The sequence below is a fragment of the Myotis nattereri genome (genome assembly GCF_964212035.1).
Source record: "Myotis nattereri genome assembly, chromosome: 5".
In the NCBI taxonomy this organism is placed as follows: domain Eukaryota; kingdom Metazoa; phylum Chordata; class Mammalia; order Chiroptera; family Vespertilionidae; genus Myotis; species Myotis nattereri.
Window position 1 is genome coordinate 74,499,685 of NC_138080.1, and position 60,948 is coordinate 74,560,632.

At 40.6% G+C, this 60,948-nt stretch overlaps 2 protein-coding genes and 1 pseudogene across 8 annotated transcripts; 1 reads left to right on the forward strand and 2 right to left on the reverse strand.

The window, feature by feature from the left end:
- Positions 1-18,183: 18,183 nt before the first annotated feature.
- On the reverse strand, positions 18,184-18,960 carry LOC308520454 (very long chain fatty acid elongase 6-like; annotated as a pseudogene). Its single transcript has one exon. The product of its transcript is annotated as a very long chain fatty acid elongase 6-like (transcript).
- Positions 18,961-24,335: 5,375 nt separating this feature from the next.
- Positions 24,336-30,204, reverse strand: HINT1 (histidine triad nucleotide binding protein 1). Its single transcript, XM_081092595.1, has 3 exons — positions 29,977-30,204; positions 27,664-27,768; positions 24,336-25,986 (listed from the first exon to the last, which is right to left on the reverse strand). The coding sequence occupies exons 1-3, from the start codon at positions 30,085-30,087 to the stop codon at positions 25,822-25,824; spliced, it is 381 nt and encodes a 126-aa protein (XP_080948721.1). The 5' UTR covers positions 30,088-30,204; the 3' UTR covers positions 24,336-25,821.
- Positions 30,205-30,243: 39 nt separating this feature from the next.
- LYRM7 (LYR motif containing 7) lies at positions 30,244-59,483 on the forward strand. 6 transcript variants are annotated; one of them, XM_081092598.1, is made up of 7 exons: positions 30,244-30,707; positions 30,805-30,920; positions 33,887-33,968; positions 42,531-42,603; positions 45,003-45,073; positions 48,689-48,770; positions 56,162-57,982. In XM_081092598.1, the coding sequence occupies exons 3-7, from the start codon at positions 33,957-33,959 to the stop codon at positions 56,230-56,232; spliced, it is 309 nt and encodes a 102-aa protein (XP_080948724.1). In that variant the 5' UTR covers positions 30,244-30,707; positions 30,805-30,920; positions 33,887-33,956; the 3' UTR covers positions 56,233-57,982. The 6 variants fall into 6 exon arrangements, 5 of the variants coding, with proteins under 5 accessions (XP_080948724.1, XP_080948725.1, XP_080948722.1 ...); XR_013996078.1 differs by lacking the exons at positions 30,244-30,707; positions 30,805-30,920 and having other exon boundaries at positions 33,887-34,821; positions 56,162-56,816; positions 57,658-58,207; XM_081092597.1 differs by lacking the exons at positions 30,244-30,707; positions 30,805-30,920; positions 33,887-33,968 and adding exons at positions 34,748-34,821; positions 36,019-36,107.
- The last annotated feature ends 1,465 nt before the right edge of the window (positions 59,484-60,948 follow it).

Here is a 60,948-nt window from a genome sequence, read left to right on the forward strand (position 1 = left end):
TTATAAAAACAATAAAACGTAATTATGTATTGTATTATATATTAACTAGTGGCCTGGTGCACGAAATTCGTGCACGGGAGGAGGTGTCCCTCAGCCCAACCTGCACCCTCTCCAATCTCGAACCCTTTGGGGGATGTCGACTGTTGGTTTAGGCCTGATCCCAGTATGTCCGACTGCCAGGATCGGGCCTAAACCGGCAGTTGGACATCCCTTTCACAATCCTGGACCGCTGTCTCCTAACCACTCACCTGCGTGCCTGCCTGATTGCCCCTAAGTGCGTCAGCCTGCCAGCCTGATCGCCCCCTAACAGCTCCCCTGCCAGCCTGATTGACGCCTAACTACTCCCCTGCTGGCCTGATCATCCCCAACTGCCCTCTCCTGCTGGCCAGATCACCCCCAAGGCTTTTATTAGTATAGATATGACCCGTCATAGAAAATTTCACTAACCCTGCTTTACAATAAGGGATTGACGATTGAATCATTGGGGCCAGGCACCAAGATTTCCTTTCTTTGAATAGTGGAGGGAATAATTATTTTGTCTTTAAATTGCCCTGAACATCAAATGAGATAATGACTTAGAAAAGCATAAAAGCACCATATAAAGACAACTGTCTTTTTCATATACTGAAAAGACAATAAAGTGGTAAAATGAAAAACACTATTTTTATTCTCCCCTTCCTTCCTTTACAGCCTTTATTTAAACTTTGAAATTTAGAAAATTTTCACTTCTATTTTCATTTCTTTACATTCAATATTATTTTGTATTAGTTCCAGGTTTATTAGTTACAGAATATGGTTAGGCAACCATATACTTTACAAAGTGTTCCCCGATATTTCCAGTACCCACCTGGCTTCATACCGTCATTACAACACTGTTGATGCTATTCCCTATTTAAGTGACAATAGGTTTACAGGTTCCTTTCAATCTTTCTTTTGTGTTGCTTGCCCTTCCTTTTCTTTCTCACTTCTTCCCTCATTTTCTTTATATAGTATCTCAATTGGCCCGCAAAGCTCAGTGAAGGCACTGGGACACGCTTAACACATTTTACAGAGCAGGAGACTGAGGCCAATTCCAGTTGGCTGTGGAACTGGACTCCTGGCGCAGGAGCCCTCACAGCCGGCTCTCCGCCTTTCCTAAGGGACAGCCGCGGGGCAAGCAGAACAAACCTCCCCGCGAGGCTTCCAAGCCTCATTCTCAGGCACCTCTTCATCATGGATGCTCCACTTTCTTTCCTCTCCCCCGCCCCGCCCCATTCTTTACTGCCCCTCTTCTGGGGAGCAGGTGGTAGGCTTGCACTCACTGTGCAGGTGTGTACCCAGCCGGTTGGGGTCTTGGCCAGTGGGGGACAGCTGCGGTCACACCCCGCCAGCCCTGGGTTGGGTCACGCGCCATCCAGGTCACAGATAGCAGGCCTGGATGGTGGAGGGACAGGCAGGATGGCGCTGTCCCATCCTGCCTGCAGTATGCAAATTAGCCGCCATCTTTGTTGGCGGTTAATTTGCGTATCGCCCTGATTAGCCAATGGGAAGGGTAGCAGTCATACGCCAATTACCATGTTCTCTTTTATTAGATAGGACTAGAGGCCCAGTGCACGAATTCGTGCACAGGTAGGGTCCCTCAGCCTGGCTGGTGATAGGGGCCTGTGGGGGCCTTCTTGCACAGGCCCGATCAGGCTGGCTGGCTGGGGGGAGGGACCACGAGAGGTTGGCCAGCTGTGGGAGGTTGGCTGTGGGAGCGCACTGACCACCAGGGGGCAGTTCCTGAAATGAGCGTCTATCCCAGGGGTGGGCAAACTTTTTGACTCGAGGGCCACAGTGGGTTCTTAAATTGGACTGGAGGGCCGGAACAAAAGCATGGATGGAGTGTTTGTGTGAACTAATATAAATTCAAAGTAAACATCATTACATAAAAGGGTACGGTCTTTTTTTTTTTTTAGTTTTATTCATTTCAAACGGGACGGATCCGGCCCGCGGGCTGTAGTTTGCCCACGGCTGGTCTAGGATATAGGGTGGAAATGATTGTAAAATACCCCACGGTGAGTGAGTAGGAAGGCCGCCAGTGCTGTTCTGTGCCAAGATTGACTGTCCCACAGCAGCTTCTCTCCATCACCTGCTCCTTCTGTCCACTCTTCTAAGATGATGCCCAACAGGTATCAGGAAGATTTTATGCTCCAGAAATAGGACTCTGATAGTCCTTTACATGAAAAACCAGTCACAGTTTTGTGGTGCAGGGTCTGGCTGGGACTTCTAAAGGGAGGAGGGATGTGACACCACTTAGGGCAGAGGCAGAAGTGGGGCAGGGTTTTTTTTGTCAGAAGGGAGGTGTCTAGCTCTAGTCTTGATGGGGAAGGAGGTTCAGCATAGATTATGGGCTCTGACATTCAGGACTGATGTGTTGAAACCACTTACTCAGTGGTGTCATTGCCCTTTTAGGGTCAAACTTTCCCACTCCTGATGCAGTGATGTATTAGGAAAGACTCAGAAGTCTGCTGAATAAGGAACTTGCCCCTGGGTCAGCCAAAAATCTTAATCAGAGAACCTCTCCCAACACACACACACTCAATGTCTCCAGGCTAAATGGGCTCCTGTATTAGAGAACCTATTCTAACAACCTTGGAATCACTCTAGACTATGCATTCTTTTCATGCTGCACATCAGATTTCTTCACTCCTTGAAATGTTCCCCTCCTATGTTTCCCTTCTTCTACTTTAAGTCATGCTACCTTTATTTCTTTGTAATTGCAAAGAACTTTCACTCCAATAAATTCTTTATAGACCTGTCAGTTTAATATTATTAAAACAATTCTTTCATCACCTCATGATGAAAAGCTCAGAAAGGCTATCATTTATCTATGTAATAATACCCAAATTCCTCAGCCTGGAACTCAAGGTCATTCACAATCCACCAATTTTTCATCCTCATTTCCCAACATTTCTCAGTGAATCCTCTTTTACATAATAGGGGGATTCATTGTCCCTGTAACAAACTCCACCCTTTGTTCATCCATGGCTCATCCTCTAACACCATTCACTTTCTTTCCCGCTTCTATCAAAGCCAGTATTGCCAAAGTGTGATGTGTGTATATCTCTAGTGTTAACATAATATAATTAGGTATTAGACCAAACTTTAAATAACTTTAAGATATAAAGTTGAAATAAGTATGTATTAGGGAATAAGCAAATGATCACATCACACCCACAACTTCATGGATATTGTCCAGGATTGGCAAGAGCTGGTAATGCCACAGGTAACCCACTTCTACAAACTCTGTAATTATGGGTATTTTTGCATTATAAGGTTTTAAATGGGGTAATTCCATATCCTTGCCAAACTGATTGGTTCAGGAAGGGGCACATGGTTCAATTAAGTCCAATGAAAAGAAGTCCAACAGGGACTTTGAGAAAGAAATTTCCTCTCAAGAGCTAGCCAGCAGGCGTGACAGCTTCCCTTGCCCGCCCCCCCCTTTTTCTGGATGTAGAAGCTGTAGATATGAAGAGAGAAACTTCTGTACTTACTTTGGTACCATAAGGGAAGGCAGCCTGAGGACAAAGACAGCCCCCATGGTGAGGACAAAGTTGAGAGAACAGAGTATCAAATCTCAGGAAGGTGGGGGTGGGTAGGTGGGAAGAGATCAACCAAAGAACTTGTATGCATTTATGCATAACCCATGGACATAGACTATAGGATGGTTAAGGCCTGGAGCAGTGGGCAGGATCAGGTTAGAAGTGGGCAATGGGGGAAAAAAGGGACATATGTAATACTTTCAACAATACTTAAAAATAAATTAAAAGAAAAAGTCTGACTAGAACAGGTCATGACTCTTAAGGAAAAAAAAAAAAAAGCTGTGCTATTAATAGTGAAAATATTTATGACTGATAACTCTAAACTCCCAGTGACTTTACACAGTATAGTTTATTTCTCTCTTATGTAATGATCTGATGCAGGTGGGAGAGGGACCCAGGTACCATGCTCCTTTGCATCCTATAAGTTTTGTTCAGCCAAAACCGGTTTGGCTCAGTGGATAGAGTGTCGGCCTATGGACTGAAAGATCCCAGGTTCGATTCCGGTCAAGGGCATATACCTGGGTTGCGGGCACATCCCCAGTAGGAGATGTGCAGGAGGCGGCTGATCGATGTTTCTCTCTCATCGATGTTTCTCACTCTCTATCTCTCTCCCTTCCTCTCTGTAAAAAATCAATAAAACATATTTTAAAAAAAAAGTTTTGTTCAGCACACAAGTCCATGGAGAAGAAGAGAGAGGAACACATGTTGGAAGTAAGGGCTGGACTGAAAGTGGCTCACTTCTCTTCCACTCAGTTTCTACTGGCCAGAACTAATCATAGCACCAGATTAGTTTCATGCCAAACTTTATGCCAAGGAAGTAAGAATTTTGTTGAGGAACCAGCTTTCTCTACACAGTTATAACAAAAAGGCATCTTTATAGTTAACTAAATTGGCAAACCATTATGGACTCTAACAAGGCATTGTGCTAAAGGAGTCAGAGCCTATCATATCCGTCTACTACGAGAATGTTCTAGAGCCCAGCCAGTGTTGCTCAGTGGTTAAGAACTGACCCATGCACCAGGAGGACCCCGGTTTGATTCCTGATCAGGGCACATACCTGAGTTTCAGACTCAATCCCCAGCAGGGGGCATGCAGGAGGCAGCTAATCAATGTTGATGCATCTATGTTTTTCTCTCTCTCTCAAATAATTTTTAAAAAATCAAAAAGAGAATGCTCTAGAGCAGTAGTTCTCAACCTTCTGGTCCTTTAAGTACAGTTACTCATGTTGTGACCTAACCATAAAATTATTTTCATTGCTACTTCATAACTGTGATGTTGCTACTGTTATGAATCATAATGTAAATATTTGATATGCAGGATGGTTTTAGGCGACCCCTGTGAAAGGGTCGTTTGACCGCCAAAGGGGTCGCGACCCACAGGTTGAGAACCTCTGCTCTAGAGACTCAGCATCCTGTTTGTGGCTCCCACCAGAGAGTGACAGGATCACAAGCAACTTCCACGATTCTTCAGAGAATCGTGGCCTCAGATATGATACAGTCCTTATGTACTGGGCCTGGTTCACACCTTTCCAACAAAAAAAGTTGTTAGGTGATAGGCATAGACATGAGGAAAATGAGAACCCAATTTGTTTTCAGAGTATGAAACATTAGAAAAAGGTATAATGTCTTTGGAATTTTCCTAAGACTTCCCAAGATAATAGGCTCTGGACAGTCTGCATGTGCTCAGCTGGAAGCCTCCCTGAATAAACTGTGGTTCTTCTATTTTTCATTCAAAATATATCTTGTCTCAAAGATGTTTTCTCTTACTGGTTGAAAATAGAAGTCTAAGAAAGAAATGAAAATGGTTTTACAATGACAGGTCAAGGCAGGCAGCAATTATTGACAAGGCATGGAAGCTGTGATGGAATGAAACTGATTTTAACGTCCTCTTACTTTAAAGAGAATAATTAAGGGCCAGATACTACTCTTTGAAAATTGTTTTGGTTTTGCACTGAGGCCACGCTTCCCATGAGCAGCTCTCTGCTTCTGACAGCCACCTTTGGCTCAAGAACTCCCTGATGCATTTGCTGAACTTTCCCTTGACTTTATGAAAAAATCAGACACTTCTTCCCAACTTTCTTTTTCTCTCTCACCTGAGATATGACTTGTGTCACAGTCTGATGTTCCTCAAAGCCTATCCTGGCTTCTTCCTTATTTCTTTTTATGTGGGCATTTTGTGTCAGACCCAGACTGACACAAAAGCTCATGCTTAATATTACTTTGTTGACTATGACTTGAAAAGGAAACATATATACAGACATATGCATACCACAAATTTCCAGGAAGGTCAGTCCAAGAACCTGTGAAGAGGGATGTTGGAGAGCTTATGATCCTTGGGGGTACTGGAGAGTGGTATTTGGCTAGGGGAGCCAGGGAGTCTGAATTCCATCTCTAGAGGTCCTCAAGAAAAGAACATGTACAGGAAACAATAGCAAGTGGGTAATAATGTACCACTTTAATATTTATTATTGGCTGGCTCAAGCTCAATGAAGAACTCGCTAGTAGGCTGGGCTACTAACCTAACCTACTCTAAAGATCTAATAGACTCTTCAATCTTTACCTCAAACCTAAATTTCAGAATCCACCTACCCTACATCCAGACACATAAGATAGGAGACAGCAAGATTACCTAAGCTCAGTTCAGCCAGTGTTGCTCAGTGGTTGAACATCAACCACTGAGGGCAAGATGGAAATATGGGAACCAGGAGGTCTCAGTTCATTCTGGGTCAGGGCACATGCCGGGTTGCAGGCTCCATACCCAGTAGGGGGCGTGCAGGAGACATTTGATCAATTATTCTCTCTCATTACTGATGTTTCTATATCTCCCTCTCCTTTTCTCGCTGAAATAAATATATATATACTTATATATATATTTATATATATATTTAAAAAGAGTACCTCTCACCTGGGAGTTGATTCTGTCTTACTTTGCCACATAAGCCACAAGGCAAAAAGAAGGAATAAAGTGGGGCATCCTGGAATTTCACACTGATTCCACTCACTAGTCTTGGAAACCAGTCCAATCAGATTACTGTTTCCTCTTCTCAGAGTTGGAGAATAGGGAAGGGTGAATGATCCTCCCTCAGGGAGCATACCTAGATCCTTAATAAAATATATACCAGTAACCTAAGTGCTCCACGTGCGTGTTTTGTGTCAGGAGTCTTATCAGTTAGTTCCCTTGAATTGAAAATTCAGTTGTGAGATGAAACAGATACAAACAGAGCAATCAGATAACAATTCAGTGTTCAGCTCTATGGTTCTGACCAATAGGATAGGTGGGAACAATGTGGGCCTGGCTGTCAATCTGAGTTTGCAAAAAGCGTTAGGTCTCAGTGGGACCCCAGAAGTTATACCACAGAGATGGGAGGAAAAGCAGTTATTAAATGCTCAGATTCTGGCATGCAACAGACCTGGGTTCAAATCCTGTTTCCACATTTTGTGAGGTTTGTCAGGTTCCTGAGTCTGAGCCTTCATTTCCTTATCTATACAATAGGAATAATAATGTTATATGACAGATGATTGCATATATTGAGATACATCATGGAAAATGTCCAGCCTTTGTGGTAGATGGCCACTTACCATGATAGGTGGTGGGGAGGAACCATTCCAGCTGAGAGGATCAGGAGTAGCAGAGATGAATATGAGGACAGGAGAAGACCAGCTGGACAGAGAGAAGAATGCACTTTGCAAGGTCATGGGGAGTGAGGCTGGCTGATATAACAGCCTAGGTCAGTGATGGTGAACCTGTGACACGCATGTCAGAGATGACACGCGAACTCATTTTTTTGGTTGATTTTTCTTTGTTAAATGGCATTTAAATATACAAAATAAATATCAAAAATATGTCTTTGTTTTACTATGGTTGCAAATATCAAAAAATTTCTATATGTGACACGGCACCAGAGTTAAGTTAGGGTTTTTCAAAATGCTGACACGCCGAGCTCAAAAGGTTCACCATCACTGGCCTAGGTAAAACAGTCATGTAAGGCTGGATGAAATTCAAACTTGATGCAGAAAGACATAAGGAGACAGAGAAGTTTTTCTAGTAAAGAGTAGTGGTTGGGGATAGGTGTTTACTTAAAATTTTGGTTACAGTAGGGTATAAGAGTTCAAGGGGACTTTCTTTTTCTTTTGTCAGAAATGAGGCTGCATTCTTCTTTCTCTAAGGGTCCTACACACAGGATCCCACACACAGGATCTACAGCATGGGAGGGAAGATCGCATTTCCTCATCTCAAACAATCAAGGATGCTATTAGAGAAACTTGCAGAAGGCTAAGCAGAGTTTGTCTGTTACAATACCAATTGCTTGCAGAATTGTTTTAGCATTCTCTAGCTATAGATGCACTTGCAATGAAGGTACATAAGGAAATTAAATGTGAAGTGACAGTGTGAAGTCTTATTGAAAAAGTTATTTCCCAAATGTTTACAATTTACGTTCTTAAAATCACAACAAATCCAGATATAAGGCACTTGGCCTCTAATTTGTATTCCAACCTAATTACAAAATGATGAATCTATTTACTAGGCTCTTTAATCTTTACCCATATTTCCATCTTCCTCTATCTTTTGATTCCAATACACACCCAAGCCTGTTTGGTTCTTGGCCTAGTTACCCCTGGTTCCTATGGCCTTTTTCCTCTATTGGTTTAGTCTTGACCTCATTTCAGACTCAACATGTAGGGCTATCTGTTTTTATTAAGATATTTTGATCTTCCCTAGAAAATAAAAATTGCATGTGATGGAGCTCATTGAGCTGTGAATCACAGCAAAAATGAAAGCAGGAATAAAGACTCACAGCTTGATTTAAACAGTCTTCTGGAAACAGCCTAAGTGCCCATCAGTAGATGAATGGACTAGAAAATTGTGGTACATCTACACGATGTAATACTATGCTGCTCTAAAAAAGAAGGAACTCTTACCATTTGCAACGGCATGGATGGAACTGGAGAGCATTATGCTAAGTGAAATAAGCCAGTCAATGAAGGAAAAAAAACCACATGATCTCACTCATTCATGGATAATAAAGACCATTATAAACTTATGAGCAATAATAGATACAGAGGCAGAGCTGCCTCAAACAGATTGTCAAACTGCAGCGGGAAGGCCAGGGAGGGTTGAGGGGCAGAAGAGAGGGGGGTAAGAGATCAACCGAAGGACTTGTATGCATGCATATAAGCATAACCAATGGACCTAAGACACTGGGGGGTAGGGGAGGCCAGGGGATTGTCAAGGGCGGGGGGGGGGGGGGGAAAGGACACATATGTAATACCTTTTGTAATACTTTAAGCAATAAAATAAAAAAGATAAAATAAACAGTCTGTGAATAAACATTCTTCCACCCCTCAAATTCATTCCAGCAAAGGCATACACAGGCAGTAAGATTGGCCAGCTCCACATTGTTTCACCAAGTGCTAGGCTCCTTTTGCCCTAGTTATAGTCTAGGGCAGTGGTCGGCAAACTGTGGCTTATGAGCCACATGCGGCTCTTTGGCCCCTTGAGTGTGGCTCTTCCACAAAATACCACATGCGGGCACACATACACTGCGATTGAAACTTCGTGGCCCATGCGCAGAAGTTGGTTTTCAGCCTGGGAGAGTCTATTTTGAAGAAGTACTGTTGATATTTGGCTCTGTTGACTAATGAGTTTGCCAACCACTGGCTAAGGTAAGTTCTTAAGGTCCCATGACTCCTCTGCTTTCTAGTATATTCTGGCTCAGTCCAGTTGTGAGTCAACTTGATGGCAGTTTTTGTGGCTAAGCTAGAAGGTCAGATTTCTTTCTTGCCTATCACAAGCTAAAGTCTCAACACCAGCCTAATCTGTACTAGGAAGGGTCCTGGGCCAAAGGAATAATGGAGGCAGCCTATGGATTTGTTTTTATGAATGTTCATAGGTGGCTTAACAGAGACAACAAAACTAATGCAGAATATGATGTTGGCTGTAGGTTTGTCATATAAAGCTTTTATTATGTTGAGGTATGATCCCTCTGTTCCTATTTTGCTGAGAGTTTTTATCAAGAAACAGTGTTGGATTTTGTCAAATGCTCCTTCCCCATCAATCAGTATGCTTTTTCTGCATAGATTGATATGATTACGCGATTTTTGCCTCTCAATTTGTTTATGTGATGTATCACATTTATTGATTTGTGGATATTGTACCAGCCGTGCATCTCCAGCATAATCATGGTATATGATCTTTCTAATGTATTGCTGGATCCGAGTTGCTAGAATTTTGTTGAGGATTTTAGAATCTATGTTCATCAGGGATAGTGGCCTGTAGTTCTCTTTCTTTGTAGTGTCTTTATCTGGTTTTGGAATTAGGGTAATGCTGGCTTCATAGAAAGAGCTTGGAAATGTGCCTTCCTCTTGAATTTTTTGGAATAGCCTGAGGAAGATAGGTTTTAGTTTTTCTTTGAATGTTTGGTAAAACTCCCCTGTAAAGCCATCATGACAGGGCTTTTGTTTACTGGAAGATTTTTAATTATTACTTCAATTTCATCAGTAGTTATTGGCCTATTCACATTTTTTTATTCTTCCTGATTGGTTTTTGGAAGCTTGTATTTTTCTAAGAATATGTCCATTTCATCTAGGTTGTCCAGTTTGTTGGAATAGAGTTGTTCATAGTTTTTTTGTTTGTTTGTTTTTTACAATTCTTTGTATTTCTGTGGGGTCTGTTGTTATTTCACCTCTTTCATTTCTGATTTTGTTTATTTGGGTCTTCTCTCTTTGTTTCTTGGTAAGCCTGGCTAGAGGTTCATCAATCTTGTTTATCCTTTCAAAGAACCAGCTCTTGGTTTTATTGATCTTTTATATTGTTTTCTTGGTCTGTATGTCATTTATTTCCTCTCTGATCTTTATTATTTCCTTCCTTCTGCGTACTCTGGCCTTTTCTTGTTGCTCTCTTTCTTTCTTTCTTTTTCTTCTTCTTGTTGTTTTTTAAAAATATATTTGTACTGATTTTGGAGAGGAATGGGGAGGGAGTGAGATGGAAACATCAATGATGAGAGAGAATCATTGATCAGCTGCCTCCTGCATGCCCCCCACTGGGGATCAAGCCTGCCACCCAGGAATGGGCCCTTGACCAGAATTGAACGTGGGACCCTTCAGTCCGCAGGCTGATGCTCTATCCACAGAGCCAAACCAGCTAGGACTTGTTGCTCTCTTTCTAATTCTTTAAGTTGTAGGGTCAGATAATTTATTACCATTTTTTTCCCTTTTTTTGAGGTAGGCTTATAGAGCTGTGAACTTCCCTCTCAAGACTGCTTTCACTGTGTCCCATAGATTTTGGATTGTTGTGTTTTCATTTTCATTTGTTACCAGGATGCTTTTTCTTTCTTCTTTGATCTCTGGTAACCCAATCATTGTTTAATAGCATGCTATTTAGCCTCCAAGTGTTTGATTTTTCCCCCCATTTTTTTATTGTAGTTGATTTCTAATTTTATGTCATTTTGATCTGAGAAGATGCTTGATATTATTTCTATTTTCTTGAATTTGAAGTGACTTTGCCTGTGTCCCAATATGTTGTCTATCTTTGAAAATGTCCATGTGTACTTGAGAAAAATGTGTATTCTGTAGCTTTGGGGTGAAATGATCTGAAGATGTCAATTCCTTCTGATCTGATGAGTCATTTAGGATTGATGTTTCTTTGCTGATTTTTTGTTTAGAGGATTTATCCAGTGGTGTCAATGGGGTATTAAAGTCCCCCTACTATGACTGTGTTGCTGTCAATCTCTCCCTTGATATGTTCCAGAAGTTGTTTTATGTATTTGGGTGCTGCTGTATTGGGTGCATATAAGTTTACCAGAGTTATATCTTCTTTTGAATTGCTCCCTTTAGTGTTATGAAGTGGCCTTCCTTATCTCTTGTTCTGGCCTTCACTTTGAGGTCTAATTTGTCATATATAAGTATTGCTACCACAGCTTTTTCTTCATTTCCATTTGCCTGAAAATTTTTTTTCCATCCCTTCACTATCAGTCTGTGTGAGTCCTTTGTTCTGAAATGGGTCTCTTGTAAAGAGCAGATATATAGGTCATGTTTTCTTATCCATTCAGCTACCTTGTGTCTTTTGATGGGAGCATTTAATCCATTTACATTTAAGGTTATTATTGATAGGTACTTGTCACCATTTTTATTCTTGATGCCTGTGTTCCTTCTTCCCTTCCTATTTCTTCTTTTTACAGAAGTCCCTTTAGCATTTCTTGCATTGCTGGTTTGGTGGTAATAAACTCATTTATCCCTTTTTTTTTTTTTTTTTGTCTATGAAGCTTCTTATTTCACCTTCAATTTTTAATGATAGCCTTGCTGGGTATAGTATCCTTGAATTCAGTACCTTGCTTTGCATCAGTTTGTGTATTTCCTTCCATTCCCTTCTGGCCTGATGTGTTTCTGTTGAGAAATCAGTTAATATTCTAATGGGAGATCCCTTATAGGTAAATTTCTGTCTGTCTCTGGCACCCTTTAAGATTATTACTTTGTAGTTGGTGTTTGCCAATTTAATTATGATGTGTCTTGGTGTCAGTATTTTTGGGTTCATGTTGTTTGGGAATCTGTGTGCTTCTTGAACTTGTGTGTGTTTTTTCTTTCCAATATTAGGGAAGTTTTCTATCATTATTTCTTCAAACAGGTTTTCTATTCCTTGCTCAGTTTCCTCTCCTTCTGGCACCTCTGTTATGCAGATGTTGTCTCATTTCGTATTGTCCCAAAGCTACTTAGGCTCTCCTCCTGCTTTATAAGTTGTTTTTGCCAGTTGCAGCTCTACTTGTGTGTTTTTCCTACCTTGTCTTCTAGCTCGCTGATGCAGTCCTCTGCTTCTTCTAGTCTTCTGTTGATGCTTTCTATTGTGTTATTTAATGCAGCTATACCATTCTTTATTTTCTTGGTTTTTCTTCATTTCCTCTTGATTCTTACACATGTTGAATTTGTCTTCCATCCTTTTCAGTGTCCTTATGGTCATTGACTTTCTTTTTCTGCTTTATTGATGTGTTACTATTATTGTAGTCTCTGTTGGCTTACTCATATGTCTAATTTTCTCTCCCACGCTCCAAGTCCATACACCCTTCTCCTTACTCTTTCTTCGCTAGCCAATTTTTTATGCTTTTGTTTTTCCTCTCCTTGCTTGCTCTCCTCTCTTCTCCTAATTGCTTAATTACTTTCACTCACCAAACTCAAGCCTATTTGCTCTCTATTCTATCCTCCTTTTCAAAAAATATATGAATATACAGATAGATAGATTAAAGAATTGCTCTGAATTCTTTCTCTGACAAATTGCTTGTCTCCATTTTGTTTACCTCTTTTCTGGTGATGGCTTTTTTTTTTCTTTCTTCCTATGGGAGCTGTTTCTTTATCTCCCCATTTTTGCTCCTCTAAGGATATCTGGTTAGGGGCTCACTCTCTACCACGTTGACCGAAAGACACAAAATACAACTCAACAAGAGATGACATGGAGGGAACAAAACACGAACGTATTCATAACACTGATAACCCCAGTAAAAGTGACCTACAGAGAAAAGAGAATTAGGGGAGGGAAAAGAGTGCAAAAATAATATTGAGGAAAGGAAAAAAGGTAAGAGAGAACAGAAAAAGAAGAAAATAGAAGGGGAAAAATATACGTATATGGGGATAAAACTCCACAAAACAAGCAAATAAACTAAAAAATGCAAACAACAAATACTTGGGAAAAAGAGGGGGAACTGAATCTGAAGAGGCTGAGGTTTTTTTCAGAGGGTAAGGTAAAGGAATTGAATGAATGGGGGAATGGCCATGGTTCAGTATAGAGGAGGTAGAAAGAGAATGAGTGGATAAGAAGAAAAGTAAAAACAAAATAATCAATACATTTTTTTAAGAAAAATTTCCCTTTCTTTAATCTATCTATCTGTATATTCATCTAACTTTTCTCCATTATACTCTTCCTTAATATTTAAGTTGCTTCTAGCCCTTTTGGAGTGAAGGTCTCAGATACTCAAAACAATGAAAAAATTATAGACAAAGTAGGAAGATTAGGTTCACAGATATACACAGTGTTTTTATTTAAATACACATGAGTCACAAAGAAATATATTTATTTTTTTGAATAGCTCAACCTAAATAAAACCTGGAAAAGTCTATACCCATCATTGCTACTGAAGAATAACAGAGTGAGGAATGAAGGAAAGAAATCAGAATGACTATCTGGCTGAGACAATGGGAAGCTTCATTAAGGTCTGTTAAGCCCCAACTACTAGGTCAGTTATGGCGGGGGGCAGGGGCGGGGATTGCTTTGAGCTCTGTGAAACTGTAAGTATACATAATTGCACTGTGTAATCCAGTCAAACCTTTGTCTTGTGGTACTCTACTACCGATCCAGCTGCTGTTCCAGCTGTTTCTTTTCATCCCAAACGGCTCCTCCAGGTTCAAGCGAACCAAGGCAGCAAAGGAGATAGAAACCTTTCCTTTCCCTGGTTTTGGATACCTATGTGACTGACCCTCTGATTAGGTCATCCTCTGCTGTGGCTGTGAAAGGGGTAGCTGGGGAGATGAGGATAGAGGCATAACAGAGACCAAAACAGAAAAACTGCATCTAATCCAAGTTACCAGGTTCAAAGAGGAATGCCCCCCTTCCCAGATGCCTGGCTTCTGGGCATACAGTTGAGCTGCCATGTGAAATTGACAGAGTGATTGATGAAAGAGAGAGCTTGCCTTCACCTACCATCTTCAGCCCTCAAGGTAGGTGGGCACTTCCAGGACCCCTCAGAATTCCAAGCTGGACACAGTGAAGGCCTAAATATACTGCCCTGAGTGTGCAGGGCTTTTGATGGGGTTTTCTACCACTAGTCATTTATTCCTAAGAGCACCCAATTACTTTTTGGGGGGAATTGTTTCATTCCATAGTGTGCAATCAAGATGTGGTGGCAAATCTGGGTTGTGTGTCCTCCCATTTTGCAATGGAATATTTCAAACCAAGCCCTTGAGCCTTCCGTTTGATCCTGTAAGCAACCCCAGAGCCTTTTAGAAAATTCCCTTTCTACTGGTTTGCCAGAATAAGTTTCTATGGTTTTAATCAAAGAATGCAAACTCAGACCCCATCTGAAACAAGGATTTTGACCTTGATCTTTCTACTAACATCACTTATATTCCTTCTAGACTAGAGGTGGGCAACCCCTGGCACCTGTGCCAAACATGGCACGCCAGTAACTTTTGCTGGCACGCTAAACCCTCTCTTATAATCTTCCATTTGCAAGTTTTATGAACATTTGAATGACTTCGATGTTAAATTACAAGGAACTGGCAAGACACTTGATGTTATGTTTGGTTACATAAAGGCTTTTGAAAAGAAACTGGAAGTCTTTAAGAGGGATGTGGGAGGAGAACCAAGATGGCGGCATAGGTTAACGCCGGAGATTGCTGCCTTGAACAACCAAATCAAAACACACCTAAAAGACGGAACGGACATCATCCAGAACCACAGGAAGGCTGGCTGAGTGGAAATTCTACAACTAGGAGGAAAGAGAATATCATACCAAGACTCAGAGGAGGCGCAGTGCTGAAGTGAAATACTCAGGTGCGGAGTGCGTGCGGAGCGGGCTGGCGGCGGAGGGCGCGGTTGGTGCTTTCAATCGGGAGCGAGTCTCAGACTCTGAGCTCCAGATCTGGGCAAGTCTCTAGGGACCCAGACTCAAACGGGAGAAGTGGGACAGTCTGGCTTCAGTTGGAACTCAAAGGCAGCTTTCTCTCCAAGGTTTGCAGCGGTTGCTGGGACTCTGTGAGGCAGAGCCCCTAGGGACGGAACTGAGAGCCGCCATAACTGCTCTCTCCAGCCCACCCTGTTGATCCCGAGCCCGAGCGACCCACCCGCCCCGCCCAAGCCCTGCACAGAGCCATTTGCCAGATAGCCTCAGGCAAAGGCTAGATTAGCACCTCCCTAGAGGACAGAAGTTTTCCCACTGCAGACACAGCTGATTCTCACAGCCAGCTGGCCTGGAGGTCAAATCCCCCTAGTGTTAACTACAACAATCAAGGCTTAACTACAGGAGGACTGCACACAAAGACCAGTAGGGGGTGCACCAAGAAAGCATAAAAAATGCAGAGATAAAGAAACAGGACAAAACTGTCAATGGAGGATATTTAGTTCAGAACCACACTTTTAAGGTCTCTCAATAACTGTCTAGAAGCTGCTGATAAACTTAATGAGATCCTCAACAAATCTAATGAGACCCTCGATGTTATGATAAAGAATCACCTAGAAATTAAACATACACGGACTGAAATAACGAATATTATACAGACTCCCAACAGCAGACCAGAGGACCGCAAGAATCAAGGCAAAGATTTGAAATGTGAAAGAGCTAAAAACACCCAACCGGAAAAGCAAAATGAAAAAAGAATCCGAAAATACGAAGATAGTGTAAGGAGCCTCTGGGACAGCTTCAAGCATACCAACATCAGAATTATAGGGGTGCCAGAAGATGAGAGAGACCAAGATATTGAAAACCTATTTGAAGAAATAATGACAGAAAACTTCCCCTACCTGGTGAAAGAAATAGACTTCCAAGTCCAGGAAGCGCAGAAAACCCCAAACAAAAGGAATCCAAAGAGGACCACACCAAGACACATCATAATTAAAATGCCAAGAGCAAAAGACAAAGAGAGAATCTTAAAAGCAGCAAGAGAAAGAAACTCAGTTACCTACAAGGGAATACCCATATGACTGTCAGCTGATTTCTCAACAGAAACTTTGCAGGCCAGAAGGGAATGGCAAGAAATATTCAAAGTGATGAATACCAAGAACCTACAACCAAGATTACTTTATCCAGCAAAACTATCATTCAGAACTGAAGGTCAGATAAAGAGCTTCACAGATAAGGAAAAGCTAAAGGAGTTCATCACCACCAAACCAGTATTATATGAAATGCTGAAAGGTATCCTTTAAGAAGAAGAAGAAGAAGAAAAAGGTAAAGATACAAATTATGAACAACAAACATGCATCTATCAACAAGTGAATCTAAGAATCAAGTGAACAAATAATCTGATGAACAGAATGAACTGGTGATCATAATAGAATCAGGGACATAGAAAGGGAATGGACTGACTATTCTTGCAGGGGAAAGGGGTGTGGGAGATGCAGAAAGAGACTGGACAAAAATCGTGCACCTATGGATGAGGACAGTGGGTGGGGAGTGAGGGCGGAGGGTGGGGCGGGAACTGGGAGGAGGGGAGTTATGGGGGGAAAAAAAGAGGAACAAATGTAATAATCTGAACAATAAAGGTTTAATTAAAAAAAATAAATTATGTATATCAACTCAAAAAAAAAATTCTGAAGCTGACTTAAAGCAGGAAAAATGTCTTCTGACTTGGCCAAAAATATGACATGTATTTTGTATCATTTAAAATTTGAAGGATAAGTCTATAGGGGGCCCTTTGCTGTCAACTGTTCCAGCCAAACTTCCCAAGTGTTTGTTGAAGTATCTCCACTTGACCAGCAGAGGGCACTTTACACACCTCTACATTGCATAGGGAGCAAATGCAGATGATGCAGAAACACAGTGTCCACTCAATATCAGGAAGAGCCCTGAAGATCTTTTTGAAATTCACAAAAATATAGAAAATATGGGCTGTTCCACGAGGTTTCATGTGGGAAGTTATGAGTGTGGGTGAAGTCAGATAGGGAGAGAAATGCATTGTACAGATCATCGGCTCACTTCTCCCATTCCTTTCCCTTTCCCAGCTGAAGAACAGTTACACCTTTTTACTCGTAGTACAGAAGCCATTTTCAAATCTTTTGGTTGACTTTTTTCTATCCCATATTTACTCTTTTTTTAAAAAGCCTGGGACACCTGAACCAAGGATAATGCATCATATCTCATTTAAGAGTATAAATTATTGCTAAAACTATCAGAAATGCTCTGAGAGGGAGCTGCTCCTTTCGGCACTGAGCTGCATTGTTTCCAACCTCCCAGGAGGAACATGGGAAAAATATTGTGCCCGATTTGGTCTTGGCAAACTCACTAGCCTGAGGCTGTGCTGTTAAGGGAAACACACCAGTTGAAATATACTTGTCTACATCTGTTTTCATAAGAGGTGATTAAGACATATTTTCTCATGGGGACTACAGCTACTAACTTTTCTTGAGGCTTTAATTTTTGCAAAAGCATGAATGTTCTAATATACACCCTGTGTCTCTTCCATTTTTATTTATTCTTCTGGCTCCAGTTTAGTGTCAAAAAGATGAGAAAGGATTGTGTGTGCATGTGCTCCCACAGTTTTCTAAGTAAACTTCTTTCATCCTTAGAGAAATACAACCCTTTGTAAATACTTTCCATACAGTGTTAATAGCCTTTGTTTGCCTTCTATTTCTCTCTGCCTCTGGCACACTTTTGCTCTCCTTTGCCCTAAAGTTGACAGGTAAAGAGGGAATGGGGTCTCCTAGCAGCAGTCCCTTGAGATAGAGGTGCACTCAGTGAGTCTTCACCCAAAAAGGATCATAAACTGACTGGGGTACATCAACCTGATTATCCCTAAGCTGCCTTGGGTTCTGTGTTCGCTCATGTGTTTTGTTGTAGCTGCACCATGTGTGAGTCCTTGTGCCATTTTCTTTTGTCTGTTATTTTTCTTGATGACCCTGAGCTATGGCTTCCTCCTCAGTTCCCACACTATTCCGCCTTTGGGGTTTTTCTCATCTTGCCGATGTAGGCTGGCAGAAGAGCACAAGGTAGCTGAGGTACATGAGTGAGGACCAGAGGATGTTCTGAAAGTGAGAGTAATGCTGGTCATGCTGCATCCAGTAGCTCAGTAGTTAATGACACAGCCCATCAGCATCTGAGTGATCTGGGACAAGGTGATGAACATGGCAAACTTCCAGGAAACTCGGAAACCCGCCGCTCGCAAGGCATAGTAAGCGTACATCACGGCGTGCACGCCGTAGTTCATAGTCATGAACTAACCACCCCTGGCAACCATGTCCTTGTAGGAGTACCAGGAGTACAGGAGCGCAGTGATGTGGTGGTACCAGTGCAGGAAGATCAGCTTCTGCTTCCTCAGAATGATGACTATTGTATCTCCCAGTTCAGGTGCTTTGCTTAGCACAAATGCATAAGACCAGAACTTGCTGACAGGTCCATTGTAAAAACTCTGGTCACAAACTGCGTCAGGCCTTTGGTCATCAAAATGTACACCCTACCAGCACCCGTTCGAAGAGCACGGGATATACTGAAGACTGCGAGGGTGAGAGACCAGAGCACTCATGGCTTCCTCAGCTCAAACTTCACCCGTCTGTTCATTAGGTGCCGACCGCCAAAGATAAAGGCAGCATACAGAGCAGAGAACAGGAAAGATTTCTTCCAGTTTTCCTGCATCCATTGGGTGGCTTCATTCTCGTTGAATTGCTTTTCGAATTCATATTCTTGTAAAGTCAACACTGACACGTTCATTGGAGCTGATCTTCCGAGTCGCTATGTGTTCTTTAAACGTGGGGCTAGGCGGCCAGCAGAGCTCCTAAATCACTTGCCAGCTTGGGATGCTGAGGCCGAGTCGACATACCTCTTCACCTTCTTTTATTCAGTTCCCCCACCCCCTCAGCCAACCTCCCCTCTTAGATCTGTCGATCTGTTCCATGTGTCCATGCCTCTGTGTTTAATACTTATACATAATTGTTTTCATTTGGTTCTCTTTGCATTTGATTGTAACCTTTACTTTTTAATCTTTTAAAATTTACTTTAGCTCCTTAACTCTTGAGTGTTTCCAGCCTTTCTCTATTCTGTCAATAGTAGAAAGTGCTAGCTTTGCCTGGTAACTTATCTTTTTACGTTTCTGAGATGGTCCCAATATACTATTTGGGATCTCTTGGCATATTCTGATATGTTATTGCAAAGAAAGAAATGCAAGAGGTGCACGAAAGAGAGAGGATTGGGCATGAAAGAATTCCCTTTTCTTCTGAAAGACAGAGGCACAAAAATAACTGCAGTTTATGAGGAGTAATTGAGAAAGGATCTTCAAGCAATCAAGAATCCAAAGAGGCTGCCTCAACTGACAAGGGAGGCTCAGTAGGTTGGGAATTTGGGGTGGTCCAAGTCAGCCAAATTCCCCAATATAGCTCAATCCAGATATTCAGATACCACTCTTTCCTGATCAATAACCTAACTTCCTCATATGCGGCCAGGCAGTCCATGAATTAAAATAAAAGTTGGCAACATTGAGGACCAAATGTTGTGTTAGGCTTACAACTATTTGAATTCTTCAGCTGTAAGAGCTTATGTCTTTTTGAAAACCTCATTAATTTTTATAACACAGTCATAGAGATCCCTTAGGTTTTGATTGATAAACTAATAATTTAGAAATCTTAGCTTGCTATTCTTTCTTTAGGATGTTTGGCAATATTAGAAGCAATGACAACACCTCAGTAATCCTTGAGTTCTACCTACTCTTCATACCACCTATGGCAGTAGCACTTGGAAGCCCAAAGGGTTGACTTCAGTTGGCATATCAGTACTTGTGACCCATGGAATAATTTAATTAGCTACTTTGCTACTATTTACCCTGGGCTGTGAAAATTCAGTTCCTCAATGTTAGCTGGATTCTCTTCGCCTTTATCTCAAACCAGGTAATAACGAATCTCAGCTTTGCAGCCACCCTGCCAACCACCAGCACCTTTCCCTGAGATTCTATTGCCTACAACTAACCATTCCTGGTAAAAATTTACCCAGTAGTTAATCTCTTGGAACAATATTTAATGGTAGCTCCAGGTTAACTGAGAAAATAGGCAAGAATAAAGAGAAGCTATGCAAATAATACCCAGTCACAAATAGAACCAGAAAGCCGCCTGTTGGTACACTGCTACCGCTGCCACTGAGCACAGAGACTGCAGTTTGCTCTGTTGTCACCCCTGGTATTCAATACTAGATCCAAAGGTTGGCAACACAGACACTGTTGTGCCTGCCAACTGGCTGCCGCTGCCACTGACACCAGAAAGAAATCTCCACTGTCCTTGTTTCTTTGTGTCATTAGTTTCAAATTCAAAATCCCAGATGAGTGCATCTGATTGGCAGAGTCTAAGACAAGTGCCTACATCCCAGCTGGCAGAGGAGCTAGAATATTAGGTGTCTGTTCATTTCAACTTCTCTTGGGAGAGGCAAGGCATCCCTCAAATACCAAGTGGGTTCAAATGCTGAACATCAATAATTACAAGTGTCCATTACACATATAATGCTCTGGCAAATGCCACAGGCTGAAATAGTTGCACACAGTGCTGTTTTGGTTTTTAGCACAGTGCCTATCTCACAGCAGGCACTAAATAGCAATTGCTATGCATACTGTTATAAAGCTATCATAATTACTATCATATTCATGGTCATTGTCACTACAAAATATCAACCTAAGGGATCAATAGATAAGGAATAATCAAGATAACGAAAGTCCCAAGTAGACTGTAGAGACCAATGACAAAGAGGCCTAGATGGCCCCTTCTGATGCCATGATACTATATAAGACTTTCCAGAAATTAGGTACAACCCCAGGGATAGGGAGAAATTCTAAATTGACTAAAATTGATGGATCAGAGACTCAAAACAGAAAATAAGTTGTTATAGAAAATCCATTAGAGGTATATTTCTTGCATACTTAATTATAGGCTGATATTTATACATCCTACAACATTTTCAGGTGCACTATACCAGTCAAGCAAGGTGCCTGTATAACACTTCAGAGGACCTGCCACAGCCATTGTCCTTTATATAAGAGTCTATGGGTTCTTTACACATTGGCCACCATGCATACCAGATTGCCTCACCCCTATGCAATGTGGCTTTTCTGCTTCTCCCATAAGTTAAATCTACTCCAAATCCTTGAATCTAAACTAGCCTTTTAACTTGCTTTGTGGTGGAAGTGATGTTATTTGAGTTCTGAAGCCTAAGCCTACAGGGTCCTTGCGATATCTGCTTTACCCTCTTGAAATGTTGCCCTAAGAACATTAAATTATGAAGAAGCTTGGGGTTAAAGACAACATGGAAAGAGGCTAAGCCATTCCATTTGTCCCAGCTGAATCCATTTCATGCAACCTACATGAGTGAGTCCAGGCAAGATAAGCAGAACTGACCAACCAACACACAAAATCATCCTATCTAATAAAGAGGGAGTATGCTAATTGACCCTCACACCATCGCAAAGATGGCAGCACCCACAGCCAATAAGGAGGGATTATGCCAATTGACTGTCCCACTCTCAAAGATGGCGGCGCCCACAGCCAATAAGGATGGAATATGCTAATTGACTGCCATGCCCTTAAAGATGGTGGCACCCACAGCCACAAGATGGCAGCGCCCAGTTCCCTCAGCCCTGCCAGTGCGCCTGTCTCCGGAGTCCCCCAGTCCCCTCAGCCCCCCAGCTGCCAAGGGGTGGCCCGAGGTGCAGGCAAGCCTTGGATGGCAGCTGCCCAGCTGCCCAGGGCCGCCTGAGGCTCAGGTAACCAGGGCTGGCCAAGGCTTGCGCTGCCGGCAGTGGCAGCAGCAGAGGTGTGATGGGGCGTCACCTTCCCCTGATCGCCGGGGTGCCTCCCGCCCCTGAGAGCTCCCAGACTGTGAGAGGGGGCAGGCCAGGCTGAGGGCCCCCTCCAGTGCATGAATTTTCATGCACCAGGCCTCTAGTAAAATCATAATAACACATTGTAATTGTTTAAAACTACATTTGGGGTTGTTTATTATTGTCCAACCACCATGTAAGCTGGTCTAGCCTAAAGGTAAATAAGGGGCCATACCAGAGGAGAATCAAAGGACCCAGATGATTGCCAGTGCCAACTGTGAGACATCTGAGTGGGCTCCTTTTGAACCCTCCAACTTCCAACAGAACACAGCAACATGACTAAGGTCATGTAAAAGCAGCAGAGAAAGCCCAGTCAGTCTACAGAAACTTGAAAAGTAATAAATCCTTGACTCCTCTCTTTCTCTTACTCCCATTTACCCATTGGCAAATCCTGCCAGCTTTACCTTCAAATACATGCTGAATCTGATCACTTCTCATCAGCTCTATCAATACTGGTCCAAGTTACCATCATCTCCTGCATTGATTATAAAATGACCTCCTAACAAATCTTTTTGTAATGACTAAAATACTGCACATCTTGATTGTTGTGTTGGATCCATGACTATGTACATTTATCAAAACTTATTAAAAGGTGGATTTTACTTGAAATTATAAATCAATAATCTTGACTGTTTAGAGTAACCACCCAAGCTTTCATTTTCAAACAAAGTACAATGAATCCATGTTAAACCAACTGCCTTTTTCTAGGGCAAGTGCAAAACAATCTTCAGTATGAAACAAAGAAAAAAACCTGCTTTAGAAACATCAGCATTTACTCTAAACAAACAAATGCATGTACAAGTCACACTATTTCTGAGAAGCTTATAGAACCAGCTATAATTTTAATAAATATACTCAGGGAGAAAACTTAATGCGATATTCCAGGCAAAAATATCTTTATGAAGTGATCCTGTATATCAGAAAGCAACTCAAGAAGCAGTTACTATGATCAGCTGGTGTTTTCATACTGTTTGCTTTACCGACGAAGGGACTGATATGCAGAGGATAGATATCAACTCTTGACATACTTGCAGTATGTATTCGAGAAAGGATTAACCACTTGTTTTCTTAAACTAAAACCCATGCAGAGACTGCAACTTGTCTCTCAATATCTACCCCACCTCCATTCCCTTCTGGATGGCAAGGTACCCAGCTTCTCTTATAGCTTCAGGTGGCCAATGATATATAAATAGGGGTTGTGAGACTTTTAGAAAAGCTCCTTCAAAAGGGGACATAATTGTGGCATGTAACTTTTTGGCATTTTCCTTTCCACGCTATTCTTTGATGGGAGAAACTCTCTCTCAGTTCTGTGAGCTGCTCTAGCAAGTTTTTTTGTTTTTTTTAATTTTGAGAGTATGTTTATTGAAGTTGGGACAGTGAAACAAGGAAGAGCTTATGACAGAAGCAACAGGAGAGAGCCTAGGCAGAGCTGCTTTGGCTCTCTAGAAACATTATGGGAAAGTGAGCCAAGCCCTAACCCGTTTGGCTCAATGGTGAGAGCACCAGCCCTTGGAATGAAGGGTCATGGGTTCGATTCCAGACAAGAGCACATACCTCTGTTGCAGGCTCAGAGGCTGGATCCTGGCCTGGGTCAGGGTGTGTGTCGGAGGCAACCAAAGGATGTTTCTCTCTTTCTAACCCCCTCCCCCCTTCCACTCTAAAAAATCAATGGGAAAATATCCTTGGGTGAGGATTTGAAAGAAAAAAAGAAAGTGAGTCAAGGTAAGGCTGCTCTCAGCTCACTGGAGTCAGACAGAGAAGAGTGGACAGGTCCAGGGGTTAGCCCAGGACAAGGGGCCACTGCCCATTGCTTCCCTGGTTACAAGTGTCATGGGATCCCTTAGAATTTAGGAGATGCATGCACCGGTGGGGGAAGAGGGGGGAGAGAAAGGGAGAAGAGGAGTGTGCTCCCAGGAGGGAGAGCCCGCACCTGCTCTAGAAAATTAATGAACCCAAGGAGGGGGTCTTAGGAACCTCTGATTTATAGCCAGTTTGGTTCAAAGCACCAATAATAACCTGGACTTGTATCTGGCAAGGGGAGCAGGGATCTTGTGGGACTGAACCCTTAACCCATGGAATCTGACGCTATCTCTGAGTTTAACTGAAAGACACTCTGCTGGTGTCTAGTGAATAACTTGAAGCTGTGTGGAAACCCCAACCCCTTCACACATTGAAAATTTTGTCTCAGAACCATGTTAGGCAGAAAAGTCACAGACACAAGCAGCAAGACACATTAGCAGTTGTCTACCTGATTTATTAGCACTGGTCTGATTAAATTAGTAAAAAATATACCTAAAGAAAGCTGACTGAAGTCTCTTACACACAATACAAATGCTTCTCATTACATTATTTACAGTGGCACAAACCCTCTAAAACTCTTCCTCAGACCTTCCCCCACTTAAGAAAAGCCATAAAAGTACATAAGGCCATAAAAGTATTGGGGAGAGAAATAACAATTTTTTTAAATCCTCCTGGGATGGGAAAAAGGCTTTCTAAAATATGAAATAAAAATCAATACATTAACTGTACAAATATTTTAAACACCATAAACAAAGTAAAAAATGACAATTGGGGAAAAATTATTTTTAAGACAATAAATGATCAATTTCCCTAGTTCCTGCCCCCCAAAATGATTCTAAAATCACTAACAAAATTAAAAATTAAGAAGAAAAACAATTTTCAATTAAATGTGTCAAACCCTACTAAAGTGGCCTTCAGAAAGGCTAGGGTACATGGCAAGACTAAAAACAAAAGTTGGCCCTGGCATTTTGCTCAGTGGTTAGAGTGTTGGCCTACAGACCAAGGGATTTGCAAGTCTGATCCCTAGCCCCACTGGAAGGCAATCAGTCAATGTTTCTTTCTCTCTCTCTCTTCCCTGCTCCTTCTTCCTCCCTGCCACTCTCTCTTAATTTAAAAAAAAAAAAAAAAAAAAAAAAAAAAACAATGGAAAAATGTCTTCTGATGAGGATTAAAAAATATTTGTTTGGTTGTCAGTCTACATAAGGAGAACTCAGACTCTGAGATTCCCTCCTTTATTTCACATAGCCAGATTCATGCACATACACATTCAAAACTATAAAATTTCAATGTAAAGTCAATTCTAATAGGTTTTCAAGTCTTTATAATAAATATTCAACCAGAATTTAGATAAGGAAATACCAATGTATGGTTTCACAAAGGTCATCAAAATTCTGTGACAAAACTACTTTCATCCTTTCCAAATTATCCCAACAATCCAGGGGAAACATATGGCCTGGTCAAAAAACATTGTTTCTAAACCCAAAACTGTCACTTTCTGGGTCAATCATGTCACCTATTCCTTTATTCTTAGATTATAAGAGAACTAGATTAGTAAATTTTCTCCTGGATTAAAAGTATATTTCAAAGCTAAAGCTAAATTTATAATTTTTAAATTTGTCTTCAAAGAGCAGTCACACTACTATAACAATGTACATATGTGGATCCTCCTTGGGGAGAAAAAAAAAAACAAAACTACCAAATTATGATCCCTTCATACATCCCAGCATATATATTTTTAAAGTAATAAATCAAAAACAGAATTCAGAACATGCAACGATGTCTTTTATTATGTATGGGTTTTAGAAATTATTTCCTGGATCACTCCGTACACAGGCAAAAATAAAATGTACTGTTTAGCATATTAGAACTTGCAAAACTGATCATTGCCAACAGCAGGGAATATTATCCCTAAAACATACTTAACCAGGAGGCCATTTCATCTGCCGACCTCCAAGAACATGAAGATGAACATGATAGACAGACTGTCCCCCATCTGTGCCTTCATTCACTACCATGCGATAACCCTTCTTTAGGCCCAGATCAGCAGCACATTTCTTGCCAACAATCATTAAATGTCCAAGAAGCTGGAAAAGAAGAAAAAGTTTCTTAAGCATGGGCAGTTTACAACTTCTTGTCATTAAATAACAAACTACCAAGAAGAAATATTAAATTTAAAAATTGCTAGGTAAAAACATACTCCTTTGGACAAATATTTGAAGCTCTTTTCAGCCTAATACAACATAACTTACAATTAAAAACCCAGTCAGATTAAATATTTATTCATTTCTAATTTCAATTTAAAAATTGGAAACAAAAATCTACTGCTTAATTAAAACAATTTTTAAATCAAATTGCAAGTGGTATTTAAATGTTCTTAATAAAGTAAGACATCTACCTTTCTTGTTATGGGCAGTTTATCAGGATAGATTTGATTAAGCTGTGGTAACAAACCACCCCAAAATCTTGTGTTTACTACATGTTCATCACAACTTGATCAGGCTCTATTTCTATATCTTTTTCTCTTTGAAACCCAGGCTGATGGAGCAGGCTCTATAATGATTATAGTGGCAGAGGGAAGAGAGAAATAGGCAAACCATGTGCTAGCTCTTAAAGTTTCCACTCAAAAAACATAAATCATTTCTGCTTGCATTCATTGGCCAAACCAAGTCATAGCACCAGTCCTGACATTGAGGCAGCAAGTATAATACACCCCTAAAGAATAATGAATATTTATAAGCAATTATAAATTTACCACAAAGAACACTGGCAAAAATAAAGTTTTGAGGCCTGTACCTCCTGGCAAAACCAAAACATTATTTTTCTTTCCTCTAACAGTATTAACAGAAGAGTCCATGAACCCTCTCCTATATGATATGCTATTTCTTTGTTGAGGAAAAATGAATCTCATCAACTAATCTTTAATGGGAACCCTTTCTGCTTAATAATTTGTGATGGTGGATGTTAACTACAATTATTGTGGTGATTGTTTCATAATATCTATCTATCTATCTATCTATCTATCTATCTATCTATCTATCTATCAAATCATTGTTATATACCTAAAACTAATATATCAATTATATCTCATTCTTTAAAAAAAAAACAACTATATTATATTAAAGCCCTAATGATTTTGTTTTCCTCAGTAATGCAATTAGTAAAATGAACCTCAGTTTAAGGTCAAAATTTAGTCTCCCAATTTATAAAGCAAGAAAATAAGCCCTGGCTGGTTGGCTTCAGTAATTAGAGCATCGGTCCAAGGACTGAAGGATCTTGGGTTTGACTCCGGGTCAAGGGCACCTACCTCGGTTGTAGGTTCTATCCCTGGCCCTGGTCAGCACATGTGCAGGAGGCAACCAATTAATGTGTCTCTCTCACATCATGTTTCCCTCTCTCTCTCTCCACCCGCTCCTCTCCCTCCACTCTTAAAAAAAAAAAAAAAAGCAATGGATGCCCTGACCAATTTCGCTCAGTGGATAGAGCGTCAGTCTGTCGACTCAAGGGTCCCAGGTTCGATTCCGGTCAAGGGCATGTACTTTGGTTGTGGGCACATCCCCAGTAGGGAGTGTGCAGGAGGCAGCTGATTGATGTTTCTCTCTCATCGATGTTTCTAACTCTCTATCCCTCTTCCTACGTCTCTGTAAAAAATCAATAAAATATATTTTTTTAAAAATCAATGGAAAAAATATCTTTTGGTGAGAATTAAACATTAAATAAATAAATAGCAAGAAAATGAACAGTGTGCTAGTAAATGTACTTACATTTTCATCATCATCTTCTGCTACAGAAATCTGGGATATATGCTTCTTAGGTATCACCAGAAAATGTGTTGGTGCTTGAGGGGAAATGTCATGGAAAGCAAGACACTAAGGAGGAGGGGAGAGAAAAAAAATAAAGTTTAGTATATCCTCTTATAAGCTAAACTTGTTCTTTCACACTGACTCCTTGGGAGACACTGTAGTAAATGCTAGGAAACCAGTAGTGTATCCAATATGTGTGGTTCCCTGGTCCTTTTCATGGAACTTACAGTCTAATGGGAAGACTGACTTTAAACAAATAAAAGTATAATTAACCAAAAACCCTACATATTACAAAGTGAAAGTAAAGGGTGAAATAGATCATTATCAGAGAAAAGCCTGAATTAGATTGGGTGGTCAGGATTGACCACTGTGAAGTAGCAATATTTAAACTGAGATCCAAAGGATGGGTAGAATTTACATAGACGAATCCCTGTCTACCTTTCCAGCTGGATCCCATGCAACTCCTCCTGCTCAAGCCACCTTCCCCATCTCTCTATCCTAATGACCTTTTCAAGTGCAGTTAACTCTCTGCAAGGATCCTCTCAACCCCAACCTTTGTCTAACTTAAACTCTATTCATTCCTCAGCTCCCAGGATATGTCATTCCCAAGGGTCTTCTCGGACTCCTCTCCGCACCGTCCCTAGGTCAGGAGCCCTTGGCTGTGTGATTTAGGGGCTTTTTCCTTGACTGCAGTGATCAGTTTTGTGATTACATATTTGTAATGACATAAATACCTATTTCTTCCCACTTTACTCGGCGATTTAAGACAGATACCTATTCTCTTTTGTGGAAATGAAGAGGGTAAGCAGCATGTAGACAAGTGGCGCTACAAGAACGGTATTGTATCTCTTGTTCCCTGCTGAAGGTGGAAGCGACTTAGAACCTCTTGCTTCCCTGTTTCCGGAGTAATTCTTCTGGGTATTCCATACAAAATGCTGAATCATTTCGATGGCTTCGTGCTGTTCATACTACTGGGACCTCAGTGGCTCCAAAGTCATTATTTTAACAATCCTTTATAAAAAGCAACTGAAAATATTTCAAAAAGAAACGTGCACTCTGCCTGGCTGGCGTGGCTCGGTGGTGGAGCGCTGACCTATGGACCGGGAGGTGCAAGTTCCAATCCCGGTGGGCGGGGCTCATGCCCGGTGGTGGCCCATCCCGGTGTGGAGGTGTGGGGGTGTGGGGGTGTGGAGGTGTGGAGGTGTGGGGGGGTGGGGGTGGGGCGTGCAGGAGGCCCCCAATCGGAGGTTCTCTCTCATCGCTGACGTTTCTATCTCTCCCTCTCCCTTCCTCTGAAATCAATAAATACATAAATATATTTCTTTTAAAGAAATGTGCACTCTCCAAAACAAAAGAATTTCCCTAACTAGTGACAAATAAAGGTATTGAAATAAAGTTCACCGTGAGGAATCTAAATCTTAGCTAACATTTTGAATCTAAGAACACTCCTAAGTAGCATAAAATGGATGTTTCTCTTAGAATCCATATTTCTTAAGTTAACCAAGTTTACAGGATGTTTTCCCTGTAAATCGGCCAACCTCCTGCCAAGCTTTATCTGAGACCCAAACCCGTAAGAACGGCCCACGGACTATTTTACACAGGACGTCTGAGAGTCACGCGGAGTCGGCCTTCCTAAGCCGAATGTCACGGGCGGCGAAGGCAACAAGAAGGACATTCGTAGTCTCTCGGCATAAATTGCTTCCGGGAGGCGCCAAAGGAAAGCAAATGTCCGCAGCAGCCCCCTTGGTTGTCCCCGGGCCGCGGCAGGAGAGGGTCGGGGGGAACCGGCTCCGCGCCCCTCGCCGCCCGCCGCCCCCCGAAGCGTGTCCTCCGCCGCCGCCAGCGCCACGCGGCCCGGGGATGGCCGGCCGTGCGCGGGAGATCGCGGAGATTGGGCCGCGTCGGGGCGCGATCGGGTTTCTCCCTGCCCGGCAGAGCGCGGGCGAGATTGTGAGATTCCTGACAAGGGCGAGGTCCGAGGCGGCCCGGGAGCGGGCGGCGCCCACGCCGAAGACCCGGCGTGTCCTTCACGTGCGCCGGGACCCACCCCGCCGAGCGGGCCCCGCGGGCGCCAGGCGGCCCGGCCCGCGCCCGGGCAGATAACGCGTAACCGGAGCGCCCGCACGCGCCGGCAGGCCGCTGGCTGGGGGCCCGCGGCAGAGGCCGCGCCGAGCGGCCGGTCCGGTTCCCTCTCTTCCCCGCGGCGCCGCCGACCCTTCTCTTCCCCCCGGGGAAACCGGCGTGCCCACGAGCGAGGCGGCGCCCGGTGCCTACCTGGTCGTCCTCAAAAATGATTTTGGCGGGGATTTCCTTGCGAATGATCTTCCCGAAGATCGTGTCGCCACCAGGCCGAGCGGCCTGAGCCTTGGCGATCTCGTCTGCCATCGTGGCCTCGCTTCCGCAAGGCTACCGGGGGCGCAGCGCGGGCGGAGGGAGGAGCTGGGAGCCGGCCGACGGCGGGAGCGCGCGGCCGGGCTGCGCTGGGACCGCTGCTCGGCGGCCGGGCTGGTTCTGCGCCTGCGCACAGGCGACCTGCGCGGCGGGCGCGTGGGAGCGGGAGCGGAGCCGCCCGAGACCCAGCCTGGGGGAGGTCCTCGATCCCGGGCTTCAGGAGCCGGGGGAGACCGTTTTCTTTATTCTTTTTTTAAATTATTTATTTTTTAATGTATTTTTATTGACGTCTTACACAGAGGAAGGGAGAGGGAGAAGGATAGAAAGAAACATCGATGAGAAACATCCATCAGCTGCCTCCTGCACACCCCCTCCTGGGGATGTGCCCGCAACCAAGGTCCATGCCCTTGGCCGGAATGGAACCTGGGACCCTTGAGTCCAAGGGCCGAGGCTCTATCCATTGAGCCAAACCGGTCAGGGCTTCTTTATTCTTTTCTTGTCTCTCAGAGTGGAGTTGCTAGTGTAAGCCGGCTCTCGCTGGCTTTAAGGACCCTTGCGGGGAGCACTGGAGGCTGTGCCTGGGAAGATCCGCTAATCCAGGCATTGTTTGCGGGGTGAGGCCCCGTGGCCCTTTCATTTCTCAGCTACGGAGGTCTTGGCTCCAGGACGTAAGCCCTCCTTGCATCATTTTTATTTTTCTCTCTCTAACAGTGATTCTCAACCTGAACTGCGCGTTAAAATCACTTGGAGAGTTTTTAACAAAAACCTGGCTGCAACCCAGGTCAACTCAACCAGACTCTGGGTTAAGACCCAGGCATCGGCGGTAGGTAAGCCTCCCCACCTTAAAGTACCTAAACCTGCCCTAACCCCACATCCTCCTCCGCATTTTTGCTCCTTTTTAAGATATATATTTCTCATCTTTTTGGAGCCCATTTCCCTCTTGTTAAAATCATTGAGGACCGCTGCTTACAAAATCCTATAGGTAATTGCAGTTATCATACTGGATCTCTTGGCGTCATTGGCCACTGTTGGCCATTACCTCTCCCCACCCTCTCTGGGTGCTGTTTCTCCTTCACAGGGAGCCTCCTGTTCCAGCCTCTCGTGCACTCTGTTCTTGGCCCTCTTCTCTAGCTAGCAGTCTCCAAGTGTCCTTATTAAGAAGAATTAACCACACCTCCCGGACGACCCTAAATTATTGTATTTTACCACTCTGTCTTGGCAGAATGACTGATAGCAGCCCCCTTTCATATCAACAGTTCCCCATTTGTTATTTTTGCTGTCAAAATTAATAGGGCAATTGGTAAAATCTAAATAATGCCTGTAAATTATATAATAGTTTTGAAAATCATGCTAATTTCTTCACATATCCACAGCAAAATTATCAAAATCAGTTGATATATGCTGGGGCTCTATAACTTAAGTTTCTAAAATGTTTCCCAGTGATGTAGTTGCTGCTGGGCCTGAAACCATACTTTGAGAACCACTGATGTAAGAGAGTGGCGCTTTTTTATAGGAAACAACCCATTAAAATATTTAAGAGTATAGGGGTTTCATGTTTGCATGAAAGAGATTTTTTTTTAAACCCACATCCATATATAGATTAAAAAAATAAAGCAATTGTGGGAAAATATTAACATTTGGGGAATCTGAGTGAAAGGTATATGCAAATTCTATTATTGCAATTTTCTGTAAATCTGAAATTGTCAAAAAGTAAAAAGAAAAATATGTACTGGTTTAGATAATAAATGATATGGTCACCTTTCATTAAGTCTGAGGGCTGAGACTTAATGACTCTCCAGTATTTATCATCTAACCTATTCTTCCCTTAATTCCAGTTTGGTCTATGGTATATATTACTGCCCACTCACCACCTCCATTTGGATGTCTGTTAGGCACTTAAAATTTATTTTTGCTTTCAATTGTTTGTGTCACAATAAACAATCGAACAAAAAGCCCCTCCTGCAGAATTCCATATCTACTGTAATGCCATTCATGCAAGTGCTCAAGCCAAAAGCCTTGAGTTCACCCTTAACTCTTCTGTCTGTACTTTCAGCACATTTCATGAGTGTAATCATTTCTCACCTCTATTCCACCACCCTAACCCAAGCTACTATCATATAGATGGCCATGTCCTAATCTCAGGAGCCTATGAGTATGTTACTTTATATGGTAATGGGGTTTTGCTTGTGTAATTAAGTTAAGGATCTTGAAGCAAGGAGATTCCTGGATTTTTTTTCAGATGGAGCCAATATAATCGCAGGGGCTCTTATAAGTGAAAGAGGAACATAGGCGAGTGAGAGAGAAGGAGATATGATCATGGAAGCAGGGGTGAGGCTAAGATTGAAGGTGCTGTACTATTGGCTTTGAAGATGGAAAAGTCCACAAGCAGATGGCTTCTTGGAAGTCAGAAACCCAAATTGGGTTTCACTGAGCTAAAATTATGGTGTCAATAGGGCTGCATTCTTTCTAGAGCAGTGGTTCTCAAGCTTGGCTGCACATTAGAATCACCTGGGAATCTTTTTAAAAATCCTGATTTCTGGCCTCATCCTCCGGAAATTCTGTTTCTTTGTTACTAATGTTGTGGCCCCATCCCATAGCAAAGAAACAGAATTTCCGGAAGATGAGGCCCAGAAATCAGGATTTTAAAAAAAATTCCCAGGTGATTCTAATGTGCAGCCAAGGTTGAGAACCACTGTTCTAGAGGCTCTAGGGGAGAATAATTTCCTTACCTTGTCCAGCTTCTAGAGGCCACCTGCATTCCTTGGTTTGTGGCCCCTTCCTCTGTCTTCAAAGCCAGAAGCAGAGCATTTTCCTCTTTCAAACCTCTCCCTAACTCTGCTTCCTTCTCCCACTTATAGGGATTCTCGTGATTGATTACCTTGGGCCCACCAGACAACCCAGGATAATCATCCCATCTCAAAATCCATAATGTAATCACTCCTCCAAAGTCCCTTTTGTCATGTGAGGAATATATTCAGAAGTTCCTAGAATTATGTAAGCCATTATTCTGCCTACCACATAGCGCCATGAACTTACATGAATGATGAATATGTTGGAATTTCCTGTTCAGTTCTGGGTCCCACACCAATCAGGACATATTCCCAGAACCAGAACAGTCACCCCATTTATGAAAAAATTGAAGGAACCAGAGAAGTTTATCTAAGAAAAAAGAAGCTTCAGGACTGAACTTTGGGCACTATGGGAACAATGTATTTTCAAACATTGGCTGATGAGGGATTTGGGTTAACTGGATACAGGACCCCAGTTAGCCAGAAATTGTGACAATAAATTATAAACTTTCAGGAAATTGGGCTATAATCTTAATCTGGAAATGAAAATAAACATTTTTTAATCATTCACAATCAGAAGACTCTACAATGCAATGTCACAAGATAATCTAATTTATTGTTTCCTGGATAAAAGAAAGTACCCGTATATGTGGTTTAATTGCTAAAGCAAAGTCAACTCAAAAATATCATGGGGATATAAAGTCCAGCCTAGGGAATATAATCAATAATATTGTATAACTGTGAATGGTGCCACCTGGGTACTAGCCTTACCAGGGAGATCACTTGGTAAATTATGTTAAGTGTCTAACCACTATGCTGTACACATGAAACTAATACAAAAGAATATTGAATGTCAACTGTAATTAACAAATTTTTAATTTTAAAAAAAGGAAAGTGGATAATTACCTTGCTATTTTCATGACGAATTTCAAATGACAAATTACAGAGAAGGAAAAAGGTGTTGGAGACCCATTGCTCAAAACCTTTTCATTTCTAACAAAAAGGTCAGTTTTACCTGGAAGTTAGCCTAACCTGAGAGACTGTGGGGCACAAAAGGCAGTCAGTGATTCTGCAATGGGAACAAAGGTGAGCTTTTTCCTGATGCTTGCAAGATCATAAGTTACAATGTATTTAAATAAGTGCTTTATGATTGTTTATGATCGTGATGCTAATAAACCATTTCTGACCTCTTGACGCAAAAACAAGGAGTAAGGCAAATTGAGCAGGCTGAATATGTAGACGGTAAAACTAAGCTTTCAGGTTAGGCATGGAGATTTGGGCCCCCGACCTCCGTCTACTAGCCCTGAGGTATTAAGCAAGTAGCAGCGGAACCTTCTGGGGAAATTAAATGAGAGAATACATGCATAGCACTTATGGGAGTCAGCGTTCAAATCAATGTCTGTTCGCTACAGTTGTTATGACTTCGTTCTTATTTATGCACTTTTGCAAGAACAGACGCAACTGGAAGAGAGAGAGAGAGAGAGAGAGAGAGAGAGAGAGAGAGAGAGAGAGTTCTTTAATAAATAAACTCAGTCCCGAAACCGGAGGTAGCGAACAATATGGTATGTTGGTGCCGGTCATCTATTAAATGTCAATCCACTCTCCGCCACCAGAGGGTTGCAGCAGAAATAAGCGGAAGTGACTCTGCCCCTAACTAACATGGCTTCCAGGTGGTTTCCGTTCTCCTCTCTATGGTTACAACAATTAGCCTCGGCGGCTTCTCGCGAGTTTACCAGACGTCACCGGTTCAGCAAACTACTCCCGCCCTGCTCTCCTTGGAAGGCGGGGCTACGAAGAGATGCTGCTTGGTGATTGGTTGCAGCGCGTTAGGAAGTTGGCCTGCGCACGCCTGGACGTGATTGATTGCCGAGAGGCGGGGCGACTAGACTGCTGAAGAAGTAGCTGCCGCTGTGGGAGAAACATGGGTCAAGCGGCCAAGGTGACAGGGCCTGGGGAGGTGTTGGGTGCTATGCCGACAGGGGAGAGCGGGGATGGGGGGTTTAAGAGCGCAGCCTGACGGAAGTTGTATGGAGTCCTGTAACTGGGGTTGAGGCCCTCCACGGAGGATGTGGCCTTCGCCCCTGAGGAGAAGGGTTGTGCAGGTGTGGAAGCGGAGGGGGGCACCAGTGGTTCCTAGTTCCTAATCGGCTTGGGTACCGAGGGTGTTCAGTCATGCGAGACTTGCGCTCTGCCCGCGTTTCATCTCCCCACTGAGTAGCTGAGTATTTGTCGGAGGGACCCGTTTCCCGTCCGTGGAAGGTGCAGGGGACGCTGACGGCAGCCTGCGCCCCAGCCGCCCGAGGAGGTGAAAGATGTAGTCATGCAATTGGAAGGCACTCAGAAGTCTAGGAACCACGGCACTCAGCGCATTCACTTACCACAGGTAGCACTCCGCGACCCAGAGCAGAGACGCTCAGGCTCATTTCTCGCCACTGTGACACGTTCCTGGCCGGTGCACAATTTCAGCCCCTCGCCATCCCTAAGCTTCCACAGCAGCACGGCAGGTTAGACCTGTCCCTGTCCCTGGCGGAAGCACAGGCACTGGGAGGGGGAAATGGCCTGCTACAATAAAGTGAGGAAAAGCAATGCTACGGCCAATAACAGGGAGCCGCCAAGCAATGCCTCATGTACTACTGAACTTGGTGTTCTCACTACGGTTTAATATAGATCACAGCTCCAGTAGAAACGATTGTAAAAGGTTATTCATTTTAAAATTTTATTGAGTTTCCATCATAGCTATTAGTAATACCTAAGACCCAACATTTAGCCTATGCTATTTAGGTATAGTGGGTGCCACGATAAACAAATCACCTCTGCCTTCATACAGAAGTCTAGCAGGTCAGAGATTTTTAACAATTACTTAATTAAAATTGTATTAAGTGCTTTGAGCTGAAAATACAGTGTATTTTGTGTGCATATAATTGGGCTTTAACCTATCTGGAGGGATGCAAAACAGTACTTCATAGAAGTTTAAGTTAGGTTGAGACATGAAGTTTAACTAGAAATAGCTAGGAGAAAAGAGAAGAAAAAGAACATTCCAGAAAGAGGAAGTAGCATATGGAAAGTTCTTGAAATGGCAAAATTGCTTGGAAAACTTGAATACAAATGAAAGGATTCATTCCAAAAACACTTTTAGCCAAGCCTATAATGAACAGAAGACACCCATGCCAAGTGCGGAGGATACAAAGGTAACCAAGAAGCCTTTGAAGAAGTATGGTACAACAAGTGAGCCATTAGCATAACGTGTAGTAAGTGCCCAATGCTGGGATGTATTCAGGAGGGGCATATAACCCAGACTTAGAAGAAATAGATAAATAATGACTACAGTGAAACCTAGTACAGAAATGATACCATACACCCTTAAAATTACCTCATTATTTAAAAAAACAACAAAACTGAGGCAAAAAGTCTGAGTAACTTGTCCAAGCTTATAGTAAGTGGCAATGTCAGATTCAAACTGATCTGTGAAGAATACATTTCTATATACACTGCCTAAATTTGTCCAATCAGAATAAGTAAATGGGGAAGAGAAGACAATATGTGACTTAGCTTTCTGCTTTTTAATAAAAGTTTATTAACTCCAAGGTGATAGTAGCTCTGATAGCCCCAAGGCAGTAATGATGACCTCAACTTAGGTCCATCTACAAAGACCCCATCCTATATAATAAAAAGCTAATATTCAAATCGACCGAACAGCAGAACAACTGGTTGCTGTAACAAGCACTGACCACAGTAGCGGTGGCGGGAGCCTCTCCTGCCTCTGCGGCAGTCAGACATCCCCCAAGGGCACCCAGACTGCAAGAGGGCACAGGCCGGGCTGAGGGACCCGCCCCCCCCCCTCCGCCCTCCAGTGCACGAATTTCATGCACCGGGCATCTAGTTTCCAAATAAGGTCACATTTGTAGGTGCTAGGGATTAGGACTTCAATATGTCTTGGGGATAGATCACATTTTATTTACCCATTTATGAGTTGAACATTTGGGTGGTTACTTTTTGACACTATTATGAATAGATACTATGGAAGTTCATGTATAAGTTTTGTTTTTCTTGGGTATATATCCAAGCCGGGTCATATGATAACACTATGTTTAATTTTTGAGCAACTGCCAAACATTTCCAAAGTGGCTGCACCATTTTACATTCCCACCAACAATGTATATATCCCAATAGTTCCACATTCTTGTCAACATTTGTTTTTTACTATCTTTTTTTACTGTAGCCCTTCTACTGGAGTAAAATAGTATCACTGAGATTTAAATTTTTTTAAATTTTATTTTATTGTTAAAAGTATTACAAATAGTAGTACATATGTCTCCTTTTTTCCCCCCAATGACCTTCCCCCAGCCTCCCCTACCCCCCAGCACATGCCCTCACCCCCCTCCAATCCCTCCAGTGTCTTGTGCCCATTGGTTATGCTTATATGCATACATACAGGTCCTTTGGTTGATCTCTTACCTCCCCCCACAACCCCTCCCCAGCCTTCCTGCTGGTAATTTGACAGTCTGTTTGAGATTTAAATTTGTATTTCCCAAATGGCAAATTATGTTGAACATTTTTCTTTGGCCTTAATAGCCATTTGTTTGTCTTCTTTGGAGAAATGTCTATTCAAATCCTTTGCCTATTTAAAAAAATGTTTTATTATTGAGTTGTTCTTTATATGTTCTAGATAACTGGCCCTTTATCAGATATAAGATTTGCAAATATTTTCTCCCATTCTGTGGGATATCTTTTCTCTTTTTTGATAGTATCCTTTCCCTTTCTCACTTTAAAATAAAATTTTTAGTTTTTATAAAGGTGATAAATGTGTAAAGATTAAGAAATAGTTGGCTAGTTGGTTCTGCATCCTGGTGCTGCATTATTTTGGAGCCCATGTGGTCCCTTCGCTGAGATGCCTGAGGAAATCCAGACTCACAACCAACCGATGGAGGAGGAAGGGGTTGAGACATTTGCCTTTCAGATAGAAGTTGCCCAGTTGATGTCACTGATCATCAATATTTTCTACTTGAATAAAGAGATATTTCTGAGGGAATTTATTTCAGTTTCATCAGATCCACTGGACAAGATCAGCTGTGAAAGCTTGACAGATCCCAGTAAACTGGACTCTGGGAAAGAGCTGCACATTAACCTCATTCCAAACAAATTATGACCAAGCTCTCACTATTATGAATACTGGAATTGAATGGCCAAGGCTGATTTGATCAATCATCTTGGTACTATTGCCAAGTCTTGGACCAAAGCATTAATGGAAGCTTTGCAGGCTGGTGCAGATATCTCTGTGATTGGCCATTATGGTGTCAGGTTGTAATTAGCCTATTTGGTTCCTGAAAAAGTGCCCGTAATCACCAAATATAACAATGATGAGCAGTATGCCTGGGAGTCTTCCCCAGTAGGATTGTTCACAGTTAGGACTGACACAGGTAAACAGAGGTCATCCTGAATCTAAAAGAAGACCAGACCAAGTACTTGGAGGAGAGAAAGATAAAGGAGATTGTGAAAAAGCACTCTCAATTTATTGGCTACTCCCTACTTTTTTGTGGAGAAGAACGTGATAAAGAATTCAGTGATGATGAGGCTGAAGAAAAGGAAGAGAAAGAGGAAGATTTAAAAAGAAAAAAAAAAGAAGAGCCCAGCCGGTGTGGCTCAGTGGTTGAGTCTTGGCTTATGAGCCAGCAGGTCATGGTTCGATTCCACATCAGGGCACAGGCCCCGGTTGTGGTTGTGGGCTCAAAATCTACAGGGGGGCGTGCAGGAGGTGGCCGATAGGTGTTTCTCTCTCATTGTTGATGTTTCTATCTCTCCCTCTCCTTTCCTCTCTAAAATAAATAAAAATGTATTTTTAAAAAGAAGAAAAGGAGTCCAGTGGCAAACCTGAAATCAAAGTTGTTGGTTCTAAGCAGAGCTAGTTTTTCTCTTCTAGTTTCATGTTGGCTTATTTTAACAAAATGAGGTTATGTTTGTTGTGAGATGTGTGTAACCTAATGTTTGTTAACGTTGTGGTCTAACTCTAAAGTGTTTAGCTTTCAAGTGGATTCCTTAGTAGACCAAATCTTTTGTCACTGAAATGTTTTGAGATAAACATGGCTAAAACAACTTTCATTCCCTAGGGTCTACTTCTTAAACCTTCTATCCCCTGTATTTATCAACTGCACGTATGGCCTCTAGAAATTTGTATACTAAGCCAAACCAATCTGATGGGAGTAACTACCCATAGAGCTTGTTTTCCAAAGAAAAGTATTATTTAGAGTAGCAAAATTATAAGCTCACCTAGGCATGTTAGAAAGCCATTTGAAAGTAACTCAGAGCAAGTTTTGTGAATGAAAATGTAGTGCTCAAGTCACATTCTGCTTAAAAAAAGCTTTTGACAAATACAGATGAATTAAAAAGCAAGAAATAATGTTACATAAATGCCGGTAGGTATCTACTTCCTTCTACATACTCCTAATTCCTGCTCTCTAGAGATAAGAGCTTTTAATCATTTTAGCTATTCCTTCTGATATTTACCTCCATGTTTCTAAACATGCTTAAACTACTATTTATTTTCTCTTTGGAGATACTATTTTTTTACTTTTAACATTGGAGGTTGAGGACTAAGCTTCCCCTTACACTCTGTTCTTCACAATATACACATTTTGGTGAATCAGTTTTTGTCTCTCTTATTATTTGACTATATAAAATTTATCCACAGCTGGGATCTCTAATATAACTATATGATTACATTGTGTTTAATTTATAATTCTTCTATTTTCTTGAAATTAACTAATTTCATTGTTTTTATCATTGGCTTGTTTTTATCATTGGCTAGTTTCCTGCATATCTGTTCCCAAACTCTGAGCAAAACTAAAGTCTACCAGTTTTATTTTTTCTCTAGTCACGTCTTTTCTGGATCAGTTCAGCCTTTTCTGTAGTCCAGACTAGTTGCTTTTTCAGCTGATTGCACAAATGCTGACCTATATTTGTACTTTACCGTTATCTCTGCCTCTGGATCAGCTGTCTTTCTGATTCCCATGCTTTGTTCTTTAGTGGTTCATCCCTTGTTTTGGTGGAACACATGTAGTGTTCCAAGAAAAGGTGTATGGCATTATGAGACTTTGCATTTCTAAAAAATGTCTCTTTGCCCTTGTTTTAAATGATAATTTGGCTGTGTCTGGTGTTCTAAGCTGGATTTTTTTTTCAAAACTTGAATATAATATACTATTGTCTTCTCACACTGATCTGAGAAGCCAGGTGCCATTCTGATCACATACCAGTGTATGTGAACTTTTTTTTTCTCTCAGATTTTTCTTTTTATTAGCATTGTGCTGAACTTACATCATGAGCCATAGTATGGGTTTGTGTTGGGCACTTGGTGGAGCCCTTTCAATCTAGTAACTCAAGCACCTTACTTGGTGAAATTTCCTTAATTTATTCTCCCTTTTAATTTCTGTTTTCTCTGTTCTCTCTTGTTGGAGCCATCTAGATCACTCCCTTAATTATCTTTTCTCTCCTCGATTTTTATTTGTCAACTTAATCTCTGCTTTTACTAATTTGACATCCATAAGCTTTTGGGAGTTACTGAACATTCCTTTTTAAAAAATCCTCATCTGAGGATATGTTTACTGATTTTTTAGAGAGGGAGGAGAGAAAGAGAGAAACGTCAACGTGAAAGATAGACATCAATCGGGCTGCCTCCCCCACTCTCCCTGACCAGGGATCAAATCCAAAACGAAGCATCTGCTCCAATGGGAAATAGAACCTGAAGCTTTCTGGTGTGCAGGACGATGCTTCAACCAACTGAGCCACCCGGCCAGGGCCTAAAGGCTCCTTTTTAAATTTTTCTTTTTGTTTTTATTGCATATTTGCAATAACTTGGGAGTTAAGTGTAGTTGTCTTTATGTTTTCTGCTCCTTGTTTCCTGTTTCTGTTTTGCTGTATGCCTTTGAAGTTATAGGTTTTCAAAAATATATAAAATATTTAAAACAGTACCTAGCACACATACTCAGTAAATGTTAGATATTGTCTGGTGAATGGGCTGGAGAAAAGGAGGAATGGTGACAGAGTAATAAATCTTTTTAAGTAGTCTAAGAAACGGATGGGGCCCTAACCGGTTTGGCTCAGTGGATAGAGCGTCAGCCTGCGTACTAAAAGGTCCCAGGTTCGATTCCAGTCAAGGGCATGTACCTTGGTTAGGGGCACATCCCCAGTAGGGGGCGTGCAGGAGGCAGCTGATTGATGTTTCTCTCTCATCGATGTTTCTAACTTTCTATCCCTCTCCCTTCCTCTCTGTAAAAATTCAATAAAATATTTTAAAAAAAAAAAAAAAAGAAAGAAACGGATGGGGAGCATCTTAACTTAAATAGTTTGGGGCTATGGTGGATATACAAAAATTAGACATCCTAAAGTTCCCACATGAAGAATAAGGTAGATTTAGAGATGATTTTAAAATTTCTGGCTTGAGAAAGACTGTGTCTTCCATTACTGAAATTGAGAAGACAGGAGAAAAAGCAGTATTGGGGGAATAACATTGGGTATCCTTTTGGACTTGAGAAGCATGAGGTGGCTTTTGGCTAGGCTCCGCCCTTCAGTACTGACTGGCTATTCGGGACTAGGTTGGGTCTTAGAGTCTAGGCTCGGCGCTTCGGAACTAGTGTCAGCCCTTAGGCCTTGGCTGGGCTAGTCCGGGCTAGGGCCATTACAATCATGTTGATCCGGGCCTTGGGGACGCCCCGGTCTCCACAAGAGTGCCTTCCAGGAAAGGACCCAGAAGGGAGCATCCTGGCCTAGGAGCCAGAGGTTGAAAGGGCTGCTGACTCTCAAGGAGAGGTGCCTGTGGAAATCACTGACACAGGCTGGGTTCCTTGGGCCTGCGGGAAGAACAGGTATTGCTTAGGGGCTGGGGCTCTTTGGGGCGAGGTTCCGCCCTCCAGACAGGGTTTGGCTGTTCGGGGCTGGGCTCTTTAGGGCTGGGCTCCCCAGTCAGGACTGGGCTCCCCAGTCAGGACTGGCTACAGCTGTGGGGGTTTGGGCGCAGCTGGGCTCTGCCAGGCTCCACTCCACCTTTCGGGACTAGGTTGTGTGTTTTTTAAAGAAGTGCGAGGTGGCCTCAGTCTATGGCTAAATCCTCCTCACGATCTGACTCCTACCAAAGTGCCCGGCTCTTTTCTCTCCATTTTTTAACATAATCTTGTAAAAATCAAAAGTGTCAGCTTTCTACTTATTTTTTGAAAAATCACAATTGAACTTGCCTGAATTACCCAAAACATCTTCCTCTGAGCTTTCTTAAGATTTAATAAGTTCACGAGTTCGTGTATACTAGTATGTGCCTCACTTCAAGAACAGAAGGCCTCCTTATCTTAAGAAAAACGATAATACCTACCAGACTGGTAAAGTTGTTTACCTTGGCAGACTGGTTTTGCAGGGGAATTACTAACTTTTTAACTATCTTTATATTGTTTTGTTTCAAAGACCTTTGTATTATTTTTGTAAATAAAGTTTTTTAATTTAAAGATAAATAATCAATGTAAAGGTATTTCCAGAAACCCTGGTTTTCATCAGCTACTTTAAAAAATAGTCAATGAAACGAACAGAACAGAATTACTATTTAAATCTTGTAATTATGTAAAATGTGATTTTTTTTTTCTTTTGCTGTCTGAGTTCTTATTTTCTTGATAGGTTTTACAGCTCTTTAAAAGATTGCACAGGACCAGACAACAAGTTTTTAAAAATGATACCAGAGCATTAGAAGGTAAGCTTACTAATTTTCCTTTGGAACAAGTCTATTCTTCAGATGGCTGCTCATATATCCAAGAGACCCTGTATAGTCAAGCCTCATCTTAGGGAATGGCCTTCACTACCTCTTCCCTGATGTTGTTATGTGTTATAAAGATTAGTTTACAATTACACTGTTTTGAGGAGTATACACTTAAAGAAAATTAAAGTCCTTTCTCTATTTTATTATCACAATTTCACACACTCTAGGACTAGATACTACCATATTGTTAATGCCTTGTGTCATTCTAGAAGTGACAGCACCTAAGAAAGAGAATCTATTCCAAGCAATTCCACATTTAGCATTTCACTGTTTTAAGTGATTTCTGTCTTACCTGGTTCTGTGTTGGTCATGTTCACTTCCAATCCTCATACATTTCTAAACCTCTTTACCTAGGTTCAGTGTCTCCACTGTCCCAGGAAATTCTAGTTTTTGTAATTCACCAAAAGGAATTTCTTGCATATTAAAATATATGCCTTATATTGTACTTTACACAAATTCCTCATTTAATTATTATAACAACCCTGTGATATAGTTGCTATTACAGTAAACCCTTGATTTTGTGGAGATTGATTTAACAGAATTAGGATTTAATGGAAAAATTTCTAGCCTGTATTTCATGTGAAATTAACACCCTATTAATTTTAAAATGCTTTAAACCAAGATTTGTTTATAATTAAATTGATAAATTTGTTATTTTGTTTATTTGTTATTAAAAAATTATTTTTAACACATTTTAGTGAATAGGCCATATGTTTGAAAAATACTAGTAATTTTACCAACATAAATAAATGTTACATATCTACAACCATAGTCTGCATATTTAAATCCAAGAGTGATTGCTCGCAAACAATGTTCAGCAAATGATTAGCATTTGATCACAGATACCAAAGCATTAGAAGTTAAGTTTTTGTTTGTTTTTCCTTTGTAACATCCCACGGGGTAATTGGTTCTATTGTTGCATGGCGTGACTTTCTTCAGCAGTTTTAACGCATGCCACCCATCTTCCGACATGAGCTAAGCCATGCCTGCCCCAGACGTGTGCATTTGTTTATTCACAGTGACTGGTGAATGCACACATTTACTAGACCTATTTAGTATAAATTTAAAATTACAGTCATACATGTAGAAAAGTTTTCTGTGAAATTAAACTTTCATACATAATTTTAATTACACAAATGTATCTACATTTGTCAATTTTTTAACATATACATTTGGAAAACCTGTCTACTATATATATAAAAGGCTAATATGCATAGTGTCCCCTCAGGAGTTCAACCAGGAGACCGGGAGTTCGATCACTCACTATGTCGTGCACTGACCACCAGAAGGTGGCACAGAACAAAGGAAGGCCCCAGCCGGCAGCCAGAAGGCCCCAATTGGCTCTGATCACCAGCCAGATCTAGGGACCCTACCTGTGCACGAATTTCGTGCACCAGACCTCTAGTTTTATTATAAAATAGACTGTCAGCTTTAACAGACACCCTGCCTCACCCGAATTAGTCCATTATACCGAGGTTTTACTGTATGATTTCTGTTAAGATAAGAAACTAAAAAATGTGAAAGAATTTGCCCCACATTTTACTTAGCAAGAGGTAGAGCTAGGATTCAGCCTAAGCAGTCTGGTTCCAAAGCCCAAACTCTGAACCACTTTGCATATTGAAATTCTGAAGCATAAAAGGAAGGTTTTATGACTATTCTCCCATCAAAATAGCATATTTTTGTTGCTTTAAATGTTTTTAAGTGAAGTAATTATAAGAACAGGTAACATTGTATGTTTACTAAGCACTTTATATGGATCATTCCATTAAATGCGTACAGCAATACAATAAGGCAGTTTGTCAGGTTAAACTGAATTATGCTGCTGTAATGATGCTGAAGTCTCAGTGGTGTACATGAACAAAAGTTTTATTTATCATTTACTTTACATGTCAGCCACGGTGCTCAGAGCTGCTATATATTTATTTTAATTTGTTTATGTGTGTCTGGGTTAATGTGCTTGTAAGTATTGAGTTTTGCCATCTTAAAAACATTTTAATTTAAATTCTTAGATTTATAGAAACAAAGAATTACATTGGATTTATTGAATCTAATATATAGAAGTACACAAATGAAACTGGAAGTGAAAAGCAGGAAACAAAAGTATTAGAGTGCTGAAGGCTTATATTAGATTTAATTACAAACTTGCCCGCCTGTCATAAGCTCTCCAAGATACTTCTTTAATAAATTTCTGATTTTTATACTTCGTTTTACATGGAGCAAATATATTTCCTCTACTAGAGAAATAGCCATTCATAATGAATAACATGTAAATTATTGGGGCAGGAATTATAAATTAGAAAAGCAAATAACATTATGTATTTTTCTTTCTGTAGCAGCCAGAATAAAAATAAATGAAGAATTCAAAAGTAATAAAAATGAAGCTTCTTCTAAGAAAATAGAAGAGGTATAGTAATTGAATTTTTCAATTTTACAATAAAATGCTTGTAAATTGTATTAGCAACTAGAGCAGTGGTTCTCAACCTTCTGGCCCTTTAAATACAGTTCCTCATGTTGTGACCCAACCATAACATTATTTTCGTTGCTACTTCATAACTGTAATGTTGCTACTGTTATGGATCGTAATGTAAATATCTGATATGCAGGATGGTCTTAGGCGACCCCTGTGAAAGGGTCGTTCAACGCCAAAGGGGTTGCAACCCACAGGTTGAGAACCGCTGAACTAGAGGAAATGATGAAAATAGAGGGGTTATGTGAAATAAAAACCCGATAGTTAAAGCAACTGTAGATAACCTTCACTTGTTTGGTATGGCTCACCTCCTCTGGGTCATCTGCCTACAGCCATAAGAAAACAAGTTGCCTGGTATAAAGAACAAGGATGGTAGCCCTGGTCAAAACAAGAGCAGCTGAATCAACTCAGACATCCACAGAAGTGCTATCTTCACTTAAGGCAACTGACTGAAACTGAAAAGAATGAGTGCTGTGGTAACTCAGAACTATAGAGGAAACACCTACTCATTTAGCTCAACTAGACAGATTTTTTTTTTTTTTTAATTCCTGTCTTGGCAATGGAAGTTAACCAGCCACAGTTCATGAACACTCTTGGTTTGCCTTTAATATTTGCATTTTAGTCAATTGTTTAAGACAGTCTACTGAAATTAGTCCGTGAGCTCCCTGGTACTCCCAATGCATATTCATTGAAAAAATTCACAATGATTTGTTTCCTGTATAAAATCATGCTGCATATATACACTATCTCAGTTTTGAGCTTCCTAAATATTCCTGTTTCTAACCTTGGATAAATATAGGGAAAGGACCCATAGGAAGAAAATGAAAAATGGAAAACTATTTGCAGGGGTAGTTATGATTCCAAGAATTGGTTTGATAAAAAGGAAAGTATAAATTAGAGAAATTCTTCTGTGTTTAAATAGAATTTCCGAATGTTAAAATTTTTTTATGAAAATCATTTATATTTTGAAAAATGTATTTTTGAAATAGTAAATATCTGTAATAAGCCAATGAGACAAAATGAAATAGCTTAAGAATTTCTATTCCTGTAATATAAACAAAAAAGGGAAAGATTTTCCTTAAGCATAAGATAGGTCAAACAGGGACTATGAAATTTTTATTCATGTAGAAGTTAAGATGACTTTAGAGTCAAGTTATGAATTGAAGTTAAAAGGTATATATGGAGGTTTGTCCTATTTGTTATTTAGTAACTGATAACAATTTGACAATTTCTAAATTTTTAAATCATGATTTAAACTTCTAAAATATTTTACATTTTAAATTGTTTATATCAACTAAACTGAGAAAATGAACTACAATCTCCCAATTTACTTTTAGAGTATTAATTTAACATTAAGCAATCCAGAAATTAGATATTTGTTATATATAAATACATATGGTACTTTCTACAACTCTTCATATGTTAAATATTTAGTAGTTTTTGGATAATTACATTGTCATATATTAGAGGGTTTGTTAGACTTGGCACCAAAAGGAAACTTAAGCATCCTCTATACCAGCAGTTTTCAAACTTTTTGGTCTCAAGACCCCTTTACCTTCTTAAAAATTGAGTACCCTAAAAAGTGCTGTTTATGTGTTATACTTACCAGTATTTACTATATTAGGATTTAAAACTGAAAAATTTTAAATAGATATTGATTGAATCATTTGAAAACAATAGACCCATTACATGTTAAAAAAATATATTATTTATGAAAAATACTACATTTTCAAAATAATTTAGTGAGAAGAATGGCATTCTTTACATTTTTCAAATCTCTTTCATGTCTGGCTTAATAGAAGTCAGCTATATTCTATCTGCTTCCTCATTCAGCATGTTTTTTAGGTTGAAGTATATGAAGAAAATTCAGTCTCACACAAGTAGTTGGAAAGGTAAAGGAGTATATAATAGCCTTTTCCAAAAATGGTGAATATTCTTTGAAACTATACATCACCAAGTGATAAATTTCCTTAAAGGTTAGTTTTAATGTAGAACTCTATTCCTATTAGTCCAATGGAAGTTATATATTTTAAAAAAATTTTTTTTTGGCTCTAGAATTCATACACACCACCTCTTGGTCTCCTCTAATCCCTTGCTCCTCATTTATCCTTGTTCCCAACCTTAGACCTAGGACTCCACTCAGCTTCTGCACCTCCAAGGAGGAGGCCCTTTTTTCCCTTTCTCTGCCTTGCTAAGTCTGTCAGCGTGTGAGGTTTTGGTCACCCACAGGCTTTCATGTCAATTAATGGCAGCTCCCTCCTCTTGATGTTCAGACCAATATCCTTTGTGCTGTCTTGACTGCTTTCCTTCTCTCATACTTTAATCTGGCAGCAGAGCCTATTGGCTTAACCTTCAAAATATACCTAGAATTCAACCACTTCTCACCCTCCTCATCATTATCTCCAGGTTCAAATTACCATCATTTCTCACTGAATTGTTACAACAGCCTCCTCCTGGGTCTTCCTTCTTTTGCCCTAAATTCCTACAGCCTGGTCTCAATACTTTTAAAGGCAGAGTGAACCTTTTTTTTTAAAGGCATATTCTATCCTTCCTCTGCTCACAACCTCCATGACTCCTCATCCCATGACCTAGAAGAGCATATCATCTGACCTCTGTTAACTTCCCTCCTCACTTCACTAATTTTCAAGAAAAAAATCTAGCAAATACCCAAGTCTGAATAATCATAGTTTGTCTGCCTATCAGTGGTTCATTCAAGTACAAATGGCATTTCATAGAGAAAACTCTACTTCTCAAAATTCAAACAGTGTAGAAGGGTCTAGGCCAGTGGTCAGCAAACTGCGGCTTGCGAGCCACATGCAGCTCTTTGGCCCCTTGAGTGTGGCTCTTCCACAAAATACCATGTGCGGGCGCGCACGCACAGTGCGATTGAAACTTTGTGGCCCATGTGCAGAAGTCGGTATTTTGTGGAAGAGCCACACTCAAGGAGCCAAAGAGCTGCATGTGGCTCGCGAGCCGCAGTTTGCCGACCACTGGTCCAGGCTCTAGTATCATGAAAATAAATTTGACATCATGGATCCTCTGAAAGGGTGTTAAGGTGCCTCAAGGGGTCCACAGTGTTGAGAATTGCTGTTCTAGTCCATTTCTTCATTTTGCAAATAATGAGGTCTGAAACTCAGAGTAGGTTATTAAACCAAGGCCGTACACTTAATGACAGAACCAGAACTGGAATCCAAGTATTCTGACTCCTAATCCAACACTCTTTCTAGTGTTCAGAACATCTAAGTCTATAAAAGAAAGATACACTAGCACCACCCAAAAAAAAACTATGTGTTTTAAACACATTGTAAAATATATATGTACAACAAAAAAATACTCTAAACCTGTTTTGGATCAAAATATGAACAGGTGGATAAAAGTTAAAAGTATATGCCTGTCTGAGCTTTCTGCACACTTAGAATGGTTATAAAAAGTTAAAGGCAGATTATTACATAAAAAATTTGTAGTAAACCTATACTTTTCAAAAACAGTACATTCATATGAACCATTGAAAAACACCTGAAGGATATATTCTGTGTTTGGTTTTCTTAACAGCTAATAAAAATAGGTTCTGATGTGGAATTGTTGCTCAGAACATCTGTTGTACAAGGTATTCACACAGACCACAATACACTGAGTAAGTAAAGTAAAAGAAAAATGTTTTCTGATTGCAATGTGTTTTAAAATATTGAGCAATTACAGTGCTTTTAATGCTGATTGGTAAAAGAGCTTGATTTTGCCAATGTGGTATGCATTATACATATTTGTAAGGCTACCATTTAAAAATACTCAAGTATGAAACTTTGTTTTACCAGATTTTTTCTTTTTAAATTTTTTTTAAAAACTTTACTGATTATATTACAAAACTACAGTTACAAAGACAGTATGACTATTTTTATATTTATTTGGGGTTCTTAATATTTATAGTACCATTTACCACTTACCTAGACTAAGTCTGTTTCTCTATCTTTTATTCTATGACTAGAGGCCTGGTGCACAAAAATTTGTGCACTGGTGCGGGTGGGTGGTGGGGGGTGTCCCTCAGCACCACTTGTGCCCTCTCACAGTCTGGGACCCCTTGGGAGATAACCACCTGCTGGCTTAGGCTCGCTCCCCGGGTGGCAGATGGCAGGCCGATCCCTAGGTGCCTGCCCCGCCTCCCCGGGTCGCGCACAGGGTAGGGCCGATCAGGGGATTGGGGCGCTGCCCCCGGTCCCACACAGGGCAGGGCGGATCGGGGGTTGGGGCCCCTCCCTGGGTCGCACATGGGACACCCGGGTGGGCTGGCGGATCGCTGCTGCCCCACCCAGCCGCCCAGGGTCTGGTCGCACATGGGCACCCCCCCTCGCCCTGCCCAGGATTGCAGATAGAAGGCCCGGATGGTGGCAGGGCAGGTGGGATGGCGCTGTCCCGCCCTGCCTGCAGTATGCAAATTAGCCGCCATCTTTGTTGGTGGTTAATTTGCATATCGCGCTGATTAGCCCATGGGAGGTGTAGCAAAGGTACGGTCAATTATCATGTTTGACTATTATTAGATAGGATTAGAGTTATTTTAATTCAGAACAATTGGGATTATAAGAAATAAAAATAGAGTAGAGGATCCTTCATTATACCTCAAGACTCCTGGTGGGGCTTCGGCAGAATCTCATATTATACTAGAGGCCCGGTGCACGAAAATCGTTGAAATCAAAGGGGTCCCTCAGCCCGGCCTGCGCCCTCTCACAGTCCGGGAGCCCTCAGGGGATGTCCAACATGCAGGAAGTGGGCTTAAGCCACAGTCTGGCCTCCCTCTGCAGGAGGTGACCAGCGGGCCGATCTGTGGACAGCGAGTGGCTGGCCCCACCCCGAATCACCCCTCCGCGGTCACCGATGGCCTCCTTCTGTGGGAGGCAACCCTGGCAGGCCAATCTGGGGATGTCGAGTGGCCGGCCCCTCCCTGAATCACCCCGCCACTATGCTGCCACCCACGACCTCCCTCTGAGGGAGGTGGCTGGGCGGGCGATCAGGGTATGGGATTTGTTTTTATTCCCTAAAGTTTCTGTGGGACAACAATAACAACAAAGAAGATGACATTAGCATTGTTTGAAAGGCTTTTTTCTTTAAAGTATAACATGCAAAAAGAAAAGTGCCCAATTTATAACTGTATAGACCACTGAATTTTCACAAAGTGAAATACTCATGTAACCAACATCCATATCAAGCTGGATACCTCAAAAGCCCCCACATGACCTTATGTCCCTCCCGGTCATCCCCACCCCACAAGCATGACCACTGTCCTGACTTTTAACACTATCAATTTTTAACTTAATAAATATTTTTACTTTATATAAATTACATCATACAGCATTACTGTTTTATCTGGCTTTTTTCAACATTATATTTGTAAGAATCATCTATATTGTTGTGTATAGCAGCAACATTTCTATAAATATTGCTTGAATATATTACAATTTATTCAATCTACTATTGTTGGTTTGGGTTGTTTCTGATTTTGGACTATAATAAATAATGATTCTGTGAATATTTTATATGTGCCTTCTGGTTTAAAAAATCTGTATGTGCATGGATATATATATATATATATATATATATATACACACAAATACAACTATAATGCATTTCTTGGAAATATCAGTGAATTGTCCAGGTCAAAGCGATTATGTGTTTACTACAGGCACAGGGCACGACAATGTGCACTGGCGGGGGCTGGGGCAGGGTTTAGAGAAGGGAGGGTGGCGGTCCCTCAGCTGGACTGTGCCATCTCACAGTCTGGGACCCCTCAGGGGATGTCCACCTGCTGGCTAGAGCTCCAGTTGCTTTATATCCTCAATAATACTTGGTACTGTGTAGCTCTTTAATTTTAGTCTTTCTGGTAGTTGTGTAATGGTATTACATTGTGATTTTAATTTGCATTTCTCTGATAACTAATGAAGTATCAGCACCTTTTCAGTTGTTTAATGGCCTGTTATTTTATGAAACGGCTTTTTAAGTTTCTTGCCCATTTTCTTGGCAATTATCTGCCTTTTTACTATTGATTTGAAAGAATTCTTTTAAAAAAATATATTTTATTAATTTCAGAGAGGAAGAAATAGGGAGAGAGAGAGAGGGAAGCTTCAATGATGACAGATAATCATTGATCGGCTGTCTCCTGTATGCCCAACACTGGAGACTGAGCCCAAAACCCAGGTATGTGCCCTGGCCAGGAATTGAACTGTGACCCTCTGGTTCATAGGTCAATGCTCAACCATTGTGCCATGCCGGCTGGGCTGAAATAATTCGTGTTTTGTTTTGTTTTGTTTTTTAAGGTATTATTTACTACTTTATAGACAACAACACAAAATTTCAGGTTGATTTACTTAAATCTAGTTATTGGCAACAGAGAGACTTAAAATACTCAGACCTCTTAACTATTACATTACTGTGATTGCTCTACTTTATTTTTCAGTTTTTTTTTTAATTTAAAGAAAAACTATTTTAAATATAGTAATGTTACATGCAATAAACACCAATTATTCAAGAAAAATCATCTTACATATAATATTACATGCAACAAACTTTTGTGTTTCAAGAATAAAATGATTTTAAGTATAATAATATTACCAAAACTGTATTAACATAGTATGATATCATAAAAGTTGTAGGAAATATTAAAAATCTATAAATAACAAGATTACTTCTATTATATTCTAGTATACTTCCTCCCCCTCTGGCTCTATTTTTGTTCATCAGTTTATGTTGTTCATTATATTCCACAAAAGTGAGATCATTTGATATTTATCTTTCTCCGACTTGCTTATTTTCCTTAGCATGATGCTTTTAAAGTCTGTGTGTGTCTTTTGTTTTGAAGTGGGTCTCTTGTAGCCAGCATATAGTTGGGTCATGTTTTTGTATACATTCAGCTACCTTACACCTTTTGATTGGAGTATTTAATCCATTTACATTTAGGGTTATTGAGAGGTACTTATTTATAACCATTTTAATTCCGTGTGGCTAGGCTTCTCTCTCTGTTTCTCCTTCTCAGCAATGCCTTACATCAAGGCATTTCTTGTAATGCTGACTTGGTGGTGATGAATTCCTTTACCTTTTTTTGTCTGGGAAGCTCTTTATTTGACTGTCTATTTTGAATGATAACCTTGCTGGATATAGTAATCTTGGTCTCAGATCCTTGCTTTCCATTACCTTAAGTACTTCATGCCATTCCATTCTGGCCTGTAGAATTTCTGATAAGAAATCAGGTGTCAGACTTATGGGAACTCCTTTGTAGGTACCCGTTTTCTTTTCTCTTGCTGCCTTTAAGATTTTCTCTTTGTCTTTAACTTTTGGCATTTTAATTATGATGTGTCTGGGCATGGGTCTGTTTGGGTTCTTCTTGTTTGGGGTTCTCTGTGCCTCCTGAACTTGTGTGACTTTTTCTTTTACCAGGTTAGGGAAGTTTTCTACCATTATTTCTTCAAACACCTTCTCTATTCCTTTCTCCCTTTCTGCCTCTTCTGGCACACCTACTATTCTAATATTGTTACGTTTCACATTGTCCCACAGCTCCTTTAAGCTGTTCTCCTGACTTTTGTTTTTTTTCTTTTTGGTTCTCTAATTGAGTGATGTTTTCAACTCTGTCTTCTGATTCACTGATTCAATCCTCAGCTTCCCCTAATCTGCTATGTATTCCTTCCAATGTGTTCTTTATTTGTGTTATGTCATTCTTTATCTCAGACTATTCTTTTTTCATAGTTACTATATCTTTTTTCATACTGTTGAGCATTTTTAACATCATTACTCTGAACTTTGTTACAGATAAATTTTTTATCTCTGCTTCATTTATCTTTTCTTCTGGAGAATTCACTAGTTCTTTCAATTGGGGGTTGTTTCTTTGTTTCCTCATTTTGGTTGTTGGTTTGGTTTGTGACTGTGTTTTAGGTAGATCCCCTATACTTCTCAGTCTCTAGTGCAGGACAGTGTTAACCCTTTTCGGTCCAACGTCCAGGCTGACTCGACAGACCAGGCGCTAGGAGCAGGTCCAACGTGGAGCTGAGGTCGACACCACAAGCCGCTGCGATTATATGCATTGTCAGTATGGTGCTGGGTTGCATGTGGGGAAATGTTTGAAAAGATACCACACTATGAAATGTTTTAAAGAATAAACTCTTTGATTGAACATACTTAATAATATAACCAGTACATTTTTGGTTTAAACTTTAAAATAAGAACATTAAAAAGTTCAACATTCAATCCCTTCAATTAATTTGGACCAGACTGTTTGAATTCCAAAAATAAAATTGGACCGCAAAGGGTTAAAGGCTGTTTCTGACTAATTGGATCAGGCAAAGACTCAAAGCCTCCAGAGACCACCTCTGCCTACAGACTAATAAGATTCCAAGTTGAATTGTCCCCAGGCAGTCGTCCTCAGTTGTGGCCAGAGTTTTTTCAACAGGTGGGGCAGTTGCTTCTGCCTGGGGGCTAATTGTTACTTTCAGTCTCTTAAGTGGCCTCAGGGCAAGATGTTTTCCAATAGGGCGTGTTGACTGTCTTCCCCCGCAGGCAAGGCAAATGTCTATGTGAGAGAATGACTCAGCCCAGGAAACTTGGGGTGTCTGCCTTCTGAGCTCTATCCCCTGAGTCCCCAATCCTGAGTTCTGTTCTCACAGCTCCAGTCCACTTCACCCTCCCTCTGCTAGAACACAAGGTGGCTCCACAGGAAATTTTTGTTGTTGGCCCTTGAAGAGGGTGCCCAAACTTTCAGTTGCCACTCCCTGGCAGATAGCACCCCACAGCTTTTTACAGCTAGATGTTATGTGGGTACCCTCCTCAGTTTGATGCTCTCTGCTGAGGAGCCCAGCTTTGGGATTAGATCCCAGAGTTCTCAGTGGCACCCCCTCACAGCTGAGATATCTCTCCGGGACTTCAGTTGCCATCTTTGGGTGCCTAGCCAGTCCTTTCGTGCCTTGACCCCTCCTACCAGTCTCTATGCTGTCTTCACCTTTGGTCCTTGGGTATCAGGGTTCTCTCCTGTGAGTTTTCCATTGATTATTCATGAAGCCTTTCTATATTTCAGTTGTAATTCCAGCTTGTTCAGTTGTCCATGCAGCATCCTCCTACTCTGCCACCATTTTTTTTTTTTTTTTTGGAAAGAATTCTTTATATGAAAGCTTCAGAGCCTCAAATAAGGGCATCTTCTCCAATATGTCTACCTCCTGATAAGTAGGCTACCCAAGAGGATGAACAAGGAGCCTTGAAGGATAGTGGACACGAGAGAGTCTTTGGGTCTCCCAGAAAACAGGATTTGGTACTGCCAGATGGATTGACTAGAGAATTTATTGTTTTGCCAAAAGCTAGTCCTTGCTCTTCCTGTACACCAGAATTTAGGATTTGCTGTGGAGTAGACTGCCATGTGTTTCCCATTCCAGGTTTTTATTGCTGTATCCTGTTTATTCTTTACTATGGTCTAACAGGTATATGCCATGTGGACCTAATGGACATCAACCAGAAATCCCTGATTTGAATCAGGATGAAATCTTAGGGGTCAGATAGTAAATGGATATTTCTATATATGGGAAGAAGGGCATATGTTCATGTGTGTAGCTGAAAAGGGTGAACAGCTTGGAAGTCTTCCCTCTTGAATTTTTTTGAATAGTTTGAGGAGGATAGGTGTTAGTTCTTCTTTGAATGTTTGGTAAAACTCACCTGTAAATCCATCTGGTCCAGGACTTTTGTTTGGTGGGAGCTTTTTGCATTACTGCTTCAATTTCATTACTTGTTATCAGCCTATTTAGGTTTTCTGATTAATCCTGATTGAGTTTTAGAAAATTATGTTTCCAGAAATTTGTCCATTTGGCCCAGGTTGTCCAGTTTGTTGGCATGTAGATGTTCATAGCATTTTCTTAATCCTTTTGTATTTTTGTGGTATCAGTTGTTACTTTGCCTCTTTCATTTCTGATTTTATTTATTTGGGTCCTTTCTCCTATTTCTTTATGAGTCTGGCTAAAGGTTCATCAATCTTGTTTATCTTTTTGAAACCAGTTTTTGGTTGTATTAGTATTTTGTATTATTTTTTTTAGTCTCTATGTCATTTATTTCCACTCTGATCTTTATTATTTCCTTTCTTCTACTTACTCTGGACTTTTCTTCGTGTTCTCTTTTAATTCTTTTAGTTGTAGGGTTAGAACGTTTACTAGTATTTGAGCTTTTGCTTGTTTCTTGAGGTAGGCCTGTAATGCTATGAACTTCCCTCTCAGGACTGCTTTTTCTGTGTCACATAGATTTTGTGTTGTTGTGTGTTCATTTTCGTTAGTTTCCAGGAAGTTTTTTATTTCTGCCTTGATCTTATGAGTAACCCATTCATTGTTTAATAACTTACTAAATAGTCTCCATGTGTTTGAATGTTTTGAGGTTTTTATATTGTAGTTGATTTCTAGTTTCATGTTCTTGTGATCTGATAAGAGCTTAATATGATTTCAGTCTTCTTGAACTTGAAAAGAGTTGTTTGTTTCCTAACATTTTGACCAGGATAGTTCTTTGCTGTACCAGACTGTTCCACACATCCCTGGCTCCTGCCCACTAAATTCCAGTAGCATTCTTCAGTTGGTGTGACCACCCAAAACACCACCAGTTGAAAACCACTGTTATGTAAAATTTAGAATCTTTAAATTAAGAAAGCAGTCTCGCTTTTTCTATAGTAAGTTGTATAAAAACATTTTCCAGTGATGGTCTTAATTATTAGTAATCTGTTGATAATGTGCTTTAGCTGAATTCTGCTTGGTTATTTAATTCGTTATATTTAATAAATAAGTGATAAAGGGTTAAGTTGGTCATACATGTTTTTATAATAATTTGAAATGAGAATTCTACTGTCTCCATTTAAAATCAAGGATTCCACCTTAGAAGTTAACTGAAATAAAAATATCCCTGGAAGATTTGCCTTAAAGCTCCATATATTCTTGTTATACATTTTAGGGGGAATAAGCATATTAGCATTTATTTTTTTTAATTTTAGTGATATTAATTGTTCCTTTTTTGTTTTGTTTTGTTTTTCAGAATTGGTTCCTAGGAAAGACCTTCTTTTAGAAAATATGCCATATTGTGATACACCAACTCAGAAGCACTGAATTTCTAGGATAAAATCAAGTCTTTATAATTTTTAATTTCAAAATATATAACTGCAACATAAGTCCTAGAAATGCAGATATTTTTCTCTGAACTGGCATGTTGAAAATTAGTCAGTTAAAGTATAGTTTTATAATTAAATTTCCCATTAAAAAGACATTGCTGAAAACTTCAGGCCATAGTTAAGTATTTCTAAAGAACATTAGATAAGAAGATATTTCATTTTCATTGAAAAAAAAAAACTTTACCAAGTGATATAAATGCTTAGGGAAATATATTTATTTTCCTTTGACCTTGATGAGTATTTTGCTCTTATTATAACTATTTGAGAATGCAGTGCTTTGACAAGTTGATGGGTTTTCCTCCCATGTGAAATGAAACCATTAGATTAAATTATTACATTAAATTGATGTTGAGTCCCAAACATATTACATTGGTCAAAATATCACAGTGTGTGGCCCTAGCTAGGTAGTTCAGTTGTTTAGAGCACTGTCTTGACACTCCAAGGTTGCAGGTTTGACGCCTGGACAAGGCACATATAATAATCAACCAGTGAATGCAAATATAAGTGGAATAACAAATTGATGTTTCTCTCTGTCTCTCTCCTTTGCTTTCTCTCTGTAAAATCAATAAAAAGTATTTTAAAAATCACAGTGTGTGCCAACTCTCACAGAAAGTGGCCTTTGTTTCCAGAAGCACTGTAATGGTTTCTGTAGCTAACAAGTAATCGTTTCTTTTTACAGATAGAGAATATCTCTGTGTTCCTAAAAAGACACTTTTTAATCAGTCTTCTGAAAATAGATGATAAAATATCAAAATCACCTATTATCACTGTGGAATAAAAAAATCCTAACTTTTTAAATAAATAGTGGCCCTTAGTCAAACTATAGCCTTCACAGAATTAGCTGTACTTAGACCACAGCTAGGCTTTATTGTAAAAATGTAACATATGACTGCATCGTCTTCATTTTTAATCAATAAAACTTAAATGGCTTTTCTACATTTCTCATCCCTGAAGAGATTGGCAGTATTATAAAATAGTTTAGCATTCTACCATTTGATTATGGTAACTATAAAATTATATTCAATATTATTTTTGTTTCTCTTTTATGAGTATCTTTACCATTTTGTTTTACTCAGTGAACAGTGTGTTTTCTCCCATTCACTGATTGATTCTCCCATTCAATGATAACACAGGATTTTACAAGATTCTCAATGCTTTGTTGGCAAAACATATTGATATATCCATACTGGATATAAAATTTCATACTTAATCCCTGGCCAGTGTGGCTCAGTTGGTTGAATGTTATCCTGTGCACCAGAAGGTTGCTGGTTCGATTCCCAGTCAAGTGCACATGCCCAGGTTGCAGGCTCAATCCCCGGTAGGGGTGTGTAGGAGGCAGCTGATGGATGTTGTGTTCTCATAGTGATGTTTCTCTCTCTCTCTCTTTTCTCTCTTCCTCTCTCCCTCTCTTTCCCCTTCCTTCTCCCCCTTCCTCTCCCTCTGAAATCATTAGACAACAACAAAAAAATTCATACTTAAAAATAATTTTAGGAGATCAGAACATTATCAAAATTATTTAGATGTAGAACACTTAAACCAGAGACTACCCTTAAGGCTTCCTAATACTTTTTAGGAAATTAGTAGTCTGTGGAATGGATTATACATGTCAAAAGGTTTGCTACTTCCCATGTGTATTATTGTATGTATGGAAATTATACCTATATAAAAATTAAATATACTTGTGTTCTGGATACTAATCCTGTGTTGGTTATCTGTGATGTAAATGTCTTCTTCCAATATGTGACTCATCTTTTAACTCTGTTTATTATAAACCTGAAGCATAGGAGTTTATTTTAGTGTATCCATTTTTTAAAATACTTTCCTTTATTAATTTTGCTTTTGTATCTTTTTAAGAAATTCTTCTGTACTCCAAAGTCATAAACATGTTGTAATACATTTTCCTCTGAATGATGAAGTTTTTGTTTTTATGTTCCAGCCTGTATGCCATCTAGAATTTATCTTTGTTTATGATATGAAGGAGGAATCTATATCATTTTTTATAGCAAAACAATTGGTCGCAGCATCATTTATTGAATAGACCATCCTTTTTCTGATTACATATAAAGCAATTTTTATCATATCCCAAGTCACTATACAGTTAGTTGACCCTTGAACAGTGTGGGTTCGAATGGCACAGGTCCACTTATAAGTGACTTTTTTCAGTAAATACCTATAGAGTTTTTGATTCACTGTCAGGAATTTATGGATGTGGGGAGCTGACTGTATGCATTGATCTGCACCATTTCATATAGGGGACTTAAGCATATATGGATTTTAGTATCTGTTGGGGAAGGGAGGTCTTAGAACCAATTCCCTGCATATACCAAGGGACAACTTAAGTTTTTAAGGAGTCAAAAACTATGCATGGATTTTTTATTGCACAGGGGTTTGGCACACCTTACCCCTGCATTCAAGGGTCAACTGTATGTTGGGATTACTCTAACCCTCTTAGCTAGTCAAGGACTTTACTCCTATAATATTACTCTTTACTACCAAATATTTTTCCCCTCTCTCCACTAGATTATCTTTTCAACAGCATTCAACATTCTGAAATATTTCCCATCTTTAAAAATAAGCTGTCTTGAAACCCCTCCTGTCTTCAAGCTTCAGCACCATTTATCAGCTCTGTTTTGTTCTAGGAGGCCTCCTCTTATCTCCCCATTCTCTCTTGTACAGATCTCAATCAAGATTTAATCCCATGCTGACATCTACCAAGAAAATACTCCAGTCGACAGTCCACATCAGCCCAGGGATGTTTGTAGAACTATTTGACTCACAGCCATTCCCGCACCCCCCTCAGTCTGAGGATGTGTTCTTTTTAAGGTGATTGGGAGGCGGCACTGGTTCACCCTAGAGAGCTGAATGCATCTGAAGGCGCCAGGGCACAGAACTGCGTGCAGGCTTTCCTTGTGTGGGGGCTGCGGCCTGTGCCTCCTGTGACAAGGCGTCCTAGTCTCCCGGTGCCCTGCGCTCCCCACTCAGCTGTCCCTCTCTGCCTTTCCCAGCACTAATGACGCCTAGTTTCCCTCTAGCACTAGTGTCTCAATTCACTTTCCTCCCTAAACGCATTATTTGCATATCAAATTCTGTAAATGTTTTGTAAACCTATTACCTCACTCTTGGAAATACAATACTGATAGTCTTTTCAACATTTTTCTTATAGTTAGCAATAATAAATGTGAACTGTTTAAAGAAAAAAAAAAGATTTAGTCCTACTCACTTCTCTGAAATCCTTGTCCCAGTTACTAGTGACCTCCACTTGTTAAATGCAGAGGTCAATTCTCAGTCTTATTTTATGCATCCTCTCAGTAGCACTTGGCTTAAGTGATTGTTCCCTCTTTTAATGGAGACCTAGTCAGTAAGTTATTGTAAACCTACACAGTAGGATACAGCTATGAACCGAAGTAACAAAAATGTCTACCTTATCTTCTGTTAATCATTTTAGATCCGCTCTCAGTCCTTCTTGACCCTGTTCTTAGCCTTCCCTGGAAAGACTGGCCTGTGTGAAGCAGTTCCAGGACCCATGGGGGGACCTGGGCAGAGATCAAAAGGAAGGGGGTATGTTCTTAAGCCATAAACTTAAAAACATGTAACGAGGAACTAAAACTTGTGGAACATCATTTCTTTCCTGGCCTTGGAGCACAGAAACTGCTAAGGAAATTAAAGCAGGTTGGCACAGCTCTTAAATCCTCACTACCTCTCTCCTCCCCCCCACCAATTTAGAAGCATAGAAAGGAGTTATTACACCACCCAAGGAGACATGTCAAAGAAACAAAACAGCAGAATGGAGCCTCTTCATGGCACCACTGGACCTCAGCAGAAATTCCCAGGAGTGGGATGCCCTGACTGGGCTCCAACATAAAACATTAAAAGACTTCAGAAGAGATCAGAGACTAGGTCCTCAGCAGTCTTCCTCGGCCCAGCAGGAAGTCTTCCTGCCCCATGCCCTTCAGGGTACAGAAAAAAAGTGGGCAGAAAAGCAACTCCTATATCTCAAACTATCTGGAAAGAAATGCAAGTCCTTGATGATAAGAGAATATATAATAGAATAAGGGGGGAAAGGTGTTTTGTATACTGAAGAGAAATTTCAAAATATATGAAGCCAGTTTATAGAAGAAGCTCAAAGAATAGATAAACCAAGAATGAGGTGAAAAGGCAGGAAACAAAATATACAAGGATCATAATAGACACAACAAAAGGAATTGTTAGCACAAAGGAAAAATTTGAGATACAGAAAAAGCAACAGAAAGAGATCACGATGACTAAAGTAATTAGAAGGTAACATATGGAAGACGGAGACTATCCAACAAAAAGATAATCATGTTTCTGAAATGGAAAGCCTAACAGAGACAGAAAATAACTCAGTGGACCACTTAAAATAACATTTCCCCGGGTATAAAAATCTACCTGAAAATGCAAACACCCTCCTGTGATCAGGAGAATCTAATACAGAATGATGAATATTAACACATGCTGATAGTTAATTTATTGAAACTGAGGAAAAGAGGATTCTTCAGACAAATTGTCACCTACCAACATGAGGCCGGGTTGGGGGACACATCTGGCCTTGTTTCTTATATAACAACTAGAGGCCCGGTGCACGAAATTCATGCACTTGTAGGGTCCCTAGGCCTGGCTGGTGATCAGGGCTAAT

Coding starts and splice junctions, on each gene's coding strand:
- LYRM7 (XM_081092596.1), top strand. Junction 45,074..48,688: donor CTTCTAAGAAAATAGAAGAG/GTATAGTAATTG, acceptor TTTTCTTAACAG/CTAATAAAAATAGGTTCTGA. Junction 48,771..56,161: donor CACAGACCACAATACACTGA/GTAAGTAAAGTA, acceptor TTTGTTTTTCAG/AATTGGTTCCTAGGAAAGAC.
- HINT1 (XM_081092595.1), bottom strand. CDS start 30,087: ATGGCAGACGAGATCGCCAAGGCTCAGGCCGCTCGGCCTGGTGGCGAC. Junction 27,769..29,976: donor TCATTTTTGAGGACGACCAG/GTAGGCACCGGG, acceptor CCTCCTCCTTAG/TGTCTTGCTTTCCATGACAT. Junction 25,987..27,663: donor CAGAAGATGATGATGAAAAT/GTAAGTACATTT, acceptor CTTCTTTTCCAG/CTTCTTGGACATTTAATGAT.